This window comes from Cololabis saira, chromosome 7 (genome assembly GCF_033807715.1).
Source record: "Cololabis saira isolate AMF1-May2022 chromosome 7, fColSai1.1, whole genome shotgun sequence".
Lineage (NCBI taxonomy): Eukaryota > Metazoa > Chordata > Actinopteri > Beloniformes > Belonidae > Cololabis > Cololabis saira.
Genome location: NC_084593.1, coordinates 23399761 through 23469002, shown reverse-complemented (window position 1 = coordinate 23469002; position 69242 = coordinate 23399761). Strand labels below are relative to the sequence as shown.

At 40.7% G+C, this 69242-nt stretch overlaps 8 protein-coding genes across 10 annotated transcripts in view; 2 read left to right on the top strand and 6 right to left on the bottom strand.

The window, feature by feature from the left end:
* The window catches only part of LOC133446907 (alpha-1A adrenergic receptor-like), a 16508-nt gene extending 15121 nt beyond the window's left edge, over positions 1-1387 (top strand). The window contains exon 2 of the mRNA XM_061725118.1: positions 252-1387. Within this exon, the coding sequence (XP_061581102.1) occupies positions 252-814 (563 nt within the window). The 3' untranslated portion in view covers positions 815-1387. The remainder of the gene's footprint in view (positions 1-251) is intronic.
* A 1785-nt stretch (positions 1388-3172) lies between these two features.
* On the top strand, positions 3173-4818 carry LOC133447548 (gastrotropin-like). Its single transcript, XM_061726249.1, has 4 exons — positions 3173-3314; positions 3425-3585; positions 3662-3751; positions 3911-4818. Exons 1-4 carry the CDS (start codon positions 3248-3250, stop codon positions 3968-3970), a joined length of 378 nt encoding a protein of 125 aa, XP_061582233.1. The 5' UTR covers positions 3173-3247; the 3' UTR covers positions 3971-4818.
* A 5835-nt stretch (positions 4819-10653) lies between these two features.
* Positions 10654-26283, bottom strand: ccnjl (cyclin J-like). The gene is made up of 6 exons (XM_061725117.1): positions 25965-26283; positions 25058-25166; positions 21431-21641; positions 13252-13551; positions 12964-13123; positions 10654-11728 (listed from the first exon to the last, which is right to left on the bottom strand). Exons 2-6 carry the CDS (start codon positions 25133-25135, stop codon positions 11215-11217), a joined length of 1263 nt encoding a protein of 420 aa, XP_061581101.1. The 5' UTR covers positions 25136-25166; positions 25965-26283; the 3' UTR covers positions 10654-11214.
* Positions 26284-26918: 635 nt separating this feature from the next.
* Positions 26919-31549, bottom strand: c1qtnf2 (C1q and TNF related 2). Its single transcript, XM_061726248.1, has 3 exons — positions 31404-31549; positions 30849-31103; positions 26919-28370 (listed from the first exon to the last, which is right to left on the bottom strand). The coding sequence occupies exons 1-3, from the start codon at positions 31429-31431 to the stop codon at positions 27730-27732; spliced, it is 924 nt and encodes a 307-aa protein (XP_061582232.1). The 5' UTR covers positions 31432-31549; the 3' UTR covers positions 26919-27729.
* A 693-nt stretch (positions 31550-32242) lies between these two features.
* Positions 32243-39802, bottom strand: slu7 (SLU7 homolog, splicing factor). The gene is made up of 15 exons (XM_061726247.1): positions 39658-39802; positions 37981-38144; positions 37728-37881; positions 37564-37644; positions 37041-37205; positions 36572-36637; positions 36340-36471; positions 35636-35733; positions 35489-35556; positions 33819-33958; positions 33467-33628; positions 33277-33378; positions 33100-33177; positions 32851-32970; positions 32243-32750 (listed from the first exon to the last, which is right to left on the bottom strand). The coding sequence occupies exons 2-15, from the start codon at positions 38142-38144 to the stop codon at positions 32571-32573; spliced, it is 1710 nt and encodes a 569-aa protein (XP_061582231.1). The 5' UTR covers positions 39658-39802; the 3' UTR covers positions 32243-32570.
* Positions 39803-41356: 1554 nt separating this feature from the next.
* On the bottom strand, positions 41357-58572 carry nsd1a (nuclear receptor binding SET domain protein 1a). 3 transcript variants are annotated; one of them, XM_061725115.1, is made up of 23 exons: positions 58222-58572; positions 56647-57524; positions 55280-55421; positions 54414-54586; positions 52495-54331; positions 52276-52400; positions 51040-51259; positions 50817-50914; positions 50622-50672; positions 50337-50528; positions 50121-50213; positions 49897-50020; positions 49536-49736; positions 47654-47833; positions 46043-46199; positions 45750-45955; positions 45508-45620; positions 45154-45423; positions 44960-45076; positions 44693-44834; positions 44273-44379; positions 43963-44161; positions 41357-43020 (listed from the first exon to the last, which is right to left on the bottom strand). In XM_061725115.1, the coding sequence occupies exons 2-23, from the start codon at positions 57505-57507 to the stop codon at positions 42143-42145; spliced, it is 6486 nt and encodes a 2161-aa protein (XP_061581099.1). In that variant the 5' UTR covers positions 57508-57524; positions 58222-58572; the 3' UTR covers positions 41357-42142. The 3 variants fall into 3 exon arrangements, with proteins under 3 accessions (XP_061581099.1, XP_061581100.1, XP_061581098.1); XM_061725116.1 differs by having other exon boundaries at positions 50817-50920; positions 58222-58383; XM_061725114.1 differs by lacking the exon at positions 58222-58572 and adding an exon at positions 57750-57923 and having other exon boundaries at positions 41358-43020; positions 50817-50920.
* Positions 58573-61584: 3012 nt separating this feature from the next.
* On the bottom strand, positions 61585-63804 carry si:ch1073-44g3.1 (uncharacterized protein LOC797133 homolog). The gene is made up of 2 exons (XM_061726246.1): positions 63566-63804; positions 61585-62972 (listed from the first exon to the last, which is right to left on the bottom strand). The coding sequence occupies exon 2, from the start codon at positions 62956-62958 to the stop codon at positions 62287-62289; it is 672 nt and encodes a 223-aa protein (XP_061582230.1). The 5' UTR covers positions 62959-62972; positions 63566-63804; the 3' UTR covers positions 61585-62286.
* A 285-nt stretch (positions 63805-64089) lies between these two features.
* Positions 64090-67605, bottom strand: atp5po (ATP synthase peripheral stalk subunit OSCP). The gene is made up of 7 exons (XM_061726245.1): positions 67505-67605; positions 67186-67236; positions 66977-67087; positions 65786-65915; positions 64733-64845; positions 64483-64569; positions 64090-64350 (listed from the first exon to the last, which is right to left on the bottom strand). Exons 1-7 carry the CDS (start codon positions 67529-67531, stop codon positions 64240-64242), a joined length of 630 nt encoding a protein of 209 aa, XP_061582229.1. The 5' UTR covers positions 67532-67605; the 3' UTR covers positions 64090-64239.
* Positions 67606-69242: the final 1637 nt, after the last annotated feature.

Here is a 69242-nt window from a genome sequence, read left to right as displayed (position 1 = left end):
TAATTTGTTTAGATTTGGCTGAGTGTGCTGACAGTACAAGCAACAACCCTGCATCTGTCATTCGATTTTGATGTAAATGTTTAAGATTAGACCACAGAGCTATTTGCCCAAAAAAATCAAAAATAAGATCACTTTAAACACGTTGTTGTATTGGGGGATATAAATCATTAATTTAAAAAGGAAAAACAAGGTTCTGCACAGATCCACAGGCCACGAACGACTCATTCATTTCTGTTGTCTGTTGTCCTCAGGGTCTTTTAATGTGAACCTGCGTCCGCCTGAACTTCTCTTCAAAGTAATATTCTGGCTGGGCTACTTCAACAGCTGCCTGAACCCCATCATCTACCCCTGCTACAGCCGCGAGTTCAAGCTGGCCTTCATCCAGATCCTGAGATGCCAGTGTCACCAGCGGCAACGCCCCGGTTGGCGAGCCTACAACTACCGGTCCTCTAACCTCAGCGCCTCTGGACACTCGCGCAAAAGCTCCACAGATCACAACTCCAGCTGGATGAATGGGAGTCAGCGTACTTTGCCGTCCTCGGCGAGTCCAAGCCCCAGCTACCTGAGCAAGGGCCTCCCCCCTTGCCCCGAGGGAGAAACCTTCATCTGGGGAGCCACCACCCCAACTCCCTCCACACCCAGCCTGCTGCCTGGCAGCCCCGCTGACTGTCATCAGGCAGTTACGAGAGGGGCGATAAGAGCGGGGAAGCCCGCTGAAGAGACCCCCGGGGGGGTTTTCTCTTTCTCCTTCGGGAACCATAAAGACAAGGCAGGGCTCAATAAAGACAGCATAATTAAAGATGACAAAGTGTGACTGCTGGGTATTTCTAAGATGGGAATAATTCCTTTCTGGGATTGCAGTCAGAGTGTGGATGTAAGATTTCACAGGTTTCACTGTATATGATCCATGATCATTCATCAGTCAATGGAGCGTCATTGTTTCTGCTGCTGTATCACAGGTGTTTTGCTTTACGTTCCTGTATCTGCGAATGACATCGACAGATGTTTTCTTTTAGTGGGCAGTAAAGGATTAAAGACAGTTTATCAAATCAATGTTGTTTCCAGTTGTGGACCGCAAAGAAACCTGCATGCATTTCCATTCAACTCCAAAGGAACCTGTAAAGGGCTTCAACACACCTTCTCCTTCTTTTAGTTTATTATCATCTTTGCTGCAAGGAGACTGAACATGAACCTGACTCCTGTAAAAATGTGTGACAAGACAAAGGATCAAAAGTCTGTTCAAATCACATGATATCTTTATGGCATATTGTAAAGAATTAAATATAACCTGTTTTTGTTTGTTTTGGTTTTTTTTAATGTGCGCACAATCATCAGATATCATATTGTTGGTATGTTTGTAGAAATGTGACATAAAAGAAATTAAAACTTTCCTCAGATACTGATTATTGTCAAATTCTGTATCAATATTTCTGTTTTGAGCAATACAGTTATTATGTAGTTATTATTATAGATGCCAAAGTCAGTTTCAGTATTAGCGTAACAACAGACGCATGTGTTGCACCCTGAACAAAACTTAAATACAAATACTAAATTATAAAATATTTAGCTGTGCCCACCACTGTCCACATCATAACTTGTAATGACACCTGATGGGAAGTGTTGATTACTTTCTATGAGCAGCCAATAGCTTGTTGCTCACTTAGAACCACCGCTGTTTACAATAATGATACTGATGTAGCCGAGGCCGAGATGCTCTGATTTCTACCTCATACTAAGACACCTAGTTTGTTAAACACAAGTCCACGTCGTGACCTGTGACCTGACAACTACATTGACACAGTTATGGTAAACATTTGAGACTCTACTGAAGCCTGAAGACATGTGAACCTTTTCTATCCACCTGTGAAGTTCTGAAACAGCCGTTGATTACACAGACTTCCAGTTACCGTAGTTTGCTCACACTAGTATCGTTCTGATAGTTTCTTTTGAGAAAGATTGCACTGTTTATTTCCCGTCTGAGCATTGAATTGTGAGCGCCAGCGTATCCTGGAAACATTTAAAGTAGCAGTACAGCAGTTTGAAAGGTCCTTGACATGAAGGGTTGGAAAAATAAACAAGGTTTGTCTGAAACGCAGGAACCCAAAAGCGATACACAAAACCTGCCTGCAAACTGACCAGAACAGCAAGACAAGCAACAACCACATAACAAATGACCAGCGAGAGGGGGAGGACTGCAGACTTACATCCTGAGGGAGTAAGTGAGAAAGTGGAGCAGCGGAGAAGGTCAGGTAAGTTGGAGTGGCTAGGTCTGAAATAGGCAAAAACACGTACAGGTCAAACAACTATGGAAATACGTGACCTTGCTTTAATCTGTTTTCATCCAGCTCTTAGAAAGGCCGTCATTATTTCACTCTTTGTGGCAGAAAGTGGATACTGAAAAACAATGTAGGACAGGAAAAATAAGAAAACAATGTTGTCACAAGCATGCTTCTTTCATCCAACTGAAAGCCGACAGCTGGAAACACATCTCTTTCTTTTCATTCAGTCCTGTTCAGACACTCCTTGAACTTCCCCCCCACTTGCACAGTTCACTTAAAGTGATGATTCAGCCTCTGCAGCACGAGGAAGACGACGGCCCGGCCATTGAGCAACATCTAGCAGCTGTTTGCCAAGACTCTCAATCGCCATATGTGAGGCGGTTTCCAAATCAACAGTTCTGTCCACGTTCTGCCAAAATGCAACCAAAAATGTTTCAAATTAACAAAAAAAATCCTTGTTTTTCTCACCTTCTTTAAATGCAACTAATAATATACATATATGTGAAACTGTGAATAAATTCACTGTTTTCCAACATTGTAGATGTAATCAACCGTACTTTTTAATTGTAAAGGTTAATGGTGCTCAAGAGTTGTCTCTGTTTACTTTTTTCATGCATTTCTTCTCAAAGAGCCGTGATAGACATCTCTGTGATGTGAAGACTTCAGTCAGCATTGAACCTCACAGATGGAAAGAAAAGATCAGAAAAGGACGATTATGTCTCTGTTAAATGATGCTGGCCACATACATGTAAACAGAGATTGTATCTCCATGTTTTATGACCCTGCACATGCTCAAACTTGCAGATGAAGTCTCCGTTTCATCACAGAGGTGCTTGAAAAACCCAAAATCGGCAGGAGAAAGGCTGTGAGACAGAAGAGGAAGGGCAGGTTTGAGAATTTCTGTAACAGGCCACTCCTCTCTGCATTCAAACTCACTCTCCCATATTGAACTCCTCTCTTTCAACATCATGGCGTTTGCAGGGAAATATGAACTTGAGAGCCAGGAGAACTATGTGGAATTCCTGGAAGTGCTTGGTATCTTCTTTTTTAATTAACACATCAATCATTTCCGGGTCAATGTGAGTCACTTTTCATTTAAACATTGCTGAACCTGTTTATTTGGAACCCTCCCTTCTCTGTTGCAGGACTTCTCAATGCCAAGACCGACCACAAAGTGGTGACAGAGGTGGTGCAAGACGGAAACGACTTCACCTGGACGCAAAGCATTCCCAACTGGACATGGTCCAATAAGTTTACGGTTGGTCAGGAATGTGAGCTGGCAACTATGACAGGCTCCAAATTCAAGGTGAGTTACCGACATGCACAGCCGGATGTGATCATGAACACATGGCACTGAGACCTGTTGTTCTTATGACCTGTAGGCTCCTGTAACTTTGGAAGCTGGGAAGATTTCCATGCAGTTTCCACAGTACCATTTCACAGCAGAGATCGTAGATGACAAGCTTGTTATGGTAAGAGAAGGCATTGTTTCCTGGATTTGGCCAGTTCATACACACTGAATGGAGCAAATCAACTCAAAATATCTACAGTAACATTAGGATGAGGTGCAATACTCTGTTGTTGTAAAAGCCTGTTTAACTTTCCTTTTTTCTCCACACTGCGTCATGTAGACTTGTGTAACTCCAGGCGAGAAGGGTGTGACTTTCATACGAGTTAACAAAAGGATCTGATACTGCGAGACTCAACATGCTTCAGCAGAAAAAGAATGACAAGGCTCGCTGTCATCGCTGGGAAAAGAGGAATAACAAGACGATGCGATGAGAGGGAAAATACTAAAGCCCCAGTTTGCAGAAGCTGAGACGCCAAACAATATGTACTGTATTCTTGCATAACCAAGCTCAGGTAAAAGAGGGTTCATGTTTGATCTGATAAAAATCCTCCACATAAAGTCTGTTTAGAAAATGATTCGACTGTTGTTGTTTTTTTGGTCCTGCACACCAGTAATGTGTCAACACTGCTTTTCTGCGCAACTTGCAACAAATGCACATTTCTGTTGAGCTGATAGTGGTTTCTTCCAGGGTCTCTCCCTCCAGACTGATATAAAACACATACTAAAAATGCTTGTACGTTTTTTGAGATTGCAGTATTAATTTGATCCTGCTGCTTGAAATATGTAAGACAGTTATTTCAGCTCAAAATGTAATTAAGTTACACTTACACTACACACCTTACATGTCTGCTTATCGCTTAGGTTTTACAAAATCGTAGAAAAAAGAAATTCCAGTTCAAAGTGCTGAAATCTTGTGAACAAGATTGAAACACACCGTATTCCTTAATCAGGGCCTTTGTGATTATATCTAGAGTGTGAGAAAAATGATTGTGTTGGCCTTAATTTGACAATTTAGTTGTAAAGCAGTGACTGATAAACTGATTCTGTTGCATCTCCAGTGAACTGATGAATCTTCTCTTTTTCACTGAAGAAATGTTGTAAATGAAGTAAACTCATCTCTTCAGACACGTCTTCCCATGTCATTAACAGTAAACAATGTACAAAGTAAATAAATTTGTCCAAAAAATCTCTTTTCTGTGTTTTCTGAATTGTTGTTGAAGCTTTCCAGTACTTTCTTGTGTTGTGTGGCGCTCGTCTCCACCTTCAGGTTACAGAACAATACAGTTTCAGGAGAAGTTGGGCAGCTGCGGACGATGTCTGTTACTACTGAACGCAATATCTTACAAATAATTCTATCACTTTTCAAAATATATCCTCACTTTTGATCTGAGGTCAGCAATATATGTCAAAAATAAAGAAGATTGGACAGAGGCAACAAAAAAAAGTGGAAAGTCACATGTCAAATTAACCAGCAGCATGATGGGGATGAAAGAGATGTCCAGAACGGTTGAGTCCTTCAGCAGTAAAGATAAGCAGGGCTCACCAATCCATGAAGAGCTTAGTCGGGACTGGCTCAACAATTTGTAATAATAATAATAATAATAATATGAATAATATGAATAATATGAATAATATGAATAATATGAATAATATGAATAATAATAATAACAGCTTGTCAGGTTTTGTTGACAAGGCATGGCTTCTCAGATAGACTGAGAAGTGAAAAGATGCCGTTTGCTGAATCCAACCTCTCCAGTGTTGGACCAAAAGCTCACATTTCCAACTCTAACTAAGTAAGTAAATAAATGTATCTGCTTTTCATCATCTCTGATAGGCTTTTGACAATAGATGTATTTCTCAATTTTAACCACTAAGAGGCGCTTTCATCCCTGTGAAAAGCAGCAGCGGGAACTGGCCTTTTAAGTATCAGCACTGCACAAGTTAAAGTTTTTACTTTTCACGGGAGAGAAAAAAAAACAAACGTTTGGACATAATACTACAGGAATTTCTTGAATCATGGGTTTTATTATCTTGAATATAAATAATCCATACACAGCAAAATTTTTTAGAAATTCTGGTTATTTTATCAGATATTTTTCAGCCATGTTGTCCATCCTGATGCAGTTTTAATGACAAATGACTTGGTAAAGGAACTGTTGTTGGCCAAAGAGCAAAAACAGAGCGTCTGAATTAAATATGTTCATATACACATTTCTGAATCTGTAACAAACTGCTGCTGCATTTGAGATGTTGCATTGACCTGATAAAGACAAAACACAGAGTTTGCTCACCTGCTAAATCCTGCATATGGAGACATTACTTTCATGGACTTGTGACACTGAACAAAATAAGAATCAATGTTTTTCTGTCTTGTGTGCTCACAAGGAATAAACATTTTAAAGAACGGACATATATGCAGAACTTTGTTTTCGACTGAATCCAAGAGAGGATGAAAAAAAAGAAGAGGGGAAAAACCAAGTTGTTTAATGTAGGCTATGATTAAAATAAAAATAAAAAAAAAATAAAAAAAATATATATATATATATATATATGTGTGTATATATGTGTGTATATATGTGTATATATGTATATATAAATTAAAACAATACAGCATAATGATGCATTTAAATAGTCACATTGACAGCAGACAGTTTATGGTCAAGTTAACTGACACTATTCAGTATAACAAATCTACCGTATACTGTCTTTAAAATCAAACAGAAGCACAGAGTGTGTATTTATACAAACTCAAGACAGTTCAATTAACAGTACTGACTACAGTACTGAAGTAATCTGACACAGAACAGATTGGGCCTCTGAGCCACCATGAAGATTAAGACGCTGGGACAGATTACACAACATAAAACTGAACTATGTTTGATATTCACATGGATAAGAAACAACCAATAGGGTTAAAAACTCCGCTTCTTGGAGGATAGAGGTCCAATCCAGCACATCTGGGATGGAAACAGCTCCGCCATGTGATCATCTGATTAAATGCAAATTGCTTTTGGAATATAAGCCTCACTAAAATAATTAAGGTGTTAAAAATAGCCCTCTATTAAAGTCACACAGAGACAACAAAGCTGCTCCCATCTTAAGGTCCTTATGATATCACATGATGGGATATTGGTTATACAGAGTGTTGCATTGTGAGTTTACGTCATGATAAATCCCCAACAGACAAAGTAAGTAGCCTTCCATTCACCCCAACCCCCCACCAAACCTCTAAATTCTACCTTTAGGACATATTCAAAAGGAAGCCAGCAGCCTGCCTCTTTACCTCCAAACACAAAAGCTTACAGCTGGATGGCCTGAAGCAGTGCTGCCCCTTCTGTCTCCATCACCACCCCTTTACTGATGGGCCATCGATCACCGAGCATCTAGAGAAAAAGCCCTTCAGTCTCCGCGGTATTTTGTTTCTTCAGTTACTAACCGAACACCTGATGGATGACATGTGCACGATTCTATTTCAGATTTTCTCAATTCTATCACAACATATGGTGGCATGCAAAAAAAAAAGTTAATGAGAAAGAATTAGTTTTTTTAACAAACCAAACTGGTATGTTATTTTAGTTGGATAAGAAATTATAAATAACTAGCTTCAAAATTCAGGATCAGAAATTAAGTTTTTGAGAACAGGGTTTGATTAATCATGCCTGGAGTTTGCACTGCAGCAGTGAGAGAAACATTTCACTGGCAGAGGTTAAACTGGATTCAACTATATAACAGCAAACTATGGAAGTGATGATGGTTTTAAAATAAAATAACACCTGAGAGTTGGATAAGGTAAACCTACAATACTACCTCCAGGTGGTTTGTAAGTTTTGATGTGGACCCGAAACATCAGAAAAATCTCTGCACAGACTTTAGGAGCAGAGCACACGAGACGACCAACGACTCTCTTAAAATTTAAGACATTAGTAAAAACCATCCTAACAAGAACTAAAAAAAAATGTCAAAAAAAGTTGTATTAAAACTGTTTACATGCTGCGATATGCTGAAAAGTTTTGTAACAAACAGTCCATAACCAGGGGTGGAAAGTAACAAATTACATTTACTCACATTAATGTAATCGAGTACTTTTTATGAGTAATTTGTAATCTTTTGTAATTTTCCGAGTACTTTTACTTGTACTAGGATTTAAGCAAAGTAAAGATACTTTTACTTAATTACAATTTTTCCATACTTTTTCCACCTCTGTCCATAACTGGCTCTACCATGAAGAAAGGCCCAGAGTTACATCTGTGTGTTCCTTCTGTCTCCACCATGAGTCAGGCTGGCATTGTGATAGGGCATAATGTCTTGTGTGTTAGAAAGCTGAATAAAGCTGGGCGTTTTACAACATTCAACTCCCTGATTGAACTGTGGAGGCGGAGTTAAGCAGATGAGAGCCTGAACTTGTTTTATTGTACGATCACTGTGTAAGCAGGCTGATAAGTGGCACGGCTCATGGATTGATTATTCCACCCATGCGTGCATGGGCACGAATGACGGATTAAATGTTTTAGATACAATACAAAGTGGGCTTTTGTCAGTTGTGGATAAAGGGTGTAGATCCGTCTGAACACCAATACAACTGTCTCCAAACAAGAAGTGTAGAAATGGTGCTTTAAGTATCAAGATTATTTTACAGCTTTTCGCATTGGTCCAACCTTCATCCTGAAATCAGGAAACTAACTTCTTAGCTCAGCTGTGAAAAAAAAAAATGCAGAATAGAGATCTCTGAAATAGGTAAAGAACTTGAGGTTTTGTGTGTAAAACATGTAGACGCAACAGAGCAATGCAGTGTAGAGCATCATTTCCAAAATGTGGCAGGACCCCCACAAACACCCTCCCAGAAAAAAAAAGAAACCCCTCTGAAAATCAAATCTCTTGTGAGTTTATTTTGCCATGGCACGTTCTTATTCAGCGCCACATAAACCAAGACTACAGGTCATTACAAAATAATATAACATAAAATCAGACGTTTATGGTGTCATATCACATCGGACAAGCATCGTTTGGTGTGAGCGGCATCGGCACATTTCAAGGTCAGGAAAAGTGAAACGGGAAAGTCTAGCTAAAAAAGACAAAAGCATCCAGTAATATCACTCAAAGCATGTGGCTGCAATATGCAACATACAGTATTTATTGTGTTCAGAGTCCAATGCCCTCTAAAGGAGATCATGTCAAGTCACACAATTATCAAAAATAAGTTACAAAAAGATGAACCAGTGGAATACATGAAAACAGTGATGGCTGTGGTCAGTTTAAACAGGAGAGAAATACATCTTATTGCACCTTTGACACCTTCATGAGAAATACTGGACTAAAATATCAAACTAAAAAGTGAGAACAAATGGAATGTAGAATATAACAAAACGGTATACAAAGTTTAAAAAAAATAAAATAAAAAGGCAGAGCATCAAACATTAATTTCACTGAACAGCATCAGAATGCCCTTTGCAGCGGCGGTCAAACTAACATGTCTGGCCGTGACTATATTGCCATCTGCAAATATATTAACATGACAGTTGCACTTTCAGTGGTTTCTTGTAGTTTATTCGAGAAGCATGTGTGTGCATGTCCACAAACTTCCAGATGCAAAGCGTGAAAACTGCTGACGGTAAGGAACAAACATGACGGTGTCCAGTGTCTGGAAAAACAAGAATGGACTGAACTTTGAAGGCAGAATATTCAAACTTTTGACATGTTCACAATCTAAGATCTTAAAACCAATTTTTTCACATCAATAAGAAATTAGGTGGTTTCATTTCTTTCTAGATTTGAGGTAATTAAAACGGAAGTTTAAAAACAATATACATAAACTTGGAGTCTCAGTCAACTCTTGTATTTCTTGCTACTTTGAGAAATGGTTTATCTTGTTAATATCCAATGGCGCTAATTTAGTAATTATGTGGCTGACAACTCCCAAAAACCTGGGGCCCACACATTTTAGGTATCACCATGGTGACCAGTGGGAATCTGGATGTGTTTATACTTGAACAGGAAGCGGATGGTTGGGGATTTGCAGCCTTAGAAATCTGGGAAGCAATTACGGACGACTGACTGCAGATGTTTATATGTCAAACCAGTGACCATCAGTTTGTTCCACTCTGCAGCAAACAAGTTTCACGCATTTGGTTACCGAGTTGAACACAAATTAGGGTCCAGTGATGAAGAGGGGGATTACTGCAGCCGCACATATGCTGCATTAGCATCCACTTTAAAGCACAAAAGCACAGAATAATGAAGGCAGTCAGCTTCAGCCTTAAAACCTGAGCCTGAATATACAGTTTTTTTTATTAACGGAAAGAAAGAAAACTAAACTTAATCAATGGTGAATTTCTAAGATGGTATAAAAAGCTACACTATATCAAACAATATGAATACAAAATAAAGAAACCAAATCATCATCATAAATAAAAGCTATGGCATGTTTCAATGGAATCATATTCAAGTAATCTTGATAAAGTCCCTGAAAGTGGTTCATGTAAACATCGGAGTCATCAACACAGACACGGAACCAACAGTTCTTAAAAGGCAGCAGCAATTCATATGTACAACAAACAACCAACGTCCGTGTCTCCTTCACCATGCTGGTCCAATCACATCATCTTGTGTTTCACTCTGAGTAGTGCTGCAGAAATTAAAACTTTAGTATGAAAAGGCCTGCAGCTGTGAGAGCGCCACTTCTTCACCTGCATGTGAGAAGGCTCTCCGACAGGGCTGGACTTTGGGGATGAAACACACAGATGACGACGAAGAAGAGGGAGGAAGAAAAAGAAAAAAAAGCAGAAGAGCGCAGGCCTGTTTGAACTGTGGACTTCACCTGCTGTGCACAGAACAATGAACTCTTAGTTCCCTCTGAGGTCTTATGTTGTGAGGAATTCCCAAGAGGCCCTTCAACTCATTACATTAATATTAGCTGATTTTAAAGAAAACAAAAAAAATTCCAATGACAGAATCTTTTACCCTTTTACTCTGCGACAAACCTCTATTTTTCTCCCATCTCTCTAAGAAAGATTTTTTTTAAAGAAAAAAGAATTAAAAAAAAAAAAAAAAAAACTACTTTGCCTATGAAATGAGATACATTTTTGGGATTCAAAATTAAAAATAAAAAAAATAAAAATCAAGCAGCAAGATATACTTATCACATATTTCGTGTTCTGTGCACTTCTATAATTGGCTCAGCGTTCATACACGACTGAGAACAGGCACTGAATGAGGTGGGTGTTGGATCACACGGCTGCTTTCATCTCATTCACAGTGATGACAGTCTCATAATAAAACGATTCTTTAAACTCAGTTCCAAATACGGCAGTATCACTTCTGCAGTGCCTCAGTATTTCATCTGAGGCAGTAGAGCATTTGTCACGTCAGTGTGATGACTTCTACTGGGTCCGTCTTGCCTTTGGACCTCTGCTTACGTTTGAGGCGTCTCTTTGAGAGGGACGGGGGTGCGGGACAGGGAGAAGCTGTTGCAGTGGCGACGGAGAGAGAGATGAGGTCTGTCAGTGGATATTTTGGGATAGGGAAGTGGCGCGGAAGCATTGCAGTTGACTCCCGCAGGGCGTTGGGGTCTCTCTCCGTCTCCTGGCGTCACCTGTCAAAACAGCCGGCTGCAAACGTGTGATGCGCCCCCAGGTAGCCCCCAGTGTAAGCCATGCTCAGACAGTGTCGTGGTTCTCCAGCAAGTGCCATCTGCACTGAGAGGGGGCCCGGGAGTGGCAGCGCACGAGCCCCTGGTGCGAGACCTGAGGTTAAGCTTGAGTAGGAAGGGAACGTTCCTCCAGGAGTGATAGCAGGAGCCCCAGTTAGAAGACCCATCCTGTGGGTCTGAAGGAAGTCCTGAGACATGTTCACCACGGAGCCCAAAGCCTGGGAGTCAGCTAGTGCTTGCAGATGGGACAGGGATGGGGAATGCTGGGAAAGGTGTGGAAACCCATCTGGCGGATAAAGCAGCTGTGGTGTGGATGAGGTGGAGGAGGAGGAGGCTGGTCGCTGGATGGCTGAAACTGGAGAGAGGTGAGAAGTCTGGGACTGCAGAGACGAGGGCCGATGAGGGGGGGTGGATTTGGTTTTATTGGCCTCCTTCACGTCGTTGTCATGAGCTCTGTCATTATCACAACAAAGAAAAAAGGATAAAATAAGTAATGAATGCAAGTCCTACAGTGGGGAATCACAACTACACCATAATTGCTGTGTATGGAGACTGTTAGGCCCCGTTTACACGGAGCAAAAACTGAGGCGTTTTTTGATGCGTTTTGGCCGTTCGTTTACACGAAAACGGAGCTCAAAGTCACCAAAAACGATCATTTCTGAAAACTCCGGCCAAAGTGGAGATTTTCAAAAACTCAGTTTTCACGTTTGCGTCTAAACAGAGGAAAACGGAGATTTAGGCTTCAGAACGTCACATTATGCAACAGAAACGTCACCAGCGTCATGTGTGCGACCTGTGTTTACAATTAGTTTGGCCACCGTCAATATTTTCTTGTATTTTACCTGTTTTATATTCTAAAGTCACACTTAAAAGTAACTCCACTTCTCTGTCACTCCAAACGAAAGACTCTCGTTCCGTCTTGGAAGTAAAGCCTGAATTATGGTCCCGCGTTAGATCGATGCAGAGCCTACAGCGTAGGGTACGCTGCGATGCGCGCCGTACGGTGTGCGTCGCCGCGTACCCTACGCCGTAAGCTCTGCGTTGGTGTAACGCAGAACCATAAATCAGCCTTAACTGGAAGTTACACGTGTCATTTGTTGATGTTTTTTCCAGGATTCTGATTTGCTGGCATGACGTTAACAGCCTATTTATGCGGATTCGTGTAAACGAAGAGATTTTGAAAACGATCTTGTGTAAACGATGGAATTTTCCAAACGTAGAGGGGGAAATATCCGTTTTTGTAAATACCCGGCTATGTGTAAACGGGGCCTCAGTCACAAAGTAAAAGCTGCATGTAGAAAAAGACAGCTACTCAGATTGATGTTCGCTCCATTAACAGAAGCAAACATCCCTCAGTACCAAGTATTTTGACTCTCACATTATTAATGTGGACATATTCAAACACAACTGAAACACTGAGGATATTTGCAAACTAATTATAGTTGCTAAAATGCACAGCTCTGAGGCCACCAGTCACAATTATCTGATGGACAGGTTCTATCAGATCATACAAATTGGAAACCTCTACTAATTACAGCAACAGGCATCTTATAATCCAGAGCCATGCCAATCAAAGTTACAGAAATGGTATCTAAATTCAATCCATCTGGAGCTGACCATCAAACAAGTGTCCCTCCCTTCACAACCTGTTTTCTCTACTTGTGTGCGTGTGTCGGTGTGTCCCTTACAGCAACATGAGTTCAATGCACTGGGTGAGGTGGTCCCACGTATATCCCGTTAGGAGATGCAAGGCCGTCGTCCAGCTCGGGGAAATCTGAAGGCAAATACGTGATGCAGCCACACATGCAGCTGCAACCTGGGATGGTCGGAAACTCAGAAAGGAATGGTCTGCAAGAACAAAAGAGTCTGATCAGTGATTTAATCAGATATCTACAATATAAAAAAATCAACCACTTTACGCCTGAAAGCTGTGGGACAATGTTAAATCCAAGTCTCAATCCTCTTTGTGAACTTACCCTGTAGTGACACCTCCAAGAAGTAGTGAGTGTATTTGTCCATGAAAGCCTTGGTCTTGGAGAGGGAAGACAGTGGCCAACCGTTGTAAAGGTCGCCCTCCTGCACTGCGGCATGGAGGTAGTAGTCAATAAAGTGGGCGGGCGTGGGCATGCACAGATTCCAGCCGAAAGTCTCCAGCAGCAGAAGCTCCATTTTGATCAGATCTCTCTTGTTGAGAACAAGGTTCAGGCTGCACATGAAGCCAAGGGAGTTCAGCTGCTCCAGTTTGGGAACCCGGTCCTCCTTCTCCTCAAACTTACCTGGAAAGAATCAAAGATAAAATTGAAGACCGATGAATAATTTCTTCGGTGCCCCTGAGCCACAGAGATGGAATATGCACCTCAGATATTGTAGAAAACGAAAATTACAGACATGCAATTAAAAAAAAAAAAGATTTTTTTATTACTATAAATTGAAAAAGAGCGCATTAATAAAGCAAGATACAGTCTTTAACATGTACAATTGTAGCAGAATTAACAGAACTAAAACCATCAACAGATAAAGCAAACAAACAGGGTACTAAAACCAATTAATTTTGATAATTATGTTCAAACAAAAGGAAAATAAATCCCAGTCCATAGAGCAGAAGGCTAAGCAGTGCATCGGTTTTATTGTTAAAAAACAAAAAGGGTCATTGTATTTTCTTCTTTTTTGTGTGGGGGGCGGGGCGCTGTAGATTATAATATGAAGGATTAACATACATATATTTCCCGGCATTTCAAACTTTAATAGATTAGTAAAAATGAATGGAACAACTGGTAAAGACCTTGACTTCTTATATCTACATCTTACTTGAACGTTCAGACATCTATTGTGGGATTTAGTGAGTGGTTTTATTCAAGTGATTATCTTGTGCAACAGGTTTTGATCAGCTTTAAAAGCAGCTTACTCAAAACACAACAACTGACGACAAAGTATCAGAAATTAAGTTGAATATTTCTGAACATCTGGCCACAACACAAAGCCATTATACTGAGAAGAGAAAGAAGGAAAAGAAGGCCCTCTTCCTGTGGATTATAAAAGCCTCACACTTTCCATGAAAAACAGCCATCAGCTTGATCCCTAACGTTTCAGTATCTCTCCTTCAGCCAAGAACTACTCAGACATCAGAGCAGCGTCATTATGGCAAGCCCCCTCCCCATCCAAAGACGTACTCTTTTCCATAGCAACAACCCTGAGGCCTCATGGGCCCATGTGACCAATGAAGAGGGGTGTTTCTGCCTTTAATCCAGGGTTCCAAGAGGCCTCGCTCAAACATTAAGAATGAGGGTGAAGAGGGTGTCAGATTACTCTGATACCGATTTCTCTGTAACGTTCTGCGGCTTGAACTACAGAAAGCTTTAAATAAATAAATACAACTATATCATGAAACGGGATTAGATTTGAGCTTCATACGTATAACTCAGAATAAGAATAATAGATATAAATCAATGGATTCAAATTTTTATAAAGGATTACTTTGAATACATTTGACAATATTTCTTTTTAACACTTACAACCAACTGCACTCCTATGGGGACCTCTTTATAGACGAATGATAAAGGAACAAAACACTGAAGGAATAAAGTGTCTTCTAAAGAGGCCCTAAAATTAAGACTTAACTGCATAAGTCATTTCAGCTCCACTGTATGTGCCAATTATGCTTGGAAAATGCATACAATTGATCTAAATGCACTAAAGTAAATAACTTCTTCTTAAAATATATATAAAACTGGTTACATAGATACATTAGCTCAATTAAAATGCCATCACTCTTTAAAACAACAATGCTGCAGCCTACTGCTCAAGTCTTTCTTTATGAATAAAGTAGAGTTATTTTGCATTACATCTCTTTTAGGATTAAAAAGTTATGCATCGAGCTGGGTACCACAAAAACTTTGAGTTGGGTTAATCTTCTAATCTAAAACCATGGCAACCAAATCGGGGTTTAGACATTATTGGGCTATAGTTAGAAGTGAACACTCCCTACAGTAACAACTCTGACTTGAAACAGCTTCAGCCATTGTCACCGCCTTTGATGCACTTCATTTATCCCTTTATGTCCATGTCTAGCAGAGCGTCTTCCTGCAGAGTGCGAGTTTTATCACTGATGTTGTGACCCATCATTAAGCAAGGAAGGAGGACGACTGAAGGGGGGGTGGCCCAGTGTGCCAGGAGGTGGGGGTGAGGGAGTAATTAGCAGAGAGGCAGTAATGGCGTCTCACCAGCAAAACAGGAAGCACAATGAGGAACAGAGCTTTTTACTGCCACCACAGCTTGGTCTGTAACCCCGTCTACACTTGTCCCATTCTCAGTGCTCTGTCCTCTACCAGACTGCTATGTCCACACAGACGCTGCCGTAAAAAGCCATCAATGCCCCCAATCTCTGCACATCACCATCCTCTTTGATCTTGAGACACATAGCGAGAGTCAATCTCCTTATTGTGCTCTGTCATTATTACTGCGGTTTACAACTTCGGGTCTTCCAGACGGACGAGAAACATGGATGCTGAAGCGCTTTAAGAACAAGCCAAGAATATGCCACTTTGGGAACATACAGACTGTGTGCCGAAGCAGGATACGGTCATGTCAGTGAGAGGTACTGGGCTGCAAACTATGCATCCATTTTTTTTCATTTATTTATTTATTTTTTTTTTTTTTTAAAAAAAAGGTTTAATTTGGACAGTGTCAATTTTTGTTTATTATGACTGCACCTCATTAACCATGTATTATTCAGTTGACTATTAAGACTGGGAACAAATCAAACTGTTTGGAGTCAGTCAAAACTGTTTGATATCCATCTCTATAACCACTTTGAGCTTTGACATCACTTCATCTGCTTTAAAATATTCTAGTTTGTCAAACGGAGCAAATCACCTACTCGTTAAGGCTCCAAAAATCCACCTTTATTAAGCGGTGGAACCCTGTCATAGCTTTATTAATACAATGAGGTCTATTACCCAATGTTGCTCGGCCCACCTGCCTAATTCTTACTTTATTCCCTCTATACACATATTTTATACACATGCCAATTTTTCCTAGAGTAAATATGGTGTCTGCTTTTCTATACACACCGTTGTACCTTGGAGTGCACAATTAGTATTGACTTTACTCTTCTTTTTTTTTTAAATTTATGGGTTTGTTATTATATACGTATATTTTGGAGTGAATAATTGTGTTGTTTTCTCTTGTTTTATTTGCTTAATACTTAAGTATAATGTGTACAAATGTTGTATGCAGCTGAAAAAGGGAAAAAGAAAGAAGAAAATGTATGTGGTGTATTGTTGTTGAAAACTAAATAAAAATTAAGTTCCAAAAAAAAAAAAAAATATTCTAGTTTGTCCAATACTGGCAGGTGCAGCACCGCTACCTCACAAGAAAATTCACCTCACAAACCTGATTTTGACATTTATCTAACAGACTTGGATTTCAATATTTGATAGATTTCTTCCCCCCACACTTACAATGCTGCAACAAGTCCAAACAACAGCATCTTCAATCTGTTAACCGATTGATAAGTGCATATCTGAATGCAGCCTGAGATGGTGCATTCCTCTCTCAGAGTTCAGCCGGCCTGGAATGCAGGCAGCTCACTGATCCTATCTGTCAGCAGGAAGAGACGAGACAGTTGAAAGGTAAGAAAATAAACTTCCTTTTTCATCTTCAACAAACTACTTGAGCACAGCTCAGAAAGGTGATGGGAATGAGAAGAGGTTGAGTAAACAGACCGCAGACAGGAGGTCATGAGGAGGTAAAGCCAGGATGCAAGGCCTCCTCCCAGGTGTGTCGTTTATTCGAGTAGGTGGAGGAGCAGGAGAAGGGTTTTAGGTGACAGCATTTGTTTACGAAACTTGAGAAATCTACAAAATCGGACAAAATTCTTCACCTTTGAAAACCAGAAGAACCAAAATCAGCCTAAGGAAGGAAGAAAAGACAAAACAAAACTTGGGAGCACTTTTTAAAGAAATAAAAGGAAAAGACTGACTAATGGACCCTCAGAGCTCGTTCCTAACGAAATGAAAACAAGAGCACTGAGAACAATAGTACCACATCTGGCTCCTTTTTTCCCCCACATCTCTACACCACTAATCGGTCACAGTGTGAAATAGATTTCAGTGCACAAAGTTCAGGTTTCAGATAATTTGTACATAATGGATGATACAGAAATTCCTATCAGATATCAAAGATGTGTTCTCGGGCCTTTCTTAAAGCATTATCTTTCAGAATGAGTTTAAAAATACTATTCTGAAGAAATGCTGCAGAGAAACATTGGATGAATAATTATTTAGTAACGAAGAAACTCTTAAAATCTACTGTAAAAGCGTATGTCACCTCTTAAACTACAAGGTGGATTTGGCAGAAAATACATAACTGCCTTTTAACCCGTGGCAAGCTGTGCACAAAAAAAGCAGGGGTGTGAAGTGAGTGAAATTATATAGTAAAACACAGATACTTTAGAGGTTACACAGGGGCATGACCTCAGTAATCTCCAACTTATTCAGGCTCAATTTTATATTCTGATTTAACCACCTGCTGCAGCTACATTATATACGTGTCAAACATGCAAAGCTGGAACAGAGCTTCACATTAACACACCTACAAAACTACACAGATACATTTTCCAAATAGGATTTAGTATCCCCAATCACCTAAGCAACAATTTCAAGCAAAGAAGAAAATTACACTCACAAGTAATCTTCCAATTCTGCCACATCCTGACTTGATAGAGATTAACAAATATCTTCTACTCTTCTTTTATTTGCAGGTCCACCTCTCATCGCGAGTGGGAAATTGGTCACAGCTCCATCATGAATCTTTGTGTCTAAACCCCGGGTCCTGGTGGCTCTCACAATGTGGGCCCGAGCTGACCTTTGACCCACATTGGTGAATGCTCTGGTGACCAGGGAGAATCCTAGAAACCCCTGCATATATGCATGTCAGAATCGGGCTGGGGGGGTTGTTATTCAGTGAAGATGTATGGTGCCTTGCCCTGCGAGTCGTGACATGGGAGTGTGTGGGCAAACATGTCTCAGACACAACACAAGACTGTGATATTGCAACTAGATCAAGAGTACTGCTAAGAACTAATGAAAATTGCAATTAAACCAATCTCCACATAATGTATTTAATTGTCAGAGCTCCACATGACCACAGCTCTAACAGAATTACTGTCAAACCTCTCAACCTGGATGAAGGGGAAGTCGTTTCCCTATTAAACTACATTCAGGACACCATGCTGGGTAGCTCAGTTGCAGCATGTCCCATTTTGCAGGCCACCACCTCTCTGTTCTTCTACCCTGTTTAACATCAGCCGCCAATCTTCCTTTGAAGTAGCGCTCCACTCATTTCCCAATCCTCCCCTCCGGGTTGTGGGGCGGCTGCTTTAACAGGCCGCCTTGTCCCGGGACTGGCTCACTCTGCTCGACCCTGACAAGGTGAGAGAACGAGGAGGAAACTGAGCCGGCAGCAGACGGTAAACGGACACCACCAAAACCCTTTTAAATAGCCGCGTGGCGGTAGCATGGGTGCTCTCCCCTTTTGAAGACTCTCCGGCGGGTTACACTTCAAGGTGGATCTTTAATGAGGTTGACTGCAGGAAAAAGAATCCATAGGTTTATCACATGGTTGTCATGGCAACCATGTCCACTTATAGTAACGGTGGCACATGCGGAGTTTACCACATACACACACACACAAACGCACGCTTGCTTGCTTGCTCACACAACAACCTCCACGCCTTAGAGAGCGCTCCCCTCCCCCTCTCCCCGCCAGGGAAGGGGCTGGCTGGCTGTCCTGCTTGCGTTGACTGGCTTTTGTTTGAGGCCTGACTCGGAGAGCATATGGCAGGTGCCCCTCAAAACAGTTCTCCCCAACCCCCGGGCTTCGGAGCCCATGTATGTGCAATCTGTAGCCAAACACGACTGAGCTTCATGCACGCACATGTTTGGGAAAGATGTTTTTCTTTTAGTATTTTTGTTGTTGTTTTCATCTGGCAGGAAACCCCTTCACTCAATCAGGCTCATTCACCAAACATGCTATTCAAATTCAGCAAAAACTTGCTAGAGATGCCACACACACCAGTGAGCACCTGTTAGAAGTCAGTAAAAAAAATACACAAATAAGCTATACAAAATATAAGCACTATCACAACGAGATGTCCATAACATTTATCTTTTTTTTCTGTAGGAACAAACAGCAAAGAGACATTACTCATATCATTTATAACAGTTGTAGTATCCAGAGATTTGTCTTTGCCTCAAAATGCCAGAAAGACTGATGTGATCACAGCAGGACTCCGTGGAGGGAAACACAATACAAACTCTGTGGCTGCGGATCGACTTTCAAATGCTGATCTCCTGAAACACTCACAGCTCGTCACCAGGAGTCGGGTGTCTCTAATTAATGGAGCTCTAAAGTTACATGTTAAAACAAATGCCCCACAGTCAAAAACACTAAAATCATTTAAAAAAAAAATTAAAAAAAAATAAAAATCTCACAGTTGTAAAGGAAGAGCAGCTTATCCATAACCAAACACGAGCACACACACAAGAGCCCACAAAAACATACATACAATGGAGTAACAGGATTAAGTAGTTACTGCTGAGAGGCACAAAAGAGGCACAGATTAATTAACCAAGTGCAGAAGCCAGGAAAGTTGAAAGAAAGACAATTGTGTGCGTCAAAGGGAAGCAGTGAGATGGGAGGTTGTTCAATAACTAGGCCAGATTCCAAAGCACCTCAAGACTGATGAAAACCCAAGTCAACTTTGAATCAAACACCCTTTCAAGTCTTCATCAATCATGACAGAGACTCCCCTGAGAGATGGAGGAGTCTGATGCAGGAGAACAGAGAGGAGAGCCCCAGTAACTGCACGCTGCAATCAAAAGATATAATAAAAAGAAAGGGGGAAAAAGATTAATCTATTAGAGACTCAAAGAATAACCCCTGTCAGGTTGGAATGATAATACTTACTGTACTGCACTAAATGAGAAAACTTGAAAAGCTATTTCTGACTCTCATGGGACTGTTTTCAGATAAAACCTCTTATGTTTCAAATCACACCAGAGATTTCTGACTCAATGAAGATGGCTTGTACGCCTCTATACACACACACACAGAAAAATCTCTCCCAAATGAACAAGCCCTTTTCTAGACTTCTTTTTAATAGCATCATTAGTCTAATTATCCACGATGCCAAAGGCTGCAATAATGCATGGCAACCCATACAGTCAGTTAATCACTAGACTGGCATAGAGACACAGCTATACAAACTACACCAACATCAGCGGGAAACAGTGATTAACATCACAAGAAACATCAAGATTTCACAGCAAACAGGCCCTCTGGCTGCAAATCAAACTACTCCTCTTATGTTGTGAAGGGATGCAACCGGAGCCACAGAACACCACTTGCATCGATGCAAACGGATATTTTCCTACAGGTTTTGAGCAAAGGTCTGTGCTAGGTCTCTAGCACAGACTAATAAGATGTAGCAAGTTATTGTTATACATCTATAGAGGTTTGGATCTGCTGACAGTAAAATGAGTGATTTCAAAGACTAAAAATATTTATTACAAAAATCACCCTTTTAATCTAAAGCCATTGTAACTGTCAGTTAGAGATAAAGTGTGACACATGACCGGCAGCCGAAGAGATTATATTACAGCCAAAATCAAAAGGCAAAGATAAAGTTCTGCACACATCAGCATAATACTTGACCGTTATTTCTCATACCGCGACACATCCATTTAATCCTATTTAGACACGTTTTTGAGAAACCAGCAATGAATAACATATACAGCTGTGATCAGTGGATTCAAAGTATTCAAGAGTGGGTGATAGGAAAAAAGAAGAAAAAAAACAATGGTCCCTTGAGTCTCACTTTAGCCTTGTAGCAGGAAGTGCTTTGTACCATCTGTACATAAACCACAACCTCTTTCAGAGCAACAGATCTTCGTCGAATCTCTTGTGTATTTACGGATGAAACAAAAGCTATTGTTTTTCAAGATGAAAGCACAAACCCGTCCAAACCTGCTTGACTTTTCTGAATCTAAAATAACGCTGTTAAAAAGATATGGTCTCTCTGTAAACGCTAAGCAAAATAAAAGAAGAATGCAGCTGTAATTAAGGAAGGTGATGAAAGATGACTTCTGAACTTACTAGCTAGGAGCAAACAGGAGAGGGCAATGACGTAGAGCTGCTTGACAGCCACATCGTAGTGGTCCATGAACAAGTCCAGCAGGTAGACGGCCAGATGACGTGCTGTAGGACACAGCTGATAGCGGTTACTTAGAATAGCCAACAGGTCCGCAAAGTATCGTCTCATGCCAATCTGTGGAGAGTGGGCCCGGTAGACCGGCAGCTTCAGCTCCTGGAGATGCAAGAGAAGAGATATAAGAGATATGTAAACCATGGGGGGGTGTGGGGAGGTTGAAGAATATGCATAATAATAGTAGCCATGCATGTTTCCAGCTGACTGAGTTTAACTCATCTGGTTGAGTTGATGTGAGTCCAAAATAGTCATAAAAACAGAGAACGTCAAGATGATAATGAAACTGTTTCAGAATAATTTGGCCTCATTGCATTGAATCAGTTTCTGCAGAGAACTGGAGCTAATTTGGGTCATTGCAGGGGTCTCTGAACAATGGGGTGGGGGGGTGTGTGTGTAGTTTGGGGAGGGGGTGGTCTTCCTCTAGTAGACTTCAGCAGCAGATAGGATTAGGTTTCACCCCTAACACTTCTCCTATTCATGTTCAATTAGCTGTATTTGTTTCAAAGTGGAGAGCAGACACTCAGGGAGACATTAGCACAAAATCAGCCTTTGGTATCTTATTAAGCAACTAAAAAAAGAAAAATTACAAGGTTCTATCTTTGAAATTTGACCCATGAGCAAAAGACATTCAAAACTGCATGTAAACTAAGGCCATTTTCTTTTTTCATTTTAAGCCACTTACACACAAATATATTTCAAAAATATGTTGCTTTCTATAAATTAGACTAAAAACAACAGGCTGGGGATTTAACGAGAGATCATGGATTGGTAGATTAATCTCCTTAGGGTCTGCGAGGGGTCGTTAAAATAAAATAAAATTAAAAAAAACAGTAAACCTTCACATGTCAAGACTATTAAGAAACATCCTATAATGTCGGAAATCTTGAAAAAGTATACATGGGTTTTAAAATTTATATACCTTCAAATAGCCCAGATTAGCCCCCAAAACATTCATCTCGCATATTAATTGCAGTGCGATTCTCAGATTTGGAAGCTGGAAAATGTTTAAATAATCAAGAACATAAACTGTAAATGGAAGTGTTTCAGTATTGATAATGAAAAAATTAGTAGTTGCACGCCAAACACACGCCAGAAAAAAATGTTATAGTCAGTACAATTTGCTTCAGAGGAAAAACTACCAACACTGTCAGGGTTACTCAAACTCTCAAGGATTTATTTTGAGCACAACTACAAAAACAGCAATGCTCAGACTGACACTTCAATGGAATCCAAAAATAAACAAGTAACCCCCCCACCCCATATCAACCTATAGCAGCACCACCCCCGGTTCTGCGACCCACCATATCAACCTATCCTCCCGCTGCTTCTGCCTCTGGTCCATCTGTCTGTCTGGGGGTACAAGGGCAGGAGGAGGAGGAAGGGGGGTGTAGAAGGGAGGAGGTTTCTGCAGTCTTGTGGGGCTCCGGGGGGGTCTGTGTGGGGTAGAGAGGTGCCTTTGTGGGGGATCCGTAGCATAATTAAGGATTCCACAGCTGCCTACTGATTTGCATGTCTGATAATTTGCCACATGCTACACACCACCGCTATCTCCCACATCAGGGCATTATCACTGCAGCAAACGTCATTAAAGCTGGCTGAAACAGTGGGGGTGCAGGCGCCATGCCGGAGATCTCAACGCTGTGTATGATACAGACTTGCTCACTCTTTTCTACTGCAAATTCAATGCATTTAGAAATTACACGTTCCTGAAAATATCCAGCAACCTCCACTCATCATTGCGTTCTTCTTCATGGCTGACTTAAAAAAGCTCTTTCTTGACCTCAATGTGAAAGGTAATCAATTTACAATTGTGAAAAAAACAATCAGCCAATGTTGAAAAAACAACCATTAATATTACTTATAATTGCAGTCTTAAATCAGGTTGTTCTTAGAGCAAACTTGTAGAAAACATTTAAAGTTTTAATTGGATTATTCATTAAAAAATAAAAGTAAATAATATAAATTAAATTTAATCTATATTCCTTACAGTACCCTTTGCCAAACTAAACTTAAATTTCATGTTTTCAGCTATTTGCTTTCAATTGAAAAAAATGCTGCATAAATCAAATAAACCTTAATTTAACCTTTTTTTTCCCCATCTACAAGAGTTCCAAGATAACTGTCATTATGAGTACAAGATAAGTTGTACAAGTACAAGATCACTACTATGAAAATCCCATTTACAATAAAGGTATTAAATGGTTGTAAGGAAAGCGCACACAAGTCTTTCAGTATCTTAATGCATCATGAGTTACTCAAAAGGGAAAATCCCAATGAAGAGCAGCTTGCTCGCTCACCGAGTTAGTTAAAAAAAAACAAAAAAAAAAAAACAGGCAGGTTTTACAGTCAGCTGTAAGACAAATATAAACCACGTTGCGTCTAAATAAACACTGGTGTGTCCTTTTTAATTTTAGGTCTCACACAATCTCCATTTACAATAAGGGTATTGTAAAGTACTTCACACCCTAATGTGGGGAAGCTGTTGCTCGAGGCATCCACAGAAATACTGATATAGGGCAATCAAATGCTAACATTAGACCAACAGTGGAACTCACTCTCAGAGTAGATGGGAAAAACGTGGGTGTTAGTAATTTCCAGTTAAGTGCGGAGACTTACTGACAACTTATCAGTTCAGTTCTCTGTCAGATACTGTCCAGTACAAGAAACCTGAATCAAACAGGGCTGTGCTTCGCAACATCTGATTTACAATCGGACACACCGCAGCGCTCACCCCACTCATAAACTCAGTCTGGGCGAGCCAAGACGTCTGATACGTCATCATCGAGATCCGTATTAAAACGGGAGGAGAGTCCTGGCTTGAAAATGCCAGTCAAGTGACAGATGTCTCCATTAAAGTGACACATGGGAAGAAATATGATCATAGTTTGAGGTTAATTAAGACATTCCTAATTAATGAGCCTTACCTCATCCATGTAATCGAAATTAAATCTGATTTAAATAGACAACAGGGACAAATTAATTTATTTCCCTTTAGAAATATTTTTGTCCCCATCTTAACACTATGTAGCAGGCTGGGTAATATGTTAAGACACTGCTGATGACTAAAAAGACAGCTTTTATTTTCATCATCAAAATCTTTGTTGGTTCCAAAATTATTTAATGATGTGAAGGTGATAAATTAACGGTTTATCGGTTTTGTGTTCTTTTTTTAAAGCTGCTACTAAAAATGATTTTCGTTAATATTTGGGTAATCTTCAGTTTCTAAAATGCCACCAAACTGCAATTACATTATCCCCATTGTGACTTTTGAAAAGAATGATTGACAAACTAATCCAGGAGTCAAAATGATAAATCCGTTCAAGTACATTGTCAGAATTCCTATTGATTCATCACATTTGTCTGAGCAGCAGTACCTCGATTTTGAGATAATAAACAGTGTTCAGTGACAGAAAAGCAGAAACAAATGGCTTACAGTTCATTTGAAGCAAATGCCAGCAGCAAAAATAATATGGACTTTAACTTTCAACAAAATAAGTCCTCAGAGCCAAACTCACCTTGATGCGCAGGGATTGATGGATATCAGAAGCAAGCTGTCCTTTCCACCACTGCACCTCCCTCTCCATCTTTCCCATTCAGAGAAGGCTTCTTGAATCAACTTTTACCCTTTGGAGACAAGTGTATCCAAAATTATATAAACTTCAGATACTTCAAACAGCAGTGTGCTGGTCTAAAAAGAGATAACTTTCAAATGGACGGTCTAAAGAGACACCTTTGCTGATTAAAAGTATCTGTCTGAGGGCAAGGGTGAAGGTTAAGTTTGTCCTATAAATGTTATAGTTATAATACACTCCAGGTTTGGTTCAACTAGACTGATGGGTAACAAAGTATGGCTATTTCTGACATGAATAATCTCTCAAGAGAGTGTGGTAGTTCTGGTAAAGTTGTTGCTCATTCAACAGCATTGGTCAGCTCCGTCTGCACAGGCCATTTTCTCTGCTGGGGGAATTTAAATGGCCCAGTTAAATGCCCACTCACTCACCCACGCCGTTAAGGTCCAACCATTCACACTGCCTTTTCACAAATCCCACTTTCAGCACGGTTTTTTAAAGAATTACTCCTCAAAGCACACGTTTTAGGTTATCATCACCGACAAAAACAGCGGTCAAACAGTGAAGGCACTACCGACGCAGAGCCTACGGCGTAAAGTACGCGACGACGCACACCGTACGGTGTGCGTCGCCGCGTACCCTACGCCGTAGGCACTGCGTCGATTTAACGCGGACCATAATTCAGGCTTGAGGCGACACAAGTTAACTCAAAAATACTCGCCTCGTTTAGAAACAACAACACAAAAAACATATCAATGTTATAAAACAATGCCGCTTCATTATAAACTCGGCTCCTACAGAACAGCAGCTTGGTGAACTTTAGTCCTCAGTGGTTATTCCATGTGCCACTCACCGCTCCGACGGGAATGACCCTCTTTGTCTCAGTCCCACATCCTGAATGGGAGAACTCCTCTTCGGCTGCAACTTTCAAAGAGACGTCTGGAAGACCCCGGAATCACAAACTTTAAATCCGCTGACACGCTCATTAAAAAGGCAGCCACCGACAAAATCCCTCCGGCTGCGTCGTTTTCTCGCCAAACTGTTCACACTTTTCCACGAGTGAATGTGCCCTGCCGTTTTCTCTCCGGCGGCTCGCTGCAACAAAGTCGCCTCTTCAGCAGCACCAGCTGCTGCTGAGCGAGACGCGAGGAGGCCCGCCTACAACCTGGGACTTGTAGTTTTTACCGGCTCACGGTGGACTACAAACAACAACGGTTAAAGAAGGCTGAAAGTTAATTACTTTTACAAGTTATTATATTATATTATATTATATTATATTATATTATATATTATATTGATTATATTATATATTATATTATGTGTTATATTATATTATATTAATTATATTATATTTTATTTGAAGCAACTTAATTAAACTATGTATTGTAATTCACAATTTCAGTTTCATAAAGAAAGGGACGCTACTTATCTTTATTTACTTTTTTTTTTTACTAATTTATTTATTTTTGGCTGCATTCCTCTCCTTAAAAAAATTGTAGAACACTATCATACCCATACACACCACACATGTGCATACAAGCGCACTCATACACGCACACACCTGATCAAAATCTGTGCAAAAACCTTGACTTTGTAATAAACACACACATATATACATATACATATATATATATATATATATATATATATATATATATATATATATATATATGCAGCTAGAAACAATTTGTATTGTAATGTACACCAAATAAATAAAACTGCACTGAATATATACAAATATACATAAGTATTTCCAATTCTTGTCACAGAATATTTATACACCTCTGCATTTAAGAACCAAATAATGAACTTTTTATGCAACATTATTTATTTAAAAGTATCTTTTGACTTACACAACATTATTTCACAAAAAAGTCTTAAACTCTGAGTCAGTCTTCTCTATTAAGTCAGCAGACATGAACATGCCTTCTATCCCCACTGTAGATTATGTCTGATCACTCAGGTCTCTCTGTAATGTGAATTACAACTGTATCTCGTGAAAATAAAATCATACATTTTCTTAGACCACAATATGAGGACAAAGCAAAAGCTAAAAATGGGCATTACACATGGTTCATATCAATCAAAACAACAATGAAAATGATGCAGTCGACTTCCCTGTTTGTCCGGTCTACTCCTTAAATTCTTGTTTTATGCCTCTCACTGGCTAGAATAGTAGTAAATAAAATGTTGGTGAAGTTTATCTTAAATCTGCAAGATACAGAATATGCTTTTGGACTTTTGTGATCATCTTCAGCGAGAGCAGAACAGATCACAATCTACAGAATGCAGTTTTATAGAAACAATTCAACATTACATTCAAAGGGTTTCTTTGTGAATTAAAATAGAGGTTGGCATCAGTTCATCTCCTAAAACTGAGTTCAAGGAACAAAGGCAGTTAATTTAGCTACTTTTTGGTGTGAGATAACAGCACAGTAGGTTTTGTTCTGTTAAATCTTTGTTGAGCGTTTCCCCCCCCCTTTTTTTCCCCTTTCCTTGTGCGCACCCTGGTGTCTAAATGTGTTAACTGCAATTCGCAGCAGCTTCAGATTATGGAGGTCTCATTTTGATGTGGAATAAAGTCAATTAAGCAAACAAAATATTTCGGGATAACAGCATTAACTGTCAGTCTTATTGTTGGCTTTCATATCGGCCTCATTGAGAAACTCCTGATCAGCATAAATAAGAAAGCCGGTAAAGGTGCTGTCTGTCCAGAAAGGGTCAAAGAAGAGTCCATTCTGCTCAGAGTAAAAGATTTGCAGCCAGACCTGATCAGACTCCTTCAGCTGGAGAATAGTAGAACCAGAAGCCACATCATGGTTTCCTGTGTTGGCATCAAATGTCTTGATCTTGTATTGTCCATTGTGCACCAACCCGATGGCCAGGTGCTTATTGGCCAGTGTGATGTCATAGCTGAAGTAATAGACCCCAGGGACTGCACAGACAAACTTCCCACTGCTGGCATTGTAGTGATTTCCCTCATTCAGCAGGATCCGGCTGAAGCGGATGGGCATGCGCTCTTTAGGATAACTCTTTGTCACAGCCACGGAGAAGGCCGCTCGGGCCGTGCTGCCACAGTTACAACCACCGGGAGCTCCTCGCGGGCCCGTGTCACCCAGCTCTCCTTTTGGGCCCATTTGTCCGGCCAGTCCTGGTGATCCTTGTCGCCCCTTAAGTCCCTGGCGTCCAGCTTTGCCTATAATACCTTCACGACCTTTCACCCCTGGCTTACCTGGGGTCCCAGGTCTCCCTGCACCACCTGATGAACAGGCACAAAATAGCACAACAGGACATTATCTAAATAGATTTGCCTAAACAGACACCGTAAATTCATGGATAAACTTGTAAGCAAAAGTTTTAGCCCCTTCTATATTTTGTTGATTTGTTGTTGGGTTTTTTTTTTAAAGCAAACAACAAAGTCTGGCCTCTTTTCCACTTGTTAAAGCTTAATTAACTTGGCCTTAATTTGATCCTTCAAAGTGAACTGACAAAAACTGCATACACTGACAAAATGTATTACTCTTTAGACTTGTGGTAACACCCAACGACCACAGGCTTCTCTACAAGCTCACTGAGGATGTGAAAATGAAGAACATATTAAAGGATATCAAAGCACTGCCAGTGTGTATAATCCAGAGGGGTCGTTAAGTAATACCCACAAGGATGAAGTGAGGAAGTCAAGGCAATATCAGGGAGAAAAAACGCAGCATATGATGAAAAGGACAGCTTAGTGAGCACGCAAGGAGATGTAATTGTGTTGGGTTTTTACACTGTAGATTGTACAGAAGGCAAGGAGAACAGATACTATTGATTTTCAGCTAATTCTAGTGTGTTTTGCAGGTAGTCAAGAAACAAAAACTAAAAATAAGTTCTTGTTACAACAGGATAACAGTGTCCCAAACATTTTACTAGTATAACTACACCCCTATACTTCATGAATAAAACAGGCTCACAGTCTGCTTATTGAACATCATTAAAACTGTGTCAAAATCTTTTACATGTTGTACTTGCATGAAGGACTAAAAAGGTCTGCAAACTTGGAGTGAGATATAAACAGAAGTGTCTGGAAAACCCAAACTCTGGCAGCAGAGAGCGTTTGAAAGCTTTGATTCCCCTCAGGCAGGGTTACAAAGTACTGATTTATTTTTGAATATGCAAATATTACAAAATGTTGCTCAACTTTTACTATGTAGAAGAACCAACTGCCATTGTCCTGGGCACTACTTCATTAGTTTCACCTCACCAGGTTTGACTCTGTTTTACTTGAACAACAACAACGACTGCTGAAACACGTTTTTGGAGCTTTATTTGCTGTATATTCATGATGGAGCACAGCGACTGTTCACCACATCCCAAAGGTACTTCACTGGTCTGAGATCTAGTGGCTGTAAAGCCCATTTGAGTACAAGACTTCAGTGTTGTGTTCAAGATATCAGTGTGAGATAATTCAAGCTTTATGCTATGGTGCATTATCCAGGTAGTAGCCATCAGATGATGAGTGTACTGTGGTCTTCAGAGGATATGGACAGCAGCAGTGCTCCGGTAAGATGTAGCGTTTAATCCATGCTCAAGTAAACTGTGCCATGAGAGCATCCCCCACACCTTTACAACAGCACTACCACCAGCCTGAATTGCTGATACAAGGGAGGATGGATCATTGGAAGTTTTTTTTCAATCTTCTACACTGCAAAAACTCAAAATTTTAACAAGAATATTTGTCTTCTTTCTAGTTAAAATGTCTAATTTCTAGTCAAAAATATTTCATTACACTTAAAACAAGACTCATCACTGGAAAAAACAACAATTTGCATCTGTTTCAAGTAGATTTTCACTTAAAATAAGTAGAAAAACCTGGCATTGTAACAAGATTTTTTTGCTTGTAATGAGAAGATAAATCTTGTCCCACTGGCAGATTTTTCTACTTATTTCAAGTGAAAATATACTTGAAACAGGTGAAAATTGTCAAATAAGTTATTTTTCTGGTAATGACTCTTGTTTTAAGTGTAATGAGATTTTTTGACTAAAAATTAGACATTTTAACTAGAAATAAGTGTATCATCCATTTTTGATGAGCCTGTGTAAACTGCAGCCTCAGTTTAAGGGTCAGTGTGTTTCCTTTACCTCAACGGTAACAAGTAACACTTTTTTGAGTCACTCTTGCTTTCCAATCTTCTCAAACCAGCCCAGCCTTCCTCCTTTAACCTTTTGCATCAAGAGGACCTTATCCCCCAGAGAACTGTGTAACTGGATAGCTACGGGATATTTGATCATTTTCTGAACACGTTCTTTAAAGACTGCAGATGGTTGTGCATGTAAGTCCCAGCTTAGTAGCAGTTTCTTACTCAGACGAGACCACTGGGCACCAAACAACCATGGCACGTTCGGGTCACTTTTAACCAGTCCAACTATCTGGTTGGTCCTCTGTCTACATACCAAAATGATTTGAGCTGCTGCCATTTGATTGGCCAATTCATCTGGGCCAATGAGCAGTTGATTAGATATAACTAACATCGATGCAATGAAAGATTTTGAAAAATCTTGCAAACGTACAAAATCTTTAGTAATATTCTCCATTGATCCACCAGGTCCAATTTCACTGTATGCCTTATACAGCGTTAATGGTGAAGCTTAGTGAAATTTCAGGTTTATATGGGTCCATAAGTTTATAAATCTATAATAAATATGACCAAGACAGCTGTTCACGACCCCAAAAAGACCGATAAAATTGCAACATTACCTCCATCTCCCTTTTCACCCTTCTCTCCATCTTTTCCATCTGGACCGTCTAATCCTGGTGGCCCCATGGGGCCCATAGTCCCTGGTTGCCCCGGGGCTCCTGGGTTCCCAGCAGGCCCTGCTGGACCTGGCAGACTGCAGACTAGCTGAGAGGACTGAACGGGGAAATTACGAGCCCTCTTGGTTGAGTTTATTGACTGGGAGACAACAGCTGCCAGCATGCAGATCATCACACACATCTGGAGCATACTAGGCACTGAAGAAGAGAGAGCAAAGATGTTAACATGTATTATGATTTGGGTTTTCAATGATCACAATCGCATAAACAGAAGTTGTTGATACAGTACATGCATGCATGCATGCTTTCCTCTAAGATAAGATAAAAAAGAACCCACATCAGGAGCTTCAGTTCGTGCTTCAACTTATAGCCTTATGACAAAAAAAACATTCTCTATAAAACAGTTAAATAAAGGTTACAATCTGAGTTTGCAGCATGTTTTACAAATGGAGTGAATCAGTGACTTAAAATGAAAAAAAAAAAAGACAGAAAACTCACCAGTTGATAAATCATGGCCCCTGGCCATTTTTCGGCTTTATCCACACGCTTCTTCTGCATGAAGGTGCACAAAGTTTCCTACATGATTTCCAAGTGAACGCTCGAAATGACATTCAAGACAAGCTGTGCAGAGGAATGCTCAGCCCAGAGAACCGTCTGTAACATCCGCCCTGTTTATGCAACTCCTGAGCCAAAAAATACTTTCACCATGATGTCATCAAATTGAAGTCAGCAGAACGGCATTGTACGGTTGAAACAGGGACACATCCACATAGATATATCATGAGAAATTAGGATATTACATAACACATTTTTAAATAAAAGCAACCTCCTTAGGCTTTTCCTCTTAGGGTTGGCGACAGTCATATTTTGGAGCAACAAATACAAAATACCTGAACAATGTGGACTATAACAGTGTTTAAACTGATAACCGAATGCTATGTTGTTCATTGTCACTGAGAAAAAAAAAGCTCAAAAAAACATTTTAGCTGGATAATGCAGTGGCTTCTGTTCAACGGTTCCCTGTTATCACCTTTAACTGAAGCAGAAAATACAAAAATATATGAATATTTGCCAAGTATTTTCACTATTGCTGGTCACATCTGGTATCTATTTTATTCCAGATGCATCATAACTACATCACTCAATAGATAAGAACAAAAATGCACTAAATTCACTTGATGTGTTGAAGAAGTATTGTGTAGAATTAAAAGCCCTCTAAACAGAAACACTTCTTTAACAGAAAGAAAAACAATGGTGAATTTAGAAAGAAGATGAGTAGCTGATTATGATAAAATGGAAACTTTTGTTGTGCGAAAATAATCTTTTTACACACTGAATTCAGGCAAATGAAGTTTATTATTCAAAAAAGACAAAAGGATAAATCAATTTTGAAATGTGGTAGTACATGTTTACAAATCACTGTAAAGATCTGAAGGAGGGGGCAGAGGCTGGGACTGAAAAAAATAAAACGAAACTTACACCTAAATTTTGACTTCAAGTCTGCAACAACGAGTACAAAATAATTTTTAAATGACCTCCAACATTTGCCATCCAACAGCGACACTGTGTTGTATCTGTTTTTTTTTTTTTTTCCTTTTTTCTACCGAGCAGCTGGTCTAGTAGAGTTCACAGAGTTTCAAGGAATCAGTGTTGGTCAGGACAAGGTCACTGGCCCAGGAAGGAGGCCATGGGATCGTCTGGCCGGTAGCGTTTCATGCGGAACGCCTCTAGCTCCTCCTCTGTGGGCGCTTTGATTTCAAACAGGCTGTTGTAGGGTCTCTTCCTCTCATCCAGCTGCATTATTTGGTCAACTTGCTTCACCCGCTTGTCCTCCGCATCAAGAGCCTGGGTGAAAATACGAGGGGAGGGGTCAGAAAACATCTAAAGTACAGATACTGAAAAAAATTCAGCATTTTTTTTTTTTCCAAGGACATTTTTTTTTTACCTTCTTCAGCTTCTCTTTCTTCTTTTCTTCATCCTCTGAATCACTGCCATCTGAGCCATGCTTCTTGTTCTTCTTGCTCTTCTTTTTCTTCTTCTTATCTTTCATCTTATCTCGATGCATCTGGTGATTAAAAAACATTGATTTGTTAAACTCTGAATGTTATCGACATCATTGCCTAATATCAAATAAACCTCCTTATGTTAACCATCATCTGCTGCTGCGTTTTTAAATCTTCTCAGTGCCACTTACTTCCAGCAGAGACTTGGGCTCCTCCTCCTCTTGCGGCTCCGTTAATCCTTCTTCAAATGGAGTACACTCTGAATTGTTCTGAAAGTGGTGACAAGCGAGGATGAAAAGTTTACAAAAAAAATAAGAGATTCTGTACATCAAACAGAGGCTTTAAGTACTGTCGGTACATGTACTTACAATCCTAATTCCAGCATCTCCTGTGCAGTAGCTCTGTTTGACCATGGAGCGACAACACTTGTATCCCCAGAAACCATCCTTCCAGTAGGAGCCCCATATACACTATAAAGGAGGCAGTTTAAAACAAGGTGAACAAAACTCAAAAGAATTAACAGGATATTAATCTGGACCCTTTCTCTACTGTCCTCACAATGTGATTGTTGATCAGGACATCCTCCTCATACTTGGAGCGGGCAACGGCCTTCTCAAGTCCTTTCAGCACCGCACCATGACGGGAGTACTCCACGTAGTCCTCTGTCTGGGCCAACAGCAACTCCCGTGGTGGCGCATCCAAGTGGTCCTCACCTCCGTACTGGTCGCCACACACAAAAAGAGATTATACAGTTATAAGGCGAAAATATGGTGAAGTTTAATGTAATCGCTTTCTCCATTCATCGTATTTCTCCATTCATCAATCACTGATTAAGAGCTCTTGTAAATCACCATAACTAACATCAAATCTCTGAAAGTGATTAAAAAAAATAAGAATAATAATTGTGTACCCTCTCCAGGATGGTCTCCCTCTGTTTTTCTTTAAAGTCCTCCTTCTTGACCTTAAACGAGCGATGAAGCACCTCCAGCTTAGTGGGGTCGGCCTGGAGATGGACCTCGGTGCCTCTCTCATAAGCCTCCCAGGCAAACACTGTTACAACACAATGAGGGGCAGAGAAAAAGGACACGTCAACAACACTTCCTCATATGTTTGTGTTCCTCGGTTGCAGAAGATACTTCACTTGAGTTAAGCCTTAATTTCTAATTCTCTGATAGACAGGTTTACTTGCATGCTGTTAACAGTCTTAGCTGTAAATACAAGCTCCTCAAATTTAAAACATTTCACTTTCTGAGAAACTGGAAGTGCAGTCGTCCTATACAAGATGTTAAAAAAAAAAAAAAAAAAAAACTAAAAACTTTGAAATAAACCTACAATTAGTTACATGTTTGTCTAGCTTTATCACAATAGTGATCTGCTCCACTTTCCCACAAGTAACATTATCCATTCTGGATGCAATTCTGATTTGGTAAAGATGCTTTTTAACACTTCACATTTATAAATACGAGTGTTTCATATCAGATTATCACACGAACATGGGAGTCCTCTGAAATAGCACACATATACACCAGATATTTCAAACCAGAATGTGTCATTTGCATCACAAACAACGAGAGAAAAAAAAAAAAAACACACCATATATGAGACCATATTGAAGCAAGAGAGTTGACTGAGGCAGGACTGAAACAGTTGACAATGGCAGCACTACCACCTGACATTGGTGACATTTATCTCCAGAGGGTGGGAAAGACTTGCGTCATTATATATGAAAAGGTGGAGGAGGAGAAAATGTACGATTCCAAAAACAACCCGCCCACTTGTCTGAAATGTTGAATGTTTACTGAAATGTAAAAAAAAAAAAAAAAAACCCACACTGATCAAGAACATGTGCTCCTTGATTGCTGTATATTTTTGAAAATATATAAACGGCTGATTCTTTTTATCCCCAGTGAAAGTTTTTAAGTGTCTTTTCATCAATATGGATCCGTTCTATCTGGATGTGGGTTACATAGTGGAAGAATATTACTATGTTAGGAGGTAGCTTTGTGTCTGCGCTCCCACAACAGAGGATGAATTTCTCAGCAGGCATGCAGATCCATGATGCTCAGCATATTCTTATTGGCAAAAAAGCAAACTATATTCTTATTGATCTTGCATGGTCACATAATGGACATCTATGCCCCTAGCAACACATACTTAAGTGATACAATTCAGAAATCAGAACTAGAGACTTTAGCATCTGCACAATCCAGACCAAAAAAAACTTAATCAGTAATGAGTGACATCAGTGGAAAACACTGGAGATAATGTAGGTAACTTCAGGCAGGTAGTGTGGATTTAGGAAAGGATATGACAATAGGACATCAGGGTACTAAATTATTGTTGTTGTAATTATTGTGAAACGAAAAGACAGAGCAGAGATATTGTTTGTAGCCTGTCCTTTATACAAGATGTCACCTTACTTTTTAAATTGAGATCTAGTTGTTCATTCAGTTAATGTCTCACTGCTGAATAACATGCAGCACTGTGCAAACCTACTCTTCCTTGACCACCTTTTTCATGTCATCCATTTTTATTTATGTAACGTTTTTTTAAGGGAGGAAAAATATTTTTATAACTTACATTGTGTTTGAGCCATGGTGATTGTGTCCCCGCTGTAGCGAACAAAGTTGTCTCCAGCATACCCGACTCTGTTGGACAAAACCATTACAAATGTTTCGAGTGTAAGGCAGTGAGAATTGAGTCATTAAAATGGTAACAGTAACTTACTCATCAGGGTTCATGCCAGTGTTGGAGTACGGGTTCTCTCTCATAGCTCGAGTTTTTGGATCGTAATATGCTGAATTTGGATCCAAATTTCTTAAGTACTGTGAGAAAAAGAAACACAAAGTTTTATCTTATGTCCCCCGCAGTCTGTCCAAAAGTTTGGACAGACTGGGGTAGCTCCAACACTACCGACTAGGTTAGCAGGTTGATCCCTGGCCCCCTCACATGCCTTTAGGCACTGAACCTTGAATTGCCCATCACTCATTTCTGTAACCAGGAATATAATTATGGAAATTAAAGCACTACTGTATATAAAGTGAATATAGAATAGGATGCACTGGGTTTGGGGGATGGAAAAACAATTTAAAGTGCGTGTGTAAAACCTGGATAAGATTCAAATTTTTGATTTACAAATGCAGAACATTTACCATAACAGTTGCTGACTTATGTATTAGTACAATTTCTGATAATATCTCAAATAAATGACCACAGCCATTTGTATCCTACTTAAATGTGACTGCTGCAATTAACAAAATGTTACCAAAAAGCACCAGAAAGGGTTGTTGGGATGCGTTCCCACTACATCCAGTAGCTACCAGATGCATGGACAACAGTAAATGTCTGAAATAGGCTCTTTATTAACACTGTCATCAGTGTGAAAACTAAGAGTAAAATCAGTGCTCATCACTGAATCATCTGCTTCTTACTTTAGCCGTGTCTTCTCTGATACGCAGATTCCTGACAGTGATTCGTCTCTTCGAGTCGAAGTTCTGACCAGGCATGTCGATGTCATCTGCATATTTGTCTTCATCCTCGCCCTCGCTGTCGTGTTCCCGCTCCTGCACAGGACAGAGCCAATGCATTAATTTCTGATCAGGAATATGCATCTAAAGTTAAATAACAACTAAACTGATATTCATAATGATATTGAACACTTACATTTTGGTCTAGTTTTCCTGAGGCCAACTCATCCTGAAGTTTCTGAGCTTTCAGCGTTCTTTTGGCCTGAAAAAAGAAAGAAAATTAGAATAAAACAGTCTTGAAGTGTACTGGAGGTGGATGGTTAAGATAAAACATAATGTTTGGCTTAAACATTGCTTTAAGGTAGAACATGACCATATCCTAAAAATTGAAGCATGCAAATAGTCTCATGGTCAGCTTTTCAATTGTTATTCTCTGAAAAAGAAAAAAAAAAAAAAGTGCAAAAACATCCGTTTGGCCTACAAACTTGCTCTCCACTTAAGTTGTTAACCCTGACCTTGCAAGAATCAGGAACTTTAAGCTGCTTCATAAACACTTAAAATTAATATCAGGACTTGAGGCAAGGTAGCCACAGTTTTTATTTTTATTTTCCACCCAAATCTCAAAAACATACAGAACAAAAGACACACTCCCATGGACTGCTTACCAGATCTACTTTGGCATATTCCTCTACAATCCGCTGGTGCTCCTCAGGGTCATACCCATTCCAGCGGTCACGCTTTCCATCATAGTCCATCAACAGCTGGACTTGAGAGTGTTCATCTGGAGCGATGGATACTCCTGTGAACTTCGCCCCAACTTTTCTGGGTCTCTGATAAAACAGAAGCAAAAGTCAGGCAATCAACATACATACATACGGTAAAGATTTTTTTTGATCAAGGGTAGGAAAAGTGAGGAACAGAGGATGGGGAATCCCAGTCCTCAAGGGATTCCTGCATATGTCAGCTCTTTCCCTGGTTGAGCACACCCTAATACAAATTACTGCATCATTAACAGATTTGTGCCGACCTGTGACAAGCTGATGAAGATAAATTAATTAAAATCAGGCATGTTAAAGGAGGGAAACATCTTAAACATCCAGGACAGCGGGCCTCGAGGACTGGGATTCTCCACCGCTGGTGTAGAAAACAATCTCTTTTGGAGGGGAGAGATTGGTTCAACTACTTTACCTCCAAACAGTCTTTCTTTTTGTGGGTCATGGCCCCGCAGTTCTCACAAGCACCTTTACGAAATTTAGTGGCAACTGCATTCTGCGGGGGACATAAAATAAAGCTTTTAACTTCTGAATCAAATTTTATGACCCTATCAAAGTAACTATTTGAGTAATCCTTACCTCCTGCACACCTCTCTTGTACCAATCCCCAATAGGTGAGAATGTCGTCTCACATTCAATCTGTGGCCTTTGATGTTTTAGTGTGGGTCTTTTAGAGGGGTCAATGTACCACGGCACCGATGAAATATACTGTGGGATGTGAGGGTTAATGTCCCTGGAGAAAACAAGAAGAGTTCAAATTACAAGTCACAGCTTTCAGCATCCATTTCTCATATATTTCTCAGCTAGATGGATCTTTTCCACATAAACCTACTTTCCCTCCTCGTCCACCTCAGCAGGAGCGTTTCCAAGCTTCCTCTGCTCCTCCAGCTCCTTCTTCTTCCTCCAGTCCTCCCTGGTCATCTTTTTGGGCTCATCCAGACCCACGATGCCCTCCGAGGTGCCGCTGGTCTGCTCTGCCATGACTGGATCTGCCATCTGAGCACGAACACGCACAGAGTCCTTACAAACACCAGGAAACTGGACCACATTACACCGGTCATGAAATCACTACACTGGCTTCCAGTGAGCCAAAGGATAGAGTTTAAAATCTTACTGCTGGTCTATAAAGCACTGAATGGTCTTGGACCAAAATACATGGTTGATCTGTTCCCTATGAAGCTCCCAGACCCCTGAGGTTCATCTGGATCTGGTTTGTTGTGTTTCCCAAGAACCAGAACCAAGCAAGGTGAGGCAGCGTTCAGTTATTCTGCTCCTCACCGGTGGAACAAACTTCCTGTAAACCTGAGGTCTGCTCCAGTAAACTACCTCATACTGTGCAATATTTCCTATTTTCTATCCATAATGTTCCAATATTCCTTACTTATCTATGTGCAATACTCTTCCGTCCATTCAAATGCAATATTCTCCCACTCATTCATGTACATTTTTATCCTCCCATTCACTCTTTTTTAGTGTATATATATATATATATATATATATATATATATATATATATATATATATTTCTGTTTCCTGTTATTCATTTTGTTGTTTACAGTACTTTATATAGGTCTTTGCATGTGTGCACTTTTACGGAGCTGCTGCCTAATCTCATTGTACCAGTATAATGATAATAAAGGCTTTCTATTCTATTCTATTCAACTGTCAGCTCCTTTAAAGCAGCACAATGTAACTTTCAGCTTTTTTTGAGTTTGGCGGCTCCTTTGGACAAAAGCGGTAGTGCTTTACCAGTAGTGTGGAAGGGTTCCTACCATCCACCTCCAAGTTACATAGTGCCAGTGAAGGCGATACAGACCCCTCAGACCATGACAGAGGTGTCATTAAACCTGTTGGAAGTTGATGTACCATCACAATGACTCTGGAAATATTATATTAAGGTGGAAAAGTTACGTAGTGCTGCTTTAAATCAGGGTTAAATAATTACTGTTTACTGAAGCGTACTCTTAAATTAAATACTTACCTGCTGTACTCTACTTCTACTGCCCTTACTTTTTAACAACTTGTGCTTTTTATTATTTTACCTCTTTTCTTATCATTTGATTTCATTTTATTTGTTATTTACTGTTTACTACTACTACTACTACTACTGCCATTTAGCAGACGCTTTAATCCAAAGCGATTTACATGTGAGAGAACACCACAAGGACATGTTGGTCAATGGTCAAATGTTTAATTGTGTCTTTCCGCTTTTAATGTCAATGTAAAGCACTTTGAATTACCTTGTGTTGAATTGTGCAGTATAAATAAACTTGCCTTGCCTCATTCACACTTCAGCAGTAACGTGATCTACACAAGAAAAGCATCTCTCCACCACATACTAACTCTTCACTTCACTTACATCTTCATCTACGTGTTGTTTTGACTGAACTGAGATAAATACTTTGTTTTACATCAGCGTTGTCAAATATGCTCGCCTTCTGAACAACTCTGGCGTTGAAGAAACATTTGAACTAAATATTAAACTAAATATACTTTACGAACAACTTACCTTGGTATGATCTTCGTACAGACGAGTTTCCTTTATTTTGATATTTGAAACTGGTAAAGTGTGTTTATATTAAAACCATGGATGTATTATAGAAACTAATTAAAACGCAACAGTCGCCATTTTATTCCGTCCTCGTGACGTCACATCCGTTCTTCCTCGGCGGTGTTGTTGAACTTTGACCTCGCCACTGCTGCCGCGTCACCGCTGGAAACAGCGACACGATGCGGGCGCATGCGCTCATCACAGCTCAGCCGTGAGAGCCTCATAACAGCTCCATCATAGGACTAGAATAGAATAGAATAGAATAGAAGACTTTATTTATCCCCCAGAGGAGAAATTCAGTTGTTTGAGCTATTGATGGTTCTGTTGGGGGGAAAAAACATGATGCTCTTTTCAATAAATTAATTGTATTAATATGGGTTAACTATATAACTAACCTTTGTGGAACTAAGCCTAACCCTATCCCCACAGCCATCAGACTGTATAATAAGCAACTGTAGCCACCCGAGTGCAATAAACCTGTCTCTTTATAAGTGCAATAACCAGTAAATACCTCACGTATTTTTGAAAATATTTGTACATTTTTTGCCATTTATGAGGTCAACAGATGCTAATGGTTGCACCATTTTTTTGGTGTTTACTATTTTTTTTCTATTGCTCTTTTTAGTATTTAACTATTTATTGGTTATTTCTATTTTCAATTTTTTTTTTATAAAGTGTGTGTGTGTTTTGGCTGCTGCACGACTGAATTTCTCCTCTGGGAGATCAATAAAGTCTTCTATTCTATTCTATTATGTTGGGTCTGTTATAGTTATTCACTGAGTACTTAATATGTTCGGGAGATGCAATCTTCATTGCCAATTTTCAATTTAATTCTATTTATAAAGCATCTTTTACAATATACATTGTCTCCAGGTGCTTTCCAGAGACCCAGAGCATGACACGCCTAGGAATTATAAAATTAACAATGGAAGGTAAAACCTCCCCTAGTGGGAGAAAATCTTACAGCCAAACAGTGGCAAGGAAAAACTCCCTTTTGAGAGAGAAGAAACCTTTGAGCAGGACCAGGCTTATAAGGGGGGGGGGCCTCTTGCGCAAGACCAGCCAGATAGAGCAGGGAAAGAGATATGAGGGAGAATGAAGAACAGAGAGATTTGGCGCAGATATATTGTCAATGGTACATAAGATAAGATATATTTGTAGTCATTATCCATTAGCTGGAGAACTAAGAGTTCTATGTACAAGACAAGCCTGCAAGCACCTATAATATTGTTTTTATTGCTTCCTTACAATACAGCTTTTGTTTCTGGTCTGGTCAACGTTTCAGTCCTTCTGCTTAAGAGATATTAATCAGTTAACCTCTATTTACATCACTCTCTGGTGTTTTTTTGGTCAGTTTGTGAAAGGATGTTTAATATTATCATCTCTGGGCTGAGTGAAATGCTCTGGTGCTTTCAACAGTACATATTATTCTGGAATTGACATTTATGAGGTCAACAGGTGCTAATGGTTATTTTTATTCACCAAGAAAACAGTTTTGATCTGTTGTACTCAATCTTTTTATAGTCTGAATAATGATAAAGGTTACCATGAGGGAATAGAGATGAGGTAGTAAAAACCTGTACTTTTTCAAAACTGGGACATAATTGGAATTGTCGCACGTTGGAGTTTCTGACGACATATTGCATGTACAATAATTTATGAGGGATGGCTTCCTGTCCTGGCTGAGACCACCCAGTGAAGTGTTCAACACCCGAGATGTAAAATAATCTGGTAGTTCAGCCGGCGGAGCGGCAGTGATAACGTATGAGCCACTTGCAGTTTTAGGTTCTGTGATGCCATGACGTCATTTTTATTTCTCTGTGTTCGTACCACAAACTTACCTGTTCAGGGGGGGGAAAAGAACAATAATTTTCAGTTTGAGAACAGAAATCCAGACAAATCTGTTGTGAGAACCATTATGTTTTGCTTTGATAGTTCCAGTGGGTTTATTGTTGCACTCCTCACAAGCACCAAGAGGGTGCTGCTGCGGCCAACTGTAACACGGAGTGAGAACACTAGCTCAAAGACTCTTGGAAATAGAAATACAATGTTAAGACAGTAACAAGAACATAAGACGCCCTTATGATGACAGTTTGGTCGGGTGAAACTTTTCAAGTTTTTTTTTTTTCCTTTTTCTGGTATTCCAAACATAAAAAAAAAGAAAAAAGGCCAAAAATGTAAACAGTGATAAGTGAAACAACAGAACCAAACAGCACCAGACACAAACAAACATATTGACAGAAGTAGAAAAAGACTGAGTGAAACTAATGTCCATTCTTAGCACCAGCACACATCTCCACTGTGAGTCCAGCAGTCTGGAGATGAGAAGGCAAAGTTGTACCAAAATGAAGGCAGTGTTGCGTTCAAGTGGGTACCAAAATATTTAACTCTTTCAGTTCTATCAGTGTCTGCTGAGGGATCTTGCTGGGGATCAGTGAAGGCGTCACTTGTCATCGTCCTCCACGCTCACCCATTCCAAGTGTTCCCCCTCCACCTCTCCATCCTCAGCATCTTCATCCAAGCAATCACCCGAAGAGTCATACACGTCTCCTCCCTCCTCGTCCTCTTCATCCTCATCATCCTCGATTATGTCACCACCATATACCGGTTCTTCCTCATCTTCATCTTCCACTATCTCCATCTCCTCCATTTCCGTCTCTTCCTCCTCCTCCCCGTCCTCCTCTTCAGCGTCTTCTTCCTCATCCTCATCATCCTCCTCCTCCTCATCGTCATCATCATCATCATCCTCCTCATCGTCATCATCATCATCGTCATCATCATCTTCCACCTCTTCCAACTCTATCCCACACACCTCCCCATCCTCCACCTCTCCCTCCTCTTTCATGTCCAGGGGGGAGGATGCAGGAGTGGAGACAGCGTCCATGTCAGTTCTGTCTGTGAGGTAAGACCTGCTGGAAGGGACGAAGCTGGAGGTAGCAGTCTTTGTGTTGATGTAGAGACGAGGAGGAGGAGGCTCTTTCCCGGATGGTGGCGTCTCGCTGGTAGAGGAAGGGATGGCTACAGAAGTGGGGGAAGAACAAGAGGTGGCTCCGTTATCTTCTTGGACCAGTGAGGGAGCGGTGGGCCCCGGCACGGGCCTCATGGAGGCCATGTTGGGCACGTATTCACGGATCTCCCCTGGTTCCAGCGGGTCGGGCCCACAAGGATCGTGTTCGTTGCAGGACAACTTGCCGTCCAGCTTGGAGATAAAGAGCATGCCTTCTCGATGCTCGTTACAGAACGAGCTGGGACACATCTCGCAGAAGGAAGCCGCCTCCTTCCCACAGATGTCACACTGGTGCCAAGGACATTCCCATCGCCCTGGAAACAAGAGCACAGGTATTACTTACAGGAAACAGCCGTGTCTCAGGAAACAATCTTCACATAGTTGGACTCCCCACAGAAAAAGTCATGGATAAGGTCACAAAAAGGTCAAGATACATTTCTTCAAATTTTATTCATAAAAAATATACAATGATATATCAGTCACTAAATTAAGTTGCTTAGGAAATGTAATGTCTTTTAAAGCCTTATGCCCGTACTTATGCCAATATAATGTCATTGTAATGGAGGCACAAACAAACGATGAACATCTTGGCAAACTTCCTGGGATGACCACTCCTGAGAAGATTAGCAACGGTCTGGTTTTCTTTTTCACTGCAGAATGATGGACTCCAAATCATTTGGTAATGGCCTTTTAGCCCTTTGCAGATTGAAGGGCGGCAATCATTTATTCTTAGATCATTGCTAATGTCTTTTCTCATTGGCATTGTGTTAACAGACAGTTGAATGGTACAGGAATGCAAAATGTCTGATTTTATAGATGTGGTCGCAGCTGATGATCAATAAAGTGTGTGATTGGCACTAGGGATGTACTTCCTTGTTTCCCCACACAGAGCTTCAGCATCTTGCTAAGTTTTTACTTAATAAATAATGTTACAGCTTTACATGTGTTGTCACCGATCTGAAGTTGTTTTCAAGGATTGTTTTTTTATTTCATGAGCTGCATGTCAAACCTGGAACTGAAAGACGATTTTCTTTGGATGTTTGTTTGTTAGAAGGATGGACCAGAAGATTCAGACTAACTTGAATGAAAATTTCCCACAAGTGAGGCTACTAAGAAATTTTGATCCAGATCAAGGATCTTTTTTTTTTTTTTTTATCCAGCGTTGAAGTTGTGCACTCTCAGGTTGCTCCTGTCACACTGCTTGTGCTTAAAACCTTCCTCACAGAAACATTTGCGCCACCTGTGGCTGCACCGACCTGCAGGCCTCTTGGCCAGGTGAAGACAGTCAGCATGGTAGACCTTCGGGCAGCCCGGCTTCTTACAGGACACGATCTGACCCCCGTCACCGCAGCTGAAGCACTCGTCCTCCCTCTCCTTCGTTACTTGCTGCTTGGTCTTCTTCTTCATGCCCATCTTCCTTTTCCCTTCCTTTGGTTTCTCCGCTTGTGGCTGACTCTGAGCAACAACCAGGAACAGGAGCATCAAAAGGCGGATCATTTTCTCTGAGTTACAAAGTTAGTCAACATGTGATGTGTGATCATGGCAGGAAATAACATGAAGTCTTACTTTTGGTCGAACACCCAGGAAACCGCTACAATTGGGCGCTCCGCACTTGCAGGCAGTTTTCCCATTACCCAGACACTCCAGGTTGTAGTTGAAAGTCAGCTCCACACCTAAAGTGCACATTACATTTGATCATGTATTTTATTTCTTTTATTTCTTATATTTATTTCATGAACTGCAGCACTTTCTGTCGAGCCGAAGCTGTCTCTTGTTTTATGTGTATGTGTTCTTCTTAAATGTCTTGTTCCTGAACTGATTGTTTGTTTTCTGTTGCTTGTTTAACTCTCGACTGCAAAACCAGTTTACCCTTGGGTATCAATAAAGTAACCTGAACCTGAACCTGTATGTAAACTGCAAATGAATGAAATAATCTGCATTCTTCATCCTGTAATTGATCAAAACAGCAAATGGCATCAGTCAAACCTTTGGGGATGTCCTGCAGAGCAAACAGCCCCACCCGGGTGTCTCCATTGACAGTCCACTTCTGAGTTTCACAGTTCGGCTGACAACAGTGGTTCATGAAGCGAGCCTGGTTCCCTTTGGGACCCGCATCAATGATCCGATCCTGGAGTCAAAAGGAAAAACAAGCTTAGTTTCCCAAAGTCACCTGATCTCAAGTCCACTTAGGTGCTGCTAAGGGGTGGCAGCATCTCAAGACCGTGTGTGTGAGGACGTCTGGCTCAGGCTCACCTTGTCCAGTGTAAGCATGTAGAAGTTACAGATGTCATTCTCCTGAGCGTGTCTGATCCTGGCTCGACATTCTTCCTCATCGATCACTTCTCCCACGTATTCACTCACAAAAGCTCCCTGATGGTGAAACAGGATGATGAGACGCGAGTGACAATTAAGATGCTTTTCAAAACCCGTTATTTTTGCCGGCCTACCTTTTTGATGTCCGACACGCTGCGTAGACCCCAGCCGCGGGACAGCGTCCTGAAAATCTCCACAATTGTGTACTCCCTCTTCATGAAAGCCTGGTTCTGACATCGCTCCCCTGCAGCACATACTTGAGGGTGGCACTCGTACATCAGCATGCGATTAATGCACTCCGAGTCGATGCCGCACGGGTTTTCGTCAGAAGCCTTACAGTTGCAACGGGGGATCTCCGACATGTCAGCCGTGATTATCTGCACCTTTCCAATGGGCCGGTTTACCTGAGAAAAGAAGTGATCTCAGTACGACCGCATTACATCCAATCGGCAAGCACCAGCGTATATTTGGTGACACATACACCGTACCTTAATGTGCCTATACGGAGGCGGTTTCCGGTCATTTTTTCTGCTCTCTTGAAGCTGCTTTATTTCTTTCTCTGCTTGGAGCTCTCTGAACCGGTCTGCCGCTTCAGTCAGGGCTGCAAAAGCAGAAATAAGTTGAACTGAGACCAGTAAACCAGTTGTACTTGCGGCTTAAAACCAAGCAATTAGGAAGGTATTCACAGTCAACTCCTTGAAAAAAAAGAAAAAAAAGAAAAACAACTTACCCTTCTTGTACACTGCATCTGCACCTTTGCCCATTTTTTCTATATTGTGAGTATCGCCCTCCATATAAGTGAAGACTCTGGCCTGGTAAGTCCACACAAAGTCTTTGGAGCCAAAGAACTGGACTGGGAACTCTCCCACCTCATGCTTCATCCGCAGGATGTTATTCGGGACATCTTTAGCCAGACAGACTTCAGCAGGCCACCACCTAAAGTATCAAATCAGTGACAATGATATGGACATTTATGCTGTTTTGCAGAGAGAGTACGCGGTGAAGTAAACTGCGTGTCCTCACCTATAACGCCCCCACTTGACCCACAGTATATCCTTAATACGAGGCTTCTTTCCAGCTTTGCAGTCGTTGCAGAACCAGCTGCCCTGAGGCATTTCCATATTCAAACACTCCTGGTGGAAAGCAGCAGGACAGGCTTCACAGCACAGCAGACTCCCGCCTATAAAATTACAGCACACAGATGTAAGCAGCAGTGGTGAAGAGTGATACATCTGCATGTAGTCAATTAAAGTAGAGAGAAAAAAAGGTTTCGGGCTGTTTCTTTATTTTAAAACAACCCCAGTTATCGCCGGCCACGATTCACCTGCACGTCAATAAAGTCTTTGGGAAGGACTCAAAGATGGGAAATTTTGGAAATCTAAAAATCCCAATATGCAATATTTCCTCAGGGTCTCCAGGCAGTGTTCGTTTCCGCAGGGACTGACCAATCAGAAGACACTTAACTGAGCTGTATCTGTGGTATCTCATCTACCAGTTATGGCTCATCGTATCTGAAATAATGATGACCCCAGTTATGCTGGATAGAGAGCTGCTCTAAAGGCACCAACAATTAAAATAAGAGGGATGAAAACAAGCATAATGTGGCCATTTTAAACATAACACATTTTCTTTGATTTACACAAGAATTGAACCGAGTTTTACAACATGGATCACGATACAAGTATAACAAGTAAATGTATGATAATATTAATTATTATTTTAACTCCAAAAACAAAGGACACACTACATTTTACAGAGTGCATATGTGGCAGCTGATATCTTTAATACTGACAATATTTAAAAACAGATAACACTTTTAAATGATTGTATTGATGCATTAGACCAGAAACAACATTGTGCAGCCCTATCTCTTGATTTATCTAAAAAATGTATACTGTATATGATAAAATATTGTATCGTAGGGTTGGTCGGTTTTAAAATTAGCTCTCCAACAGAAGCCAGTGCTCAGGCAGGGGCCCTTACCTCTAGTCCACTGAAGCTAACAAGCGGTGTACCCCAGGGGTCCATGTTGAGACTACTTCTTTACATTAACAATATTGACCAATATTGACCAAAATGGTGTGAATGTACATTTTCATTGTTATGGAGATGATACAATCATATAGCGTTCTGCGCCCCCTCTTGCTCTTTCACAGATTTAGCTTGCTTTTAATGTTGTCCAAGACAACCTGTATGAACATAAACTAATCTTAAACAGACAAATCTACACTCCCGTTGTTCTCTAATGCTCAAAGAATCTCAGTGAGTTGTGTTTTAGCTGCTGACTCTAGGCCAGGATGGTCTCGTGAAAGAGGTTTCAAATCTCAATGTGCTCTTCACTCAGTTTTGTGATTAAAGTATTTATACATAACTTTTCCGAGGAAGGGGATTGAAGTGAAAAATATCAAGAAGCATGAAAATGATTCAAAGGAAACACTGCTTCTATTGGAGGAGAAAACATTTTACTTGTTTTCCCTAAAAATAGAAACTTTCTTGATTTTATAAACATTTTAAAAACTGAGAATGATCAATAAAATATACAGCAATATGTTCAGATACATTTTAACAGGCTTGATCTGACCACACAACACATATATATGAACCAAGAATCTCTAAGTCGCAGCCCAGACTCACCTTCAGAGCAGACAAAGCACCAGCTCACGTTTATGTGTTCGTGGTTCTTGCAGCCCTTGCGGGGAGTGAAGTGGTTGGGACAGAGGAAACTGTTGTTGGCCAGTACCAGGCTGCCTGCTGCTATGCAGTTGTCGTTGGCGTGATAGGCCACAGGACAGCGCACACACCGAGCCAACCGACCTGAACCACAAGCACACAGGAGACACAGACAACTTAATGCTAGCACAATAGGTAACTATCAAAAAGAGAGAGAGAGAGATTGCAGTGATATACTTTCATAACTCTAAACACATTTTCACTTTGACTAGTGAGGCCCTTTCACACTGAAAGAGATAGTATCGCAGGATTTATTAAAAAATTAAATCTACCTAAATGTTTAAATAGAAGTTAAAAAAAATAACAGAATGTTCCAAATCTCTGTATATACATGTGTGTTTTATGGCGTTGCGTCAGAACATACATTAGTACCTATTGTGAATTATGTCTGTGTCTAACGGCAATCAGAGAATATCTCAGTTATTCCTTCCAGTTTTAATTTAAGTCTGTACTTAGATTTTTTTTTAGATCATTTTTATTTTCTTTTTAAATGAATATCTTTTTTTTTTTTAAACCAATTTTGATTTCTCCAAGAAAGACATCAAAACTTGCTTTTTGTTTTTCTTCCACAAAAAAACATTTCCTGGATGAGGTGACTGACGGACACATAAAGGGAACATGACACGGGCACGCTTTAAACCAGGTGTCTACATGCATCCAGCTGTGAACCAATCAACGCAGTCACAACATTCTGGTCAGACAACATCCGGCCACGTTCTTTAAAACGGAGTGAACACAAATGGATGGTGGGGAGATAAGGAGGTCAATCTGCTAATAGGCCTCAGTTTGGTTTAGGTGCCTGTCTGAGAACTTCCTGCACCTCCTTTGTCTCCATCTCTGCAGCAACAGTGAGCGAAGCAGAGCTTTCTTTTTTCTTTTTTTTTTTTTCACCTTGCCTGCACACATATTAATGGTTGATAACATGCCGGTAAAAACCTAAGGCATATATATGTGCATTATTACTATATATATATATATACGCATACATAAAGCAGAGCTTTCAACAGACCCAGTAGCATCCTGTCAGACCTGACTCCTTCCCAAATGAAATAAAAGCAGATTTATTTCGGGGGGGTAGGGGGTCCATGGACGCACACGGCCAATAAATTGACTTTCTACAGCGGGCAGAGTCAGGGGAGCTGTACTTACACGCTTTGCTCTCCAACATCCCAGACTGACTTTTATATATTTTGCTTATTTCTTTTTTTATCCATCTTACCTCATCTATAACATATCAGAAACAAATTAAATGTGACACAAAATACTATCAACAATACAACCCAGGCAAATATAAACACATGTTGATGCCAGGACGTTCGTGGTGTTCAGTATAAGTGCATTAGTGCATTAGTAGATCGACTCATGTCCGGTCGCTGACTGATGCCCTCAGTTCATGGAGCTTTATGCAGACCTTGCATTTCCTTTTGTGCTCAGAGATGCAGAGTAAAAGCTGATCATAAGTGCTCACTGGGGGCAGATTACAATGCCAGGTGTGAAATGAATGCATAAAAAAAGCCCACTTCAGATCGAATCACTCAAGACAAAAGTTGAGCTGTAGACAGGTGTAGGCAGGTTCACATGCCCAGAAGGTGTGGTTAAGATTTAAAACCAACTCTTGAACCTGTTAGTGCTGATAAACTGTATATAAGATAGCAACAACTCATCCAGCGGAAGAATAAATAAATGAAGGCCACAGATGAATTGTCTAGATAATATCTAATATATTACAGTCAATAACACAAGACACAATGTGTAGCTGAAATCATCAGATATCAAGGAAATGCACCTTTGGAGCTGCAGATGTTGAGTGGGTTGGCGATGTGGCAGGACAGACACACGTGCAGTGGGCAGCGGAAGCCTTTGTTATGGGACTGGGCGGCTGAGTAGGGCAGGATGCAGTCGCTGTGGTAGAATTTCCCACAGACTGGTATGATGCAGCGCTTCACCCCGTTACCAGACTTCTTACACACAAAGCATGTGTGAGCACCTGAAAAGAACAGTAAAAGAGACAGATATTAGGCATTATTTTAAGCTCTTTATGCCCGGACTTGCTTTCGAGGCTGAGTAAGACCCTTTTCAGCCTTCTGAAGGCCTTTATTGGAAGATAATTTACAAAACAAAGCCATATGAAGAGCAGACTCCCTCACCAGTTTTGCATTCCTGACAGATGAACTTTCCTTTGGGAGCCACAGACAAGCCAATGCAGCGCAGGTGGAAGGCTCCATAGCAGTGGCCATCACACACCAGCAGGTCTCCCGTCCTCTCACACACCTGCACAAACAGCAAGAGGCCTGATAATGATTCTCCTGCCAAAAAGCATGGGATGTGTCCCAACTCAAGCCATTAGCTGCAGGGGAAGAGGTTCTCTCACCTGACACACATTCTCCCTCAAGGACGTAGCTCCTAATCTCCCCTTTACATCCACCTGAGAGGAGAGACTGCCGTTCGAACTAGACGGTACCACCTAGATAGATACATGTAACCTATCGTTAGTGAAACCCAGAACAGGCTGATGTAAAGGGAGGGATTATTTTCCTCTTTAATGGAGGACAGATTTCTTATTGGCTGATCACAGAACCATGCGCACCTCCAGTTTGGGAGTTAGTATTCCACTGTGTGCACTTGGCTTGTCTTCAGTGCTGCAGGGCTCCATCTCCGCCTCCTGCTTGGGGGTCTTATATTGCCGGGGGCTCGGAGACCTGCTCTCTGCACGCTTGGAGGTAGCAGCGGGGGCGGAGGGTGTGGCGGACGCCGGCTTTTCTTTCTTCACAAATGCACACTGCCCAATAAGATAGTGTTTACCGAGGTTAGGCAGAACTATAAGAGCTTACCAGAGAGAGGAGTGAATTTGAGTTTGTGCTCGTTTTAGTACCTGCGTTTTCTTGACTACCACCTTCACTTCTGATGTGATGCCCATATTTTGCTTTAAACGAGAAAATAGGAAAATAAAATGTTTGTAATGACAGAACAGAATGCAATCTGTAATAGTTGTATCTTTTTTACCCCTAGCATCGACTAATGACACAACCCCCCACCCCCACTACTGCAGAGTTACGTCCCAGCATACCTTCCTCTTTGCAGGAGCAGCAGACACCTCCTCCACTGAGCAATCCAGCAGCCTGTGAGACGGCTTCCTCGGCCGCCTCCTTTCTGGAACTACCACCTCTGTTTCTGAAATGAGAACCATTATGAATATGCACCGTATGTGAAGATGTAAAAATAAAACATCGGGGGACTAAGTGATGTGGTTAGAGCTGACATTCAGTAAAAAGGCTCTCAGATTCACTCACCTGATTCAAGAGATAGATTTGTTTCCTCTGCTGCTTCTGTGTCGACACTCGGTTGGGTTGTGGCAGGATGTGCTGATGATGCTACAGGAGAAAGCTCACCCTGAGAGGGACTTGGTTCCATCTCTGCCTGAGTCTCGGTGGCCTCTACTGACGATGAGGTTGAGGTATTGACCCCCTCTGGTGCAGGGAATTCACGGAGGGCCGGTGTCCCTGAAGTGTCCTGTTCACAAACACGTAACAATCAAGCACGAAACAAGTCATTTTGAATTGAAAGCGGAGCATGCTTTTGTCTGTTCCCCGCAAAAACAGCCCCTCTAGAAATAAGCCTATTATTGCTAAAACTAGTCAAAGTGTCTAATATTAAGAAAAAATATCTTCTTGACAAAAACTCTTAAAACTTGCAGATATTCTAGTTCTTTTACTTTCTTAGAAATTTGTTTTTGCAGTGTACAAGCTGGTTAGTGATAGGTCAACGGGGTTAGGTGTAGCTTGTTTTTTTTTCAACTTTTGCAATTTTTAGCCCAGTGGGTCCCCCTAAAGGGCTGAAGGTAAAGCCGTTTCCACAACATTCTTCACAATTGACTCCAATTTAGTATCTTGTTTGGTCACCCTCTCTTTTTTTTCCTTCCGTCGTTATTTACTTGAGTCTATTGGTTTCCCCTGCCATTATGTTGGCTTTAGGCTGATGACATAGTGCCAGTGATACACAGTTATTGCAAAAGACGACCGGGACTGGAGACAACAGGAGCTAGATGCTTCCTAAAAGTAATGCCCCTTGTGGTGTTTTAACCGCCCAGGATGCGTAACTTGTATTTAATTAAGACCTAATAATAAAAATAATAGTAACAATACGTTCCTTCTATAGGAAAGTGTTGCATTCAATGGAAACATACAGACAAAAATAAATGTTGTTGTAAGAAGAGTCTATGATTTATGCGTCATACGACTTAAGATTAAAACAGAGCTCCTCTTGGAGACACATTTGTTCCAGTCAGGTGTCACGGAGTCCTTTTCATTCATTTTCATATTTGCTCGGAGAGAAGTTAATTTAATGCTACTGATGTGAAAACTGCGAAACATTAAACAACATTTTGAGCTGCAAATTATTGTTTGGGTTTTGAAGATGTTCAGTACAAATTTGAAGCAAATCCTGAGAAAAAAATGTAGGTAAACTAGTTTGAATTTAATTTTTTATGTTTGGTTATTTATAATAAAAGTAAATGAAAAATGTCAAACCATTTTGCAAGTCTCGGAGGTGGGCTTCTTCGACCTCTTTTTTGGGGAAAATATTTGTTCATATTCTTCAGTTGATTCCAGGAGTCTCTTAGTCGGCTTGCGGAGGCGTTTGTTCTCTACGTTTCCTGTTTGCATAAAACAAAATAACACATCCATGTTCATTTATTACTCATTTTACAGTCTGAGTGACTACACTAAACAGCTGCTGCCTGGGTTTACCTGTCATGCTGCCTGTGTCTGAGGAATGCGAGTCATTCTCCGCATGCTTGTCAGCTCCCAGATCAAGATCTGGTGGAGCCCCCGCCATCAAACACTCCACCACAGCCGGCGCCTCGCTCACCACGTCACGCTTCACCTCGGCGGCCTCCCCGGCCACCTGCCAGCGCTTCTTTGGAGCCATCGATGTGTCAGAGTTCTTGTCGAGGTAGCTGGCAGGCGGGTCAGCAGCAATGAGGGGGCCAGATCCCGGCTTGGCCAAGTCAGCGTGGCCGCTGACGAACTCCCTGCCGTAGGCGATATCAGCCAGGTCCGAAGACAGGCCGGGTATCCTGGTTTTTAGTTTGGCGGGAAGTCTCTGCTTCCTACGCTGCTTTTCGGCACTACCCATCTGAGAGTTGGCGGGAAAGTCTTCACAGTGGTAGGCGCCGGCTTTCATAATAGCCTTCGTCCTAGCCTTGGTTTTCGACGGCGTACCCTGAGACGACGGAGATTTCCCCGAATGGCCATTTTCTAATTTGATCCCGTGTGTTAAACCAACACGACAACCGTTCTGTGGGTCACGCCCTGTCGAGGTGGGGATTATCAGGGGTTCCTCCTTGATTAAGGCGGGGGATGGCGGGATCATCAGAGGCTTGCCTTCTTTTTCTCTGGTATCGTGCATGTCCTTCAAGAGCATCAGGATAGTACTGTATCTATAATTGGAATCAGGTCGAAACAGCGACGGGTCCGAGTCGCTGCTGTCCTCCTTCACAAGAGACTTGAACGTTAGTTCCTTGACATCCTGGAACGTGTCCATTTGATGCAGAGACAAAGCTGTTGAGGTAGTTGATGGATCAGGGAGGCTGTTTTCTGTTTTGATCTTAACTGGTTGGAAAGCAGGTTCACTTAAACCCTCACACTTGGACTTAATCAGCGAGCCGTTCCGGATCAGTTTCTTATCAAGCTTCCTCGCACGGCGTTTTGGAGAGCTGTGATTTACAGAGAACGACGCGTGTCTGGGGCATTCCCAATGAGGCGACGTTTCACTTGTGATTGCGGTATTGGCAGGTGAGTTATGAGAACAATCATCAGTGGAGGCGTCTGCTGAGATCTGGCTTGCAGCCAGCGCATCTTTGAGGTCGGTTTCCTCCTCTGCCTTGAGAGCCCTCGTCATCAGACGGCTGCTGGCAGGAAGAGACCCACAGTGTTTTTCACTTGAACTGGAAGACAGTTCAACGCCGCTGCCCAAACTCTGTTCAGCATTTTTACATGCTAACTTATTTTTAACAACGCTGGAGGAATCAGAGGAACTCGAACACCGGTTCACTTTCTCAGTTGATTTCTTAGGTTTCAACAAACCAGATTCCTTCCTGGCCGCTGCAGCTTTATCCCGTACTGGAGAGACTGATGTGCGTTTAGGACGATGCAGCATTGGAACCGACTCCAGATCAGCATAAGGCGAGTCCTTGGGCTCTTCTTTCAGTGCGTGTGTTGTATGAACCTGGCCTGCCACGTTTGCAACGGCACCGGAGTCCTTTGATCCTCCAACTATATGACCAAATATGTCGGACAAACATTTCTTTTTCTTCTTGAAACCTTTGCTCTTGACTGTTTGAACGGTAGAGTTCTTGACGAGATGGGGCTCATTTCCATTGGGGGGCCGGCCGGGTGACGGTGGAGCAGTTGGGTCAACAGAGGGAGACTCTGTTGTCTTTTCAGTGGGGGGAGAGCTGAGCATGCGTTCCTCTCCATTGATGGATCCTGAAAGTTCACCTTTACTCTTCTTTTGACGACCAGGGAGTAGAAACTCAGCCTCCGCCACGCCCACTTTCCACGCAGTCAGCAAACTTTTTGGAATCTGCCAAGCAAATCAAATTAACATTCACAGTAGAGCTAGTGGCAACTTAATCATAAATTAAAACACTGTTTCCTCCTTTTACCGTGTACTTGTAGTCTTTATCTTTCTGTTTCCCTCTCCGCCGAAGCACAGGAAGGTTTTCAAACTGATGCCCCCCCTCAAAAGCAAGAATGACACTCGCTGGGACCCAGGAACACTCTGCAACCTCCCCGATCGTCTCCAGGAAATACATCCGACAAGGACGGAGACTTGGAGCTGGAGCAAAAAGATAAACCAATAAAACAGTGACTTAACTGGTTTCCAGACTTTTTCTGGTTTTGACCTGTAACGGTAGGTCAGGTGGTAGGCAGAGACTTCATGACACATCAGCCATAGAGACAATTAACGTGCTCCGACTCATGAATACACAGGTTATTCCAACTTCACCATCATATTGATCACAACTATACACAGGGTTTATACAGCAATCCTTATGTTAAATGTAATACCAATTTAATACCTTTTTCACTACCTTCAGATTGTGACAACATTAAGTGTTAATCACGGATCTTTTAACATTAATACAGATTTTGAACTATAGAACACTATACAGAACAGATTTATAGACTCATTGATGTTGACCAGATGTTTCACATTTATTTCACTTTGTGAATGACAATAAAATAGACTGCTTAAAATGTAAAAGGTAAAAAACAATACCAATGTTTAAAAAAATAATACCTCTGACAGTGAATTTAACACTTTTAATGGCCTTAAATTTGGCCATTTTCATTTATCACTTTTTAATACTTTTTAAAACCCTGCGGAAACCCTGTATACAGCTATTACATATTCTGAATGTTTGCTGTACTGTTGCCCAAGTAGCAAAAACACCTGACCATCATGAAACACACATTAATGTAGGCTGTGACACCATAACTGGTCGTCAACATTCACATTAACCCTCACCTTTCATCTTAGTGTGAAGCCCCAGTTCTGGGTCACAGACGACTCTGCACGGCCACCAGGGCCGCCTGTTGAATTTGGCCCACACCAAGTCCCCTGCCAAGTATTTCACTGCATGGAGAAGCTTTTTCTTTGGGCTGTTGGACTAATCAGCAAAAAATAAAAAGCATTTTAATACCTGAAGTAAAAGACTTTGGAAATGTTCATAGCATGTTTCAAAATGTTGAGACAACCTATATTAGTCCATGGGCCAGACCAGATATCAGCACCACTCAAAGTGACCAAACTTACTTATGATTTTTGAAAAGATCCATGTCTATAGATGATATTTTGGTAAGATAACCCTTCCTGAGTGGCAGCTGGATCATAGTTATCAGCTCATGAAGTTACCCAGCCCCTTCAGGTTCATTGATGATTCTAAATTGGGTTTATTATGCATTTCCTGAATCCTTATGGTCCTGTGAGTATTCCAGTTTTTGTATTTTTTGTATTTTTTGTATTTTGTGTCTCTAATGTTTATAAAACTAAGCTGGTTCCTTATCTCATTGTTATGTCCTTTATGTGGTGTATTTGCATGATAAAGACCAGTTTGTGACATTAGCCTAGTGGCTGTTATAGTTCCATAGGAGCCTAATGATGCTCTTCTAGTTTAAGGCTCACAATGGCCGGTAACAACAATATAGTAGGGTTATATTATACATTTCCTGAATCCTTATGGTCTTGTTAGTATTCCATTTTTTGTATTTTGTGTCTCTGTTGTTCCTAGATGACACAGGGCTAAAAGATAGTATATAATTTAGGCGAAAAATGTGTAAAAATGTGTGTTGTTTATAGTTTAAAGAGCCGCAGTGACCTCTATGGTGGTCAGAAAGATTCACATCTTAGCTTGAATGAATGCTTAAAAGGTCCCCTTTATAAAATGATACCAAAGACAATATTGTGAAACATTGACAGATATCCTGTACATGTGTCTAAACCAGGATATGCACCAGCATCTAAAATGTAATTTTCTGAAGGGGCTGGGTAACTTCATGAGCTGATAACTATGATACAGCTGCCACTCAGGAAGGGTTATTATATACCAAAATATCATCTATAGACATGGATCTTTTCAAAAATCATAAGTAAGTTTGGTCACCTTGAGTGGTACTGACAAATGAAATTTTGGGCTCTGGCCCACGGACTATATCTCCTGTACATAAAATCATCATACCCTACACAAAATGTGTTTAAGGTTTTAAATATCGTTAAATTTGTACTTAAGATAGCATAAATAATTTAATGTGTTAGATTTCTCCACCTTAAGTAATAACTAAGAGAAATGTGTTGCAGAAATAACAGAGGAAGCACCCCGAGTGTTTGAAACTCACATTAGAGTTGGTGCCCGCTGGTGAGATGAGTCCTGGGTCGACCGGAGAGGTGAGTTCAGCATCACTGTCCGACTCCTCACCCAAACTCCACGTGTCCCCCATAGTGATTTCTGGCAGTGCGCTGGGGCTTAGTGTAGGATTAAGTTCAGAAATTGTTTTGGACATCAGATTAAAGACTGTAGGTTTGTATGTTCTTCTGTCCTGCCCTGAGTTGCATGTGGTTTCACTCTCTGTAACAGTTCGGCCCTGGCCCGAGTCTGCGGCGCGGCGAAAGGGCGCGAGGCCCTCACCGCCCTCACGCTCGCCCTCCTCGTCCTCCTCCTTAACGTCTGTGCTGTCAAACAGCGTGGACTCAAAATGCAGGCACCCATTCGGGATGGGAGAGCAGCGCTCAAAGCTGTCGGGACTGTTAGGGGAGAAGCCATTTCTGTTCGCATCCTGCAGGGCCTCGAAAGACTCCATCTCACTGCTACCCGGAGAAGGAGGCAGCTGTACCGACGGTGCCTCGAACTCATCATCTTCATCCTCATCGCTGATTGGACTTGCACAGTTCAAGTTCTTCCGAAAAGGGAGGTCCCGATCTAGGTCGGGTTTGTTCAGTGCAGTGTTGTTCAGGTGCTGCGGCCTCCTCTGCGGACTGTAGTAGCGAGGCGGCTCCGGCTGATTATACCCCAGAAAGGCAGGCTGTTTGAGGTTGGAGGGTGGCAGCTGCAGGGCTGGCACCTGGCCCGATCCACGCTTCACACTGCCACACTGGTTTCCATAGGAAGTCCCTAAAGGGTCACTGTGGGGCCTCAGCTCTGGCTGGCTGGAACCAAACACTGAGCCGACCCTAAGACCCGGTCTGTAAGACTGATTCATGTTGTCATGCCTATATCCTGTCAAAACAAAAAGAAGTATGGTTAGACACAGCAGCTGTGTCCTTTAAGTTTCTAACCTCCATGGAAAGGTTGATGATACTTGCATACATGCATATATATATATAAATATAAATAAATATCAAAGACAGGCAATATTTATCAGGTATAAAACTGTGGAAGAAAGTTGTGAAAAGGCATACAAGATACAGACTGAGGCACACATGCACTCACTCACTCACGCACAGCGTTAAGCCAGCATAGCATGGCCTCCACTCCAGAGGCCAGTCGGACGGAACAAGACAAAACACTGAACACCAGCGCCGCTTTCACTCATCCAATTCACCCAAGTATTAGGAAATAGGCCGGTATTTGTTCGCTGATCGCGGGTCACGGCGATCCCCGGCGACAGCGATAGCTGTTGGAGTTGTGCTTGGAGGTGGTGACACTGAGCCATCAGCAGAAACACACAAACAAGCTATAATACGGCGCACCGACATAGGAAGCTGCTACTGACTCAAGGCTGATTCATGGTTCCGCGTTACAACGACGCGTATGGGTACGCGGCACGGTGCGCGTCGCCGCGTAACCCTACGCCGTAACCCCTACGGCGAGGGCTCTGCGTCGATTTCACTCACACACACAAAAAAAGGGGGCAGATCGGCTCTTAAGTTCACCGCACTGTCAACACGTGAGGAAAAAACCCCGAAAAACTCACCATTTGGACGTGGGTCGCCGGGAAAGCGGCAGCGGCTGTGTGATAGTGTGGCACGGAGCCTGTGTGGAGGATGTGCGGCAGAGCGGCCGCGGCGCGGGGAGCAGGCCGAGGCGCAGCGCTCATTCTCGGCTTCAGCCGCAGCAGCAGCGGCCCTCTCAAACTGTCACCTCACACACTAAACCACCAGCAAATCTCCATTATGCTGCAACATCTCAGCTCACAGCCGGGTCCCCCCCCTAAAAACAGCCACGGCGGCTTATTTACTACATTATCCCTTCTTTTTTTTTTTTTTTCTTTTTTCTCTGGCTTGTCGAAGTCCCCCCCGGTTATGTTAAAACAAGCCCGGACTGACTGTGTTGGTGAGCAGCAACCAATCCGCACAGCTACCCAACCCCCCGTCTGCAGAGGGCCGTGACACTCACCCTGCACACGCACATGCACACACACACATGCACACACACACACACACACACACACACGCACACACACACACATGGGCATCCAGGTGAAGTTTCTCGCAGTCATTACAGGCACAAAATAGTACCGAGCTCCAATCATGGTTGCCAAAGAGTCGTGAAAACGTGCACATGAGTGTGGGTTTCTTTTATTTTTTTTATTCTACTTGATGCTGAACGTGACGACCGCAGAGACACGGCCTCTCCGGTCAAACCTAAAGGCTGATTTATGGTCCCGCGTTACACTAACGCAGAGCCTATGCTGCGTTCCATTTACCTCGGAAGTCGGAAGTCGGAACTGGGAATGACGTCACAGCCGAGTTATCAGCGTTCCAGTCAGGGGCGTCAATTGGGTATGGCAAGGTATGGCAGCCGCCACACCTTTGCTTCAAGGGTTAAATGTAAATGTTTGTTTTTTTTTTAAATACATTTATGGAATAACTACAAATGCAAATAAGAACAACATGATCGATTTCACTAGTTATTATACACTGCAAAAATTCTAAATCTTAACAAGAATATTTGTCTTATTTCTAGTTAAAATGTCTAATTTTTAGTCTCTTTTTTTTAAATCTCATTACATTTAAGACAAGACTCAAAAACAACCATTTTCACCTGTTTCAAGTAGATTTTCACTTAAAATAAGTGGAAAAATCTGCCAATGGAACAAGATTGTTTTGCTTGTAATGAGAAGATAAATCTTGTTCCACTGGCAGATTTTTCTACTTATTTCAAGTGAAAATCTACTTGAAACAGGTGAAAATGGTCAAATAACAAGTTATTTTTCTGGTAATGACTCTTGTTTTAAGTGTAATGAGATTTTTTGACTAAAAATGAGACATTTTAACTAGAAATAAGACAAATATTCCTGGTAAAATTTTGAGTTTTTGCAGTGAGCGAGACTGCATTTGAAAAAGTTCAAATTTTCTTGACCACACAGATAAACTCCATAGCAGACTTCTGTGATGAGTATTTGCTGGACGTGTTGATTACTCTAGTTCTGTGACTCGTAACCTTGCCATACCTTATCTTCGACTGAATTGACGCCACTGGTTCCAGTTACAAAGTAGGTAAACCAGTTTGTAGTTCGCATATACCACATGAAAAATGTAAATTACACTATAGCAGCATATATATTTGAATTTATTTATTTAAAACAGGGATAATGCACAAAAAAAACATTAATCTTGTAAAACAAGAAGAGATGCTTTGAGCCAGGTTATAGCAACAATTGCTAATTTCCGCCTGTAGTCCCATATGCCGAACAATACTTGTATACGACTGATTTAGTGTGACCAAAACTAGAATGAAGTGCTACGAATTTTTACAGAACTCTCTTCTACTGTTTACAACCGGGGCAGCCATCTTGGAATGTGAACTCGGGGGTGGTGAAGACTCTCCCACTTTCCCAGTGGGAAATCCCACTTCGAGGGGCGTTCCAGTTGAAAAATCCAACTAGGAACTGGGAAATCCCCACTTCCGAGGACAAATGGAACGCAGCAGTAGGCTCTGCGTTGGTGTAACGCGGAACCATAAATCAGCCTTAAGCCCGTGCGCCATGTTGCCTCTGACATGAGGAAACGGGGCCGCCGGGCGCGCAGGAGCATAAAATAATTTATTAATAATCACATAAATGCCGGGTCGGGACGAGGGACACTGAAGGGGCGATGTTTGGAAACCATCAGAGGCGTCGAATATCAGCCACTTGCGCTCACACGAGCATTTACGTGTATAAATCAAGATTGAAACACATCCGTGAACGCGCAGGAAAAAAAAAAAAGGAAAGCGCACAATAGAAAAAGGTTGCCTGAAAGTGGGCCAGTCCTCGAGGACCAGACAAAGACCATTACTGAGTCAAAGACGCTGACGTGACAGCAGAGAAACTCACCTCCCTGCACTATTTTTTGAGCTCTTTTCAATCTTCAATCGGCTCAGATCCCATTTTTAATGGACGGTCACGTGGGGAGATCTGGTAGTTTTGAGAGGAAATCTCTGCGAGATCATAGCGTTTATATCAAAATATGGACCATTTATCGCAATAGCCAGCTGTACTTTCAATCTTTTGAAAGCACACGCCCCAATAAAGAGTGCAAACATAACAATGGTTATTTAATCACATTAAACAGCGGTATCATTGCAGGATGATGACTATTGTCTGGAGACGCAGCCCTCTTGTACGTATAAGGGCCAAACTAAAACAAAAAAAAAATGGAAATTACGAGAATAAAGTCGTAATGTTGCGAGAATAAAGTCGTAATAGAATAAAGTCGTAATATGAGAATAAAGTTGTTATATTATCAGAATAAAGTCGTAATATTACGAGATTAAAGTCGTAATATTACGAGAATAAAGTTGTAATATTACGAGAATGAAGTCTTAACATTACGAGAATAAAGTCGTAAAATTACGAGATTAAAGTCGTAATATTACGAGAATAAAGTCGTAATATTACGAGAATAAAGTCGTAATATTACGAGAATAAAGTCGTAACATTACGAGAATAAAGTTGTAAAATTACGAGAATAAAGTCGTAACATTATGAGAATAAAGTCGTAACATTATGAGAATAAAGTCGTAACATTATGAGAATAAAGTCGTAACATTATGAGAATAAAGTCGTAATATTATGAGAATATAATTTATGAGAACTCTTCTCCCTGTGTAAATGAGGAATATTGAGCATCTTGTGAAGTTATATTTATATATTTATAATATATTTAATATTACGACTTTATTCTCGTAATATTACGAATTTATTCTCAAAATATTACGACTTTATTCTCGTAATTTCCTTTTTTTTTGTCTTAGTTTGGCCCTAATACTCCGTCGTACTCTTGTGTCTGCAGGGAGCATTACTTACTTTGGACTTGGTAGGACATTGTACAAAAGACTTATTCTTTTTTGTTTTTTATTACGATTTTACAGATACATTAGCATTTATTACATATAGAGTCAACGATGCATATGTCTGTTTTGTGAAGTCATTATCCGATAACAACACACACAAATCTGCAACTACTTATCAAGTGAGTATGAAAACAAGCCGTTCTAATACATGATCAAAACTATACATAAGAAGTGCTGAAATAACTACTCGTGTGCTCAAAAAATACATTTTATGAGTTGAAGCTAATAAAAGCGTGTTGTAATAAAATGTAAGTAAGATAATGTTTCATATACTGCAAATGTAAAATTACATACTGGACAACACAAAAGACAACTACAGTTATATATTGTATTGAGGAAAAAGTTGGTTTGATTGACTGGAAATGATTAAGAAAGTTTTTTAAAAAGTCACAAAGACATGTCACATCTCAGAGGAACAAAATGCTTTGGTGAATGAAAGGAATCACAAAATACATTGTTTTGTTGTTTTTTTTCTTGGATATAATAAACATGGTGTTGTCAATTTACATGCATGCATCTGTGCCGAACTGGAGCACCTTCCTTTCAGTTCAGTTATTTGTTTCGAGTGAATGGTGAGAATGTCAGAACCCATCACAGTGAGTGCGGACAGAACTATTTTATTTTTTGTCACATTTCAGAGAGTTTTTCTTGAGTTTTTCCTCCTGTTAAAGAAACCGAATGCTGCAGACAGACAGCTGCTGAACTACTTGCTGGTTTCGTCCACTTTGCCACCGGGCTCACAGAGGTCTCTTTTCTCCATCATGGCGTAGGAAAAAGGTGGAAGATCGCAACTAGTGAAGTCAAGTTTCTCGGGAGCACTGCAGTTGTTAAAGTCAAGCTTTTTGGCGCTGTCAGACGCAAGTTCTAGCTTCTTGAGACGAGCTAGACTCTTGATGCTACCAGGGGGCCTGCCGGGGCTGACTTTATACCCCGCTGCCCTGGTGGTCCCCAGGGGTCTGCCGGGGCTGGTTTTGAACCCAGCTGCTCTGGTTGTCCCAAGTGGGCGTCCAGTACTCGTACGGTACCCAGCTAATTTTGTGGTTCCTGATGGCCTTCCTCTCCGCCCGGATTTCGCCATGCCCTTTTTTTTCTTGGAGCCATCGGGCACCAAAGCCTCACTGGCCCTGATTCTCACCGTCTGTGGTTGGAAGTCACTTTGGGTGTCTTGCAGTTGGCACGCCATGGCTTTGTGCATTCCCTGCGGCAAAGGGGCCAGGCCGAGGGACAGTTGCAGACCCGGGTTTGTCGGAGATGGGTAGAATTTGTTAGTTTGGGTGCTGCACAGATCAAACTGGCTGGCTGGGTGACAGTCGTCTGCCAGTCCACTCATACTCATACAGTAGTCACTGCTGCTGCTGCTGCTCACTTGATGCATCGTTTCCTGCTGGGCTGCAGAGAAATATACATTTCATTTTTCATTTTATTCTTTATTTCATTCAAAAAACAAAACAATTTAATACAAACACAAATACAAATGTTCCTAACTTATGAATGAAAAGGGAGCAGAAAGAAGAAGAATCTTATCTGATCTGCCCCTTTCACAAATAACATAAATTAATAATAATAAAAAATAAAAATAAAAAATAAAAAAAACAACTAAGTGAATAAAAACAACTAAAATAAAATTAAAATAACATTAAATAAAATTACCACCGCCTACGGGTATGTCAATCAAACTCAACATTTTTCGTTATATTTCCTTAACATACAGGCTTTAATTGTTCACATTGTTACATATAAACAACAAGGGCCAGGGGTAAACACACAAACAAGTGCAGGCATTTCTAACAGTTTACTTTTGCTTGCAGACACTGCCCTCTTTTTTTGCGTTGCAACGTTAACCAGACAAAAAAGACGTGAAGACGAAGTAGGTCAAATGATTGTTTTAGTGTGCAAAAACAAGACGCACGCAAAAACACAAGTTTATGGTTTCTACCGAAAATTACTAACTATTTCAAAAGCGTAGGATGATCAGTTCGTACCTCATTTGTTGTTGTACGATGGGCTGGAAAGGGTTAATTTCGACTCGTATATGTTTCCTCTCTCTGACAGCCGAAACATCTTTATAAAGGTGCTCCGCAAGCTGCAGCTCGGCGTCTGCGACGGGTGTCTGGCAGCAGGACGGCGATCTGTGGGGTTTATTTTGGGCCCTGCTGATTCTTTACGAACAGGATGAGATGAGTGTGGCAGCCATTTCTGCCCCCAAAAAAAATCTAATAAAATAGTGTGAACCGACCACGCATGCGCGAAACCGCTACCAGGAAAAGTCGAGGTGCCTCGGTGAGGCAATGTGGATCAGATAAAACAAAGACGTTTCCATCCAGGGATGGGGGCGTCAGATTACCACGAAGACTCATTTGACAGCGTTACAAAAACAAGACTTTTGCATTGCCTTAAATTCATTTTCATTTAATGTAGAACAATGACGGACGGATGTGTCAGTCCAATTCCTGGTTATTGTTAAAACATGTTCATAACAAAGAAAAAAGAGAAGGACAAAGCTCAATCAGTTTTTGTAATTTTTATTAACATGTATATGAATTTAAGCACAGACAGTGGATTTCTGGAGAAACCGCAGTGCTGGAACAAGCAGGAATATACATTTTTCAGCGTTTTTGTTGAACGATAATCCTTGTAAAAATTAAGTCCACAGGACTTAAGTCTCTTTCATGAGGTGGGTCAGCTTCTGGATCTTTGTTTTGGTGGACATGTCCACATACTTGTCTCCAATACTGACGATCATGCCACCCAGGATTGCAGGATCCGACTGTGGAGAAAATTACAATATGGTCAAAATAAAATTATATGAATGTCAATTCAATAAAGCAGTGACTGAAAACGGAAAGCAAATGCTTAATGGTTATTTGCACGTTATCGGGAACGTGTAGTGGAATTGTACCTTTGACTCAAGCTTGATGGTCTCACCCTTCAGAAGAAAGCCCTTCAGAGCGACCTTCAGTTCAGAAAGACTGGCTTCATCCAAAGGCTGAGAAGGATAAATAGTTATAAGAGAAGAGGAAAAGAAAAATGGATAAAAATAAATCAATAAAAAAAAAACCACGCACACAAACATTTGTCAAGAGCTTATGAGTTTTTTTCCCCTCACTGAAATATATCAGCATATTCTGCATATGCATTCATCTTCATACCTGAGCAGTGGTGACAGAGCAAAGGACTTCGCCACGGTGAGCACTCATCATCTTCCCAAAAGCATTGATAACATCAGCAGTTAGAGGAAGACGACGGTTATCTGCCAAAACATCTGATAAAGAAAAAACACATTTAGTCACAATCACCAAACAGGCTTGAAATGTCACTTAGTAGAAAACTGCATCAGTACCAATGATGACAATTTCTATTCTTCCCAGCAGTTTTCAAAATAATGTATGTCAGTCAAACTAGTGGTTTACAGTCTTTCACCCCCCGTCATTCACCTGGCGTGGCAGGTCATTTTATTGAGAGGGAACAGAAAGATCTGTAATCCAGGAAATTATGCACTTTTTTTTTTTTTTTTTTTTTTTTAAATTGAATCTATATTATAGATTTAGTTTAGGTTTTGGAGGCTATTTAATATTGTGCTGAAAGACTGGAGTCACACACACACAAAAAAGAACCCATATATCAAAAACACAAGTCTTACTGTTTAGTCTTATTCCATGACACCAAACTATTGTCTTGGTTGAAAAAAAAAAAATGTATGACATGTTTTGTTTGTCTTTCACCCCCCCCATTCTTTTTAAACTATGCATCTTTAGCAACAGGAAACCTTTACTACTATTCTGTCAAAATACAGGTAACGTAAGAACCAAGTATATTATCCCAGTCGTATAAAATGTCCTTTAAATCTCTCCTTGACTTTCTGAAAGCCAATCTTGATTGTTAAACTTCTTTTATTTAAATTTTTCGTTCCAAGACCACAGAGGCCCAGGTCTGCTAACTCCTTATGCTGCCCTTTCACTTGATGTTTGAGTTGCCCGTATTGCTTCAAAATAGCCTCAATTTAACACCTGCCACACAAATAAATAATGAGCTATTTAACTAAATGTTAAAATGATTTCTATCTATGAGTTTAAGTCAAGTCACTGACCAAGTATTTGCATTTTGTCTGTGTGCTTGAAACAGTATTGATTTTATTTGAACATGAAGGCAGAATGCATGACAGCTTCAGTGTCATTAAATAAAATCTGTCAAGCATCACTCACTGATGAGGTTGATAGTGATGGGAGACACCTTAGCCTTTGTAAGGGCATCGTTGAATGTCTTCTGCTTGAGGCTTCGCTTAACATGAGGATTCATTATAATGCTGGACATCTTGGGGTCCTTAATGAGAGCCTGAAAAACACAAAATAAAATGTTAAATCCAAGGCACAGCGATAGCTAAATTAGTGTAAAGCTGCATGAAAGTCCCGCCTGGAAATGATGAGACTGGAAAATAGTAAATCAGTACTAATATGTGAATGTCTTCGTTACTGTTTTTACCATGCAATACTTCTCCCGGACTATCTGTGCAATATTCCACTACATGTGTAACTATATACTATCATCTGTAAATTAGGAATGGGTGATATTTTACCGTTCACGATATACCGTCAAAAAAATTCCCCACGGTAAGAATTTGTCATCTTGCGGTAAAAACGATAAATTCCCGTTGATGACGTTTTTGTGTAAAGCTGATTTATGGTTCTGCGTTAAATCCACGCACAACGTACGTGAAGGAAGGAAGGAAGGAAGGAAGGAAGGAAGGAAGGAAGGAAGGAAGGAAGGAAGGAAGGAAGGAAGGAAGGAAAAAAAAGAAAAAGAAAGATGAGCCTGAAAGAAAGAAAGAAAGAAAGAAAGAAAGAAAGAAAGAAAGAAATTCCCGTTTATGACGTGTTTGTGTAACAAACATGGCGGAAGGCGGATCTGAGAGCGACTCATTTAATTGGGTTTTATTAATTCAATTTAATTGGTGTAGTTTAGTAGCATTTAGTATTCTTTTAGAGCAGTGTTTTGGGGGCTCCAAAGACTGAATGTGGTGATAGATTTATAGTTAAAAAGGTGGAGTTGAATTGGTATATTTTCTATCGTCATTTTTATCGTTATCGGGATAAATGCCAGAAATTATCGTGATACATTTTTTAGTCCATACCGCCCATCCCTACTGTAAATAGAATCTCAGGTCTTCACTATTCAAATGCACCTTAACCTTTTTTTATATTATTTATATTCTTATATTCTTATTGTTTGCACTATTGTTTCTTATTTGTTTTGCACTGGAGAGGTGATGCTGCTTTCAATCTCACTGTACCCAGGTACATTGACAATAAAGTATTCTATTCTATATCCCATTAACAGGAAATGCTATTCAGTATTTACACAATTATAATTTTTTTCTCCCTATTCTTTTGACTCACAGAGACTTTGACCAACTCCTGCTCCACCTGGTCCAGTTTGCTCTGCTTGCTGGCAGCAGAGAACAAAGCAGTGGCATACCGGCCCTCCACGCCATAGACCTGGATGGGAGGCTGGAAGGACAAATGTGGACAATCACATACAATCACGTCAATACTTGCATTCTGCTCCAATCTCTTAGTTATGTTTGGTGCCATTTGACAGTCTTTACCTTCATCAGTTTGCTCACAGGTCTGACCACAGACGTGCTGAATTGGCGGGCCTAGAAAAGAGACATTATCTTTAAGTTTTCCAAAGCAAGGCAAGATAAATCGGCTTTACACGCTCTGCCCCGTTTAGACAGTTAGCTGCAGGGCTAGCACGTTAGCAGTCATTCAAGTGCAAACCTCGTGGGCCTTTGCTGGAGCATTAACATTGCATTGTGGTCAACTGAACACATACAGTAAGTAATGCAGGATTTCAAGTCAGAAAGGATCAAGTCAAACAATAGCAAAGGCATATAAATGTCAAAAAATTCTTGAATGTCGTACCTGCTGTCCTAGCATGAATGCTGCCATTTTCTCCTACAGCTGTCCAGAGTAGAACAACAGACTGCGCATGTGCGGTTGTGAGGAAGCCGTGTCTTTGTGGGTAATGTAGTTTTTTATGTGCAGCAGGTTCTGACATTGAAAGGTCGAAGTGCCTTATTTTTAACAGCTTGTGCTTTTTATTATTTTACTTCTTTTCTTATCATCTTATTCATAATTTTATTCAATCTTATTTGTTATTTACTGTTTAATTATGTCTTGCCGCTTTTAATGTCAATGTAAAGCACTTTGAATTACCTTGTGTTGAAATGTGCTATATAAATAAACTTGCCTTGCCTTGCATAAAAGTTAATTTCGTCAGTTTAGAATGCTTTACATTCACATTATTTTATTCTCTTCGTGTTATAATTACATATATTTCCCCATTGTGCGATTCATAAAGGAAATCTAATCTAATCTAAACAAATTGCCACCCTCCTATCCTCAGACACCCGTACCAAGCACCGAACCTGGGGAGACAAAACCTTCAGTCGCCGCCCCCATTCTCTGGAACGCTCTCCCAAAATACATCAGAGACTGCACCAATCCGTCCACTTTCAAAACTTACAGTAAAAACATGCCTTTTTAAAACTGCTTTTATATAAATAACTCTGTACGCCCTATCATCTCCTCTTGCATATTTTAATATTTCTATTGTCTTTTAACCTGAAAAACCTAACATTTGTGTGTAATGCGTATTTGTGTACTTTGTGTACCCCTTTAAAAGTGCTCCATAAAAAAAAAAATATTATTATTAGACTCATTATTCTGGCACTTTAAAACCAACATGTTGTACATTTTTCCTTTTTCCTTTATATTTTATATCTCACTTAATATTATTTGTTCTTTTGTATTGCACCAAATTCCTTGTGTGTGTTAAAAAACTATTTAGCAATAAACTTATTTCTGATTCTGATTCTGATTCTGATTATCATTATTATTACTATTAAGTGCATTAGGACTGTTGTTTCCTCCCTTTATGTCTGCATCTTAATTGGTTAGGTTGACCTGCACTTTTTCAGACATAAACAATGTTTTCTTTTCTTTTTCTTCCAATCTTTAAAACTTACATTGTCCCAGTGCCTAACACCTGCAGCGTTTTTAATTATTATTCTGGAGTTATACTAGGTAAACTAGTATACACCAATGTTATGCTCTGCTGATAAATATGTGTGGAATCGTTAAACATTGGTGCATTTAGTTGTCCAGTAGAGATTGTGAAGGTGAATTAAAACCACATTTACAGTGTTGTTAATCAGCCCTCTCTGTGATTGCTATACCATATATTTGCATTGGTGAGTAATGTGCCTGTAACCAATAATTATCTATTGGCTACTTGTGGGCAACTCTCCTGTTTCTTCTGTGGCTGCCAACATTTTTTCATTATTATTGGAGCATGTTGAACAATACTGAAACCTCACTTTTTGTATGAGTTAGTCTTCATAAAAATGGCAGAAGGTTACTCTCTAGCTAGCTAACCTGTAACCTGGTTTGCTAATGGTCCTCCTGACGATTGTCGGGTTTCATTCTTATACAGTATAAGAATAACTGGACCCATAACAGTATAAGAATAACTGGACCCATAAGTCACCCATAAGTTTTCTGAAGAGTGATTCTGAAACCTCTTTTTCCTCATTCTGTGCAGCACCATTTTGCAGGTGAGCGTAATAAGCAGGCCTTGGAAGCTGGCTAGAACTGCCCA

Bases quoted from the DNA above. Each gene is read 5' to 3' on its own strand.
- atp5po (XM_061726245.1), bottom strand. From the start codon at position 67,531: ATGGCAGCATTCATGCTAGGACAGCAG. The intron at 67,088-67,185 runs GTAAAGACTGTC...TTGTCCTTCCAG, and splicing joins CTGTGAGCAAACTGATGAAG to CCTCCCATCCAGGTCTATGG. The intron at 64,846-65,785 runs GTGAGTGATGCT...TTTCTTTATCAG, and splicing joins CATCACTATCAACCTCATCA to ATGTTTTGGCAGATAACCGT.
- slu7 (XM_061726247.1), bottom strand. From the start codon at position 38,144: ATGGCAGATCCAGTCATGGCAGAGCAGACCAGCGGCACCTCGGAGGGC. The intron at 37,645-37,727 runs GTAAGGATTACT...TGTCCCCCGCAG, and splicing joins ACAAGAGAGGTGTGCAGGAG to AATGCAGTTGCCACTAAATT. The intron at 32,751-32,850 runs GTAAAAAAAAAA...ATTTTCACCCAG, and splicing joins AGAAAGAGAAGCTGAAGAAG to GCTCTTGATGCGGAGGACAA.
- nsd1a (XM_061725116.1), bottom strand. From the start codon at position 57,507: ATGAATCAGTCTTACAGACCGGGTCTTAGGGTCGGCTCAGTGTTTGGT. The intron at 49,737-49,896 runs GTGAGGGAGTCT...TGTTCTTTTCAG, and splicing joins CTGTCAGGAATGCAAAACTG to GTGCTCACACATGCTTTGTG. The intron at 45,621-45,749 runs GTAAGTTGTTTT...CTGCTTTTGCAG, and splicing joins AGATGCAGTGTACAAGAAGG to CCCTGACTGAAGCGGCAGAC.
- ccnjl (XM_061725117.1), bottom strand. From the start codon at position 25,135: ATGGGAAAGATGGAGAGGGAGGTGCAGTGGTGGAAAGGACAGCTTGCT. The intron at 13,552-21,430 runs GTAAGTTCAGAA...GATTCTTTCCAG, and splicing joins CTCCTGTTTGCTCCTAGCTA to GTAAGTTTGAGGAGAAGGAG. The intron at 11,729-12,963 runs GTAAGGGACACA...TGATAATGACAG, and splicing joins TGCATTGAACTCATGTTGCT to AGCTCATGACAACGACGTGA.
- LOC133447548 (XM_061726249.1), top strand. From the start codon at position 3,248: ATGGCGTTTGCAGGGAAATATGAACTTGAGAGCCAGGAGAACTATGTG. The intron at 3,315-3,424 runs GTATCTTCTTTT...TCTCTGTTGCAG, and splicing joins GGAATTCCTGGAAGTGCTTG to GACTTCTCAATGCCAAGACC. The intron at 3,586-3,661 runs GTGAGTTACCGA...TATGACCTGTAG, and splicing joins TGACAGGCTCCAAATTCAAG to GCTCCTGTAACTTTGGAAGC.
- si:ch1073-44g3.1 (XM_061726246.1), bottom strand. From the start codon at position 62,958: ATGCATCAAGTGAGCAGCAGCAGCAGCAGTGACTACTGTATGAGTATG.
- c1qtnf2 (XM_061726248.1), bottom strand. From the start codon at position 31,431: ATGGCCAGGGGCCATGATTTATCAACTG. The intron at 31,104-31,403 runs GTGAGTTTTCTG...TCTCTTCTTCAG, and splicing joins GGGCCATGATTTATCAACTG to TGCCTAGTATGCTCCAGATG. The intron at 28,371-30,848 runs GTAATGTTGCAA...CCTGTTCATCAG, and splicing joins GGGTGAAAAGGGAGATGGAG to GTGGTGCAGGGAGACCTGGG.